This window comes from Lactuca sativa, chromosome 6 (assembly GCF_002870075.4).
Source record: "Lactuca sativa cultivar Salinas chromosome 6, Lsat_Salinas_v11, whole genome shotgun sequence".
NCBI classification, from domain to species: Eukaryota; Viridiplantae; Streptophyta; class Magnoliopsida; order Asterales; family Asteraceae; genus Lactuca; species Lactuca sativa.
Genome location: NC_056628.2, coordinates 171,305,446 through 171,377,534, shown reverse-complemented (window position 1 = coordinate 171,377,534; position 72,089 = coordinate 171,305,446). Strand labels below are relative to the sequence as shown.

Genomic DNA, 72,089 nt, shown 5'->3' with positions numbered 1-72,089 from the left:
GCTTCTTTACCTGCCACACCTGAAATATCAACAACCATTACACCCCACTTGTTATACACAACAATTTGTACTGTGTTTAACATACATTGAACCGAGACAGGTGTCAAATGGGACAAAATTTACAATTTTTTGTCCCATCTAAAAAAGTAGAACAAGGTAGGAAAGCGACTCACTTTCTATCTCTCATTTGTTAAAAAGACATAAATGCCCTCCACATTCTAATCATAAAAAGTAACCCTACAAAGCTTTGACCAGTTTCAATAGTGTCGTGTCCATTATAACAAATGCAGCCTTCGGCTGCATTTGTTACACTGGAGTCGACAAGAAAGGACTCAACAAGCTTTTTAGGGCTATTTTTTATGATTAGGATGAGGAGGGCATTTACGTCTTTTTAACAAATGAGAGATAGAAAGTGAGTCTCTGTCCCACCTTGTTCTACCCTTTTGGATGGGACAAAAAATTGTAAATTTTGTCCCATTTGATGCCTGTCTCGGTATGTCAAACAATGTACAAACTGTTCTGTTTATGTATTATTACAATAGCTAAAAAAAATTAAATCTAAAATGTTTTTATTAACAGAAACTAAAAATGATTACCTTAGATGCATAATCAAGGGCGTTCATAGGGACCAGAACGATCACGATCGCGATCACGTCTATCGCTTCCCGAACCACCACGACTGCCGGAATCCCTATTCCGTCCACTCGAACGATCTCGATCTCCGCCGCGGTCAGGACCATGGCGGCTTCCGCCACCACCACCACCATATCTGTCATCTCTTCCTCCATACCTACTACCACCTCTTGACCCTTCTCCAGATGGACATTCACGAGCAAAATGTCCAGGCTTTCCACATTTGAAGCAGTCACCGCCAGATCCCCGTCCACCACCACCGCCGCCATAATCACGATCTCGCCCGCGGTCCCTCCCCCTGTCGCGGTCACGGTCACGACCGCCATCACGGTCTCTACCACCACCGCCGCCACCTTGATTTGGTTGAGCTTTGTCTACTGAAATCGGACGCCCATCTAAATCTATTCCATTCATTGCTTCAATTGCATCTTCCATTGATTTTTCATCATCAAAAGTAACAAATCCAAACCCACGTGATCTCCCTGATGATCTGTCCATAACCACCTAGAAAACAAACAGATGTGAATTAGTGTACAAATGAAAAAAGATTGCAACTTTATGTCCCGAATTTGTGTACAAATGAAAAGAGTTTACCTTTGCATCTAGAAGATGGTCAAACTTTTTAAAGGCTTCTTTCAAATCCCTGTCAGATGTTGACCATGAAAGGTTCCCAATGAAACATCGATATTCATCCTGATCAATCATGTTCACCTGAAAGAAGAAGAAGAAATTGAAGGTGTCACATTCAACTAAGAGATGAATAAATCCATCACTCTGTTTCAGCAAAAAGCAAATACATTTTGGAATTTTGAATGTCTCAACTAAGATCTAACATTGTATTTGAGTAAGTGACCTAAACACCCCTTAAATTGCAAATCTTTGATACTCCAAAGTGAAGAAAAGCCAAACTGCATTCACGTCTTATCAGACAATACAGTAAACTGGAAAACAAATATTGTTACAGGTTTCTCCATTTTTGGCGAGAGAAATTACCACATGAACTCTGAAAATGTTTAACCAGCTAAATCATACTAACACCAAAAGCGGCCAATGAAATAGTTACAGTGAAAGAATCTCCAAGGTTTCAATTTACACTTATCGGATTAGGCAAAACGTGTTAGATTCCTAGATCGTTTAGGATCATCAACATTTTTACAACAGCCGTGTCACCGGAGATATTTGAAGCCAAAACTGTATTAAAACTTATGGGCTAGTATGCCGTAAAAAAATCAATATGTTCGAGTTCAAAACGACTTGGCTTAGATTGTTGAGTCCCTATCGAATATATGAAACAAAATGCAGAGAAAACAAATTTAATGCATCATGAACGAAAAAGAAGAGCTATAAAGCTACGACGGAGTGAAAAATCATCCCACAGAAACTGGATAGCTGCAGATACTAGATCAAGAACAGCGTTTAGCAAATACGACAAGTAAAGTATAAGAGAACGATGAATCTAAGATGCTGTTCTGTTGTAGAGTAAAGAGCCGAAGTACTTACAGTTTTTTTCGCAAACGATTGCGTCTAGAAGCGAGAGAGTTCCTTCTCTTCACTTTCCAAAACCCTAACCCTAATCTGATTGAGGTGGAGACCTCAAATTCGGTTCGAGAAGGATTTTTGTCGATTATTAAGTTAACTAGGCAAAATATTATAATTTGTACCCTTATGGTTTAAAAATACTGCAATCAAAGTCCCTCTCCGATTGTTTTAATAGCATTTCAACATTTTTGTTAGGTATAAGATTAATTTGTAAAGATTGAATTTTTAAGAATTATGGATCTTTAGGAGGATTTGAATTTTTAAGAAGCCTGGATTTCTAAAAATATTGAATTTCTAACTTGTTTGGTTAGAACTTTTGAATTGTTGTGTTGAATTATAAAAATAACGGTTTTTAGCACCGTAGCACAATAAAGTTTGACGAACTTATACATTTAGTCACTCAAGTATTTTTGTGTTCAATTGGTCCTTAACATTAGAAAATACCGGCTAATTAAGGTTTGGAGGAAATTGTATATGGTTTACGGGTGACATGCTGACGTGGTTGAATGACAGGTAACCGATTGTTCCGGTATTTAGTCATATAATGGTGTAATTGATAGGTAAAATTTGACTTTAATGATCTATTAGACAAAAAAAATGTGACTAGATGTGTAAATGGCCAAACTTTGTTGTGCACAATGCCAAAAACCTTAAAAATAATCATTTACCCTTATGTATTATTTTTTATTAGATTCAATGTTTCTGCGTATGAAATAACTAAACAACTACCTAAATAATTACAAAAAAAATAAAAATAAAAACACCATAAAATATCAAACTTAAACATAAATAAAAAATTAAACACAAACCCAAATTAAACATAAATATTTTCAGATCCACGAAATCATACTAAAATCCAAATAAAATTCAACAAATTTAATTTGAATCGCCTGAAAATAATTGATTCGTAATTTGGTCATGCAAATTAGCCATGTATTCGTTTCCTTGTGAACCACATTTTATGTTGTGTACGCTCATTTTTTTCTTATCAAGGCATTGTACTTTAAAAATCCTACCCAGCTTTTTCCTTATTATGGCATTATACTTTGATAAATAACTTTAATTATAGCAATGAAAATTGCTTTGTTTTGGATTACATTGCTATAACTAAATAGACTTTCAAAATATAATATTCTAATAGGAAGAGGTGAAAGTATGATACTATAATAAATAAATTAATCAAAGTATGTTATTATTTCTTGCATTTAACCTTTACAAAACAAGCTTATAGTAACTATGAAAACAATTTGTATGCTTATATGGATCACACTACATGTACACCGCCTCATTCATTTACACATCATTATCTGATTCATTTACACATCATTATCTAATAGAACAAACAAATAAACTTTAATGAATCATAAATTGAAACCATTCCATTAGTCTATGTATTCCAAATTAATGTTGTTAACCAACTAAAACTTCAAGCTTTAAGCTCATTAACTGATTCACTTCAACCCAAATCCATCTGGAAGCATTCAAAACATCCTTACAAAATCCAAAATCATTGTAGCTATGGCATGTTCATATTCGATCCTCTTTGCTGAAAATACAAGATTTGGTAGGATTTATGAAAAGGCATAAAGGTTACAACTTTATGACTTTAGATGTGTAATAGGTTTAGATCTGAAGTTTGGACGTTAAGTCTTAAAGCTTTAAGACCTTAATAGAGGGTCTAGATTTCCGAAGGGTAAAATGGGTGTAACCTTGAGTACGTTGAGCGTACTGGGTTGTTGCCCCGTAATCCTTCCAAGTTAAAAGTTGTACGTTGGGCGTAATAAGTTGTACATAGGGCGTACTCCTAGAAAACCCTTTTGGACCATTTTTTGGCTTCGGCTCGTTAGGGGTATTGGGCCTTGAACATTGGGTCATGTATGGGAAGGGCAAAATGGTCTTTTGCCCTAAATAAGATACAAGATGTTTTGGACCATTGATTATGGGTTAAAACCCTGATTATTAATTAGGGTTGTCTTTGGGTTCTGAATAATGAGAGGAGTCGTGATAGCAACAGCTCGAATGTGAGATTCAGTTATCTTCAGTTAGAGGTGAGTCTTCTCACTACACTAGTGAGTCGAAGGCACCAATGTCAACCTATTGATTTGTATGTGTAGGAAGTATATGGCTATGTGATTATTGTTGGGTTTTGAGCACTCTAACACTCCTATGGTGTACATGCAACCCTATAAACCTTGGATCTATGTTTTCTCTATTATACATGCAAATAAGAACTTTCCAAGGCTTTAATCCTAACTAGCATATTATGAAGTTCTTATACTAGAAAGTACTAGTTAGGTGACATACATTTTGATGTAGCTTGATGTGTTCAAGCTTTAAGAGCTTAGCCCCAATAGTGTGGAAGCCTCAAGTGGAATCACAAATCACCAAAACACCTTGGAAGACTTTAGAGAATATGGATACTTGGCTCTCTCTAGTGAAATCGGCTAGCCCTTCTTAGTGTAACCACACTAGTGCCAATTTCACCAACCAATGACATCTTTATATAGTATGGAGACTAGGGTTAAACCCATGACCTTTCATTTCACATGATCCATGGGTTAAACACTCCATGGACTATCCATGAAAGCTTAGCCCAACCTAAATGAACTTGGCACATTCCATATATATATATATATATATATATATATATATATATATATATATATATATATATGTATATATATAAGAGTCCATATTTAATTAGTTCATTTTGATCACTTAATTAATTATAAATTAATTCTTGATCAATACTAATTAAATAATATGATTATATATTAATATATTAGAACTTATAATATATTAATATAAATCATAAATATACTATTCTCAAAAGAATATCCATATAAATTGTGTCGGTGAAGTGCAACCCAAATAGACCATGCCGGGTCGGGTCAAGTACATATCAAATATAGTTATGGACTTAGACATTAATCCAACAGTCTCCCACTTGGATAAGTCTAAAACTATTAGTGAGTATGACTTCAAAACCTAACTGGAAATCGTAGCTCTTAAAGCCGCTGTCGAACTCTGATCTTGTCAACGAACTTGTCCATTAGATAAAGGATCATATATTCCTCCATTCTAGATATCATATGGACTGAGACATGGATTATAATCATTCTCTCTGTCCATTTGTTGTTTCCCGATTTCCGATTCATGACGACTGACTGATTGAACAAATCAAATCAATCCTGGCTTGGCCAAGCACTCACATGTGTCATCATTAAATCATCGAGGGGACCATAGATATCGCTTTTATCCCGAAGTTAAAAGGAATGGATAAACTTCGACTCATATGGCTTGTTCTACTACTTGTTGAATCATACACAAAGGCACGTTTTATAACATTGAGTTACCAATGCGTTTTCGTGCAATCAATGTACTATCAACTCATAGTAACAACTCATATCTCTAGGTTTGAAGAATATAAGATATTATCGTCTCATGATCACTCGTGATAAAATCCATGAAGTGATTCAAATGAGTGCAGGTTGAATCCAATTCTCAGAACTTATGAGCACTCATGAGTGTTGTAGTACAACTTTGTCCACCAACTTGGACCTCTACAAGCCAACCCATGACAGTCTTGATTCATATCTACTTCCAACATATGACCGACTGTGGATGTTTTGAATAACTTAGTCATTCCGGAAGAATAACCTAGTTTATTCTGGAAGTCAAAACATGCAAAGTGAAACACAAGAATAAATGAATCAAATATGGTATCAAACCCTATGAATATAAATAAACACTTTTATTTATCACCATACTGATTACTCATTATTCATTGTTTCGGTTTTATCAACTTTATACTTGAATTAAAAACACTAGTTGTCCCATGCTCCAAGCATGTACACTATATTTTTCTTAAACAATAGCTTTTCCATACACCAAGTATGCACTCTATGTTTGTCTATGATCCTTACTTTGTGAACTCGATCGATTGAACATAACTCCAAAGATTCTCATTTCACAGTCCCAATTCTTTACTGCAAATGCAAGAATTCCAAATTCATGCCATTTACTGAAATCTGTAAGATTCTAAACTTATATGCATTGATCCTCTTGTAATGATTATGCACAAATTCACAAAGACTTGACAACAATCATTACAGAGTATTCCAAAGGAGATCAACTCCTTGGAAACATCCTTCTTGCATTAAGTTTCCTAATCTTACAGATTGAATACTTTCTAACTTCGAAATATTTCCATATTCCATTTTGACTATCACTTATGAACAAGAGTTGCCTCCTTACAAATTATTTCAATATGGTCCTTCCATAATTAATACTATACTTCCAACTGTCCTTGAGCAACCAATCTTTGGTAAACCTTAGATTGTCCTCAACAATTGCTTAATCATTTTAGTCATATCCAATTCTAGACCTTTTTCCCTTCTTAATGCCCCAGGCATTTGGAAAAACTTAGAAAGAATGAATATAGCACATGTAATCGATCCTATATCCGAAGCATATGGGACACGATTCATGATGTCTCACATAAAGACTAAACCAGTCTTTTGGTATAATATTTCCATTTCTATTTGCCAAGTTCTCATAATTCAGATTATGAAAAGTCATGCCGTAATCATAATCGAATTTTAGAACGCAAATAATGAACTCATATATAGAATTTCCTTATGTTGAGCCATTCCAACATGAAATTCATATATATTATTGACTAAATACGATTAAGACCTCAATCTAAGCTTTTAGATTTGAGATGAAGTATAATTTCCTCTCCCTTAATTATAGCAAAACAACTTTTTCCCAATTGAGACCTTTTGTTTTCTATAATTAACATTGCTAACTTGCAACCTTTATCATAATTATCATGCTCCCACTAACATGATGATTAATAGCATAACACTTATGCTCCCACTAGCTTTGACATGTACCCAGAAATCAATTGGACTTCTAGAAATCAATACTTTATTGACTTTTTTTTACCAAAGTTCAGATTTCTGATACTATATTCCATGATAAGACTTTATCAAAATCATACACCTCTCTTAGATAGATCACAAGTGTGTCTAAACAATTTCAGAACTATGAAAAGGGATGACGTAATCATAGTCTCAATTGTTTAGACTTTTTTTTGCCATTTCCACAATTGCTATCTACTCAAAATCTACTTAGTGAAAGAGTTTCCTTACCATCATTTTCATGAATCGAAGAGAAACCTTATGACACTTAGATTTTATGGTGTAAGTGTTCCTATCCATGTGAATTTGTCAAATCCATAATCACAAGACTAGGTTAGTGACAAATCCTAACTCATATGGATTGAACTTGTGCAATCTTAACTTCTTGCCACGTGGCAGCTCAAGGGCCTGCCATTGCTTCCAAGTAGTTATGCAAACAACTGAGAACAGGTAGAACTCAAATGTATAGCCAACTTAACTGGAATGGGCACAGAAATGTCAGCACGATAGGTTATAAAACTCTAGTTGTGTGCTAGCGATGAAATACAGGTTTTATTCTTAATTACTTCTTGAAACCCTTTCAGGATCTTTTAGACTCCCACTGTCTCCTTGACCTATAAGACTTTCTTGCCAAATATTCAAGAGATAGTGTGGATTCTAATCAAGACAGATACTTAACACAATTAGCCTTAGTTGGTCTTTGTTTTTATCCAAAACATCACAACTTACCAATTTCAAATGTACAAGAGTAGAAAAATTTTACTCTTACATTTGACAAGTATTTTAAACCTTCTTTAAGACATGTCACTCAAGTTACAATCTTAGAGTATAACTCTATGAATTGTTTTGGAATGAAGTATGAATCATCTTCTTGATTTAACCACTTCAACAATTCATAACTCCTCTTCTTAACTATCAGAATGTACTTAGAGGATGAATTGTGATAAGGTCTCAAAATCATTAAGATGATCTTAAAACATGATACTAAAGTACTCTCCCATCTTTTCAGATTTGAGAAACTTTTATCCTTCTGCCTAATTTGATTCTTCTTATTCGTTCTGTCATACATTGAAAAATTTCCAATGCTTCAGAATTATACTTAAGCTTGTAAGTATAATCATATTTACTAAACCTTAGTAAATCATGACGAATAGTCTTATCCATATTTTGTGGTGGACTTTGACAAGTGCACAAGAAAGTGTACTTGATCCCTTAGTCCTTCTCTTGACTCACACATCCATGTGTACAAGCAGTTAGTCTTAATTTTCCAATGCTCAAAAGTTCTCATTCATCATACTATACAACTTGCATGATTCCAAGTTTCTATCCAACTGAAACTTGGGTGATGAGAATTTTTCCTTATTTGGTAAATTTAGACACTATCACAAATGAAAGAATCAAATTTATATTTCCAATATTGCTATCAATGGAATCATATAAGCAACATCTTTTTTTCCCAAATGCCATTGTAAGGATATTTTAAAATAAATAAAACTAAAAACTTTTCTTTTATTTTAAAACTTTGCGGAAAAACTAATCCTTACAATGCAAATGTATATGAAAACTTGTTGTCATCTATTCCGAAGCAATCTATCATAACTCTTAAGCACATGCTCAAAATTCTGATCACCGAACCATGCAATTGAAATCCATCTTCGCGATCATAATCAGCATATACTTCCTTTAAGTTTCTTTACTTTTCTTTGATTCTTAAAACATCAACATGTGACCCAGCCACATCATGTAATAAGAATCTCCAAGTAGGAACTTAATAGAGTTAGACAATGGACTTTACCTGAAATAAAGTCAAACTTATTGACTTTACCATCCTTAGGTAATTTTGGCAGCTTCGTAACCAAAGCCCCTTCCTTTGGCAATAGAAACATATGGACCCTTAGGTAATAGTACATGGGACTATCTCAGACTTAGCCTTTCTCTTTACCATTTGGTCAACCAAGTTAACTATGGCCAATCCCTTTCCTTTGGGAAGAGAATGCATTTCTGGATTTCCTGTGTCACTATTGTCCTTGTCCATAAAGTTTTGGGAAGTTGATCTCCTAATCAAATTTGTTTTACTAGTACACTAAATCATTTATGATTTAGCAGCACCAAGCAAATAGATGGGATCATTAAGGGTCTTGTCATAGTCTATTTCATAGGAGTCTCAAAGGAACTCACTATGTGACTTAGAAAGTGATTGAACCACTAAATTTCTCAAGACTTTGACACCCAACTTTCCCGGCTTGACAGTATGTGACTTCATCTCCAAGATGTGATCACACATAGACCTTGCCTTGCCAATAGGGCTTGAGTGACCTTGAACTTGTGGGTTAGGGAGAATAATTGGAGGAAGTGAAGTTCTAAGATATTTGGGAAGATCATAGATGTATGAACTAGACATCTTTCGGGAGATATTCAAGATAGTTGATTTAAAGTCCTTAATATAACACCCAATATGAAATATTAAGGCTAGGACCCAACAAACTATTTTATAACTTGGAAGAGGGATGCCGTAATCCAAGCTATAGAATATTCGAAGGTAGGTGAATGATGATTCACCAATTTCCACCATGAAAAACGAAATAATTTATTAGGTTTTAATTGGATTTGAAACTCCTATATCTTTGAGATTCATTGAACTTTCAATGGCATGTTTCAATCTCGAGTGTGCCCTTCAGGTTTTGTGACTGGGATGCCGAGGATCACAAAACAAGGTGTGAAGTAACCATGCAAATTACTTGGTACCCTTAAGTGTTTGCCCCTCAATCGATGTGTCGGTTAACCACACACGCTCCATCGATACTATGATAAACATTAAGTTACCCTTTGTCTACCTTGTTAAATACGAGTTAGTGTGTCGGTTAACCACACACGCTCCACTAACCGACTTAAACAAAGTGCAAAGTGTAATTTCATGGATTAGCACCTTATTCACATTTTCCTAAGTTACTAAGATTCGGTATTTATAAAAGGTTTAGTTACTTAGTATTTATCATTAATACTTTTAATGAAGGGAGAATTTATAGTCTTTGTCCTACCCGTTCGGCTAACAACCCTCCACCGGTCAAGGAAGCAGTGGGTGAGAGTGGACACCCATTAAACTGACATTTTATACGCAGTAACCTTATACCCCCCCTTATAGACCGGCTTCGTGAATGAGGTCTACTAACGGTAAGACTGACTTTACTCTTATACATATATATAAATATTATTAACTTATAATATTATAAAGTATAAGGGTTGAATTTTAACTTTTAAAATTCTAAGGGCTAACATGGAATTAAAGTATTCAAAAGAGAAAAAATTTCAAATTCCAAAACTTGAGGGCAAGTTTTGAAACTATTCAAAACTAATTAATTCCATAACTTATGTGTTTAAAGTAGTTTTAATTAAAGAAACTCTTCAAGTTCCATAACTTGAGGACAAGTTATGGAAGACTTTAAACTAATAAAAGAATTAACTTTTCTTTATTTTATAAATTATGGAATTAATTAAGGTTACGCATTTTATTACTTAATAAAGTGACTCTTGAGCTTCCATAACTTGAGGACAAGTTATGGAGTCATAAAACCATTCAATGAGACAAAACTCTTCATTTTTGTAATCATTGCCAACTTTTATGAGTTTTATGAAACTTAAATGTGACCTTTCATGTAACTTGAGGACAAGTTACACAAACACATTTTAGAATCATCTCTTAGATTAAAATGGATTGAAAAACACATGATCAATTAACTTTTCTATTAATCTAAGCAACTCATAAGAACAAGATAATTCAATTCAATCTTTTTCATGTAATTAGCCTAATCACTAAACTAATACAAAACATGAATCTATTGACAATTATCTTTGAAATTGGATTAGCATGAACATTACCACATCAAAAACAAGTTTATAAGTCCAAAAACATCTTAGGGTAATGTTCCTAGTCCAATTCCAGCCAAAAAAACTCGAAAATATGCTGTCTGGGGCTCGTACTCGTCGAGTGCACGAATAAACTCGGCGAGTTGGATGCATTTTGCCTTGGACTCGGCGAGTTCATCAGTGGACTCGGCGAAATTTGACGTTTTCAGCATTTTTCAGCAATTTGCATCAAGTATAATTGAAAACAAGCCTAGGCTCTGATACCACTGTTGGGTTTTGAGCATTCTAACACTCCTATGGTGTACATGCAACCCTATAAACCTTGGATCTATGTTTTCTCTATTATACATGCAAATAAGAACTTTCCAAGGCTTTAATCCTAACTAGCATATTATGAAGTTCTTATACTACAAAGTACTAGTTAGATGACATACCTTTTGATGTAGCTTGATGTGTTCAAGCTTTAAGAGCTTAGCCCCAATAGTGTGGAAGCCTCAAGTGGAATCACAAATCACCAAAACACCTTGGAAGACTTTAGAGAATATGGATACTTGGCTCTCTCTAGTGAAATCGGCTAGCCCTTCTTAGTGTAACCACACTAGTGCCAATTTCACCAACCAATGACATCTTTATATAGTATGGAGACTAGGGTTAAACCCATGACCTTTCATTTCACATGATCCATGGGTTAAACACTCCATGGACTATCCATGAAAGCTTAGCCCAACCTAAATGAACTTGGCACATTCCATATATATATATAAGAGTCCATATTTAATTAGTTCACTTTGATCACTTAATTAATTATAAATTAATTCTTGATCAATACTAATTAAATAATATGATTATATATTAATATATTAGAACTTATAATATATTAATATAAATCATAAATATACTATTCTCAAAAGAATATCCATATAAATTGTGTCGGTGAAGTGCAACCCAAATAGACCATGCCGGGTCGGGTCAAGTACATATCAAATATAGTTATGGACTTAGACATTAATCCAACAATTATTACTGGTAAGATTGTATGATATATGCATGGAGTCGATCTGGGCTCGGAGTCATTATGGACTCTGGGTTGATATGGGTTTGGTGGTTGATACGAACCCGGCACAACTACTAGTTGTTACATGGGTTGATACGGAACTAACACAACCATGTGTTGTTATATTTATGTGTGTATGTTATGTGTGGTATTTTGGGAAACTCACTAACCTTTGTGCTTATGGTTTAAGTTCATGTTTCAGGTACTTCCGGTTCAAAAGGGAAGGGTTCGACCTGATCGCAGTGCATCCACCCATGTTCAACATATTTTTATGATTTTAGGATTGTACTCGGATAACTATTTTCACATTGACATACTTTCGTTGGTTTGATATGCATATTTCATGTTTTTGACTGACTTAAAAACGAATTTTTTACTTATGAGTTTTGGGACGTTACAAGTTGGTATCAGAGTCTTGGTTTACGGGATTCGGGCACACTTTCAGGTGTGTCAGAACTCAAACTGAGGACATGATAATATTTTCAAAAGAAAATAGAATTTCTAAAAAGATTTTTACTAAGTAAAAAAGGGGTGCGATGTGTGCAATTGGTTGAGCTCAAGTAAGTGGTTTCCAAAATACCCATACATATGTATTATGATTAGTATGTCTGATATTTGAATTGCATGCTATAATAGGTCTAAGGATACCTTCAGGAATCGTATGATAGAATTGTCTGACTTGTGTGATGCCTTATAGTCTAGGAGAATTGGATTCTATGTATTACTTGGAATTGATATTGGCTCACTTAATTGCTAAGTGTATGCTTTAAAAGTTGTATAGGATTAGGACCATATAGCCCTATAATGATTAATTTAGCCTCGTTTCTTGTTCCTTATTTGGTTGTAGACTTAGGGTATAATCATCATTTGACAGTCTACGTGGTCCCATTTTGTGTATAACTTGCATGCATAAGGCAACCAACAGTGTTGGTTAAGGTTCTTAGTATTGTAGAGGCGGTCGAATTGAGAATTCCTAGGAAAGCCTAAGTGATCCCTTAGTAGAGTTTGTATGCAGTATAACATAAGATTGGTATATAGATTTAGTGTGGTGACTTAGAGGATTCCGGATGGTTCTCGAGGAAAGTACAAATAGGTGTGGAACGTATTATTGGGCTCGTACTACTGAAGCACAGGATTTGTACTCGAGACAAGGACGAAACTAGAGATTCTAAGGATACCTTTATAGTGGGAGTTCCTTCAACTTTTATACCGGTCATTCATATGTTTGTATTTTAATTTGAGTATGGTGGTGATCGCTTGATGTTCTGGTTCTGGCTCGGGCACAAAACCGATTGATGAGAGGCTATGAGAGTTCAATGTGGCCAATATCACTCGTGGTATCTTGGATGATACTCTTGTGATGTTTGTTACCATCAAGGAGGGGATCATGGAGCATCTGGATGAGCGGCTCGGGGAATTTTGATCCGAGATTGTTGCGAGTTAGTTAGGAGCACGAACACCCTCATTTTGGGAGTTTAAGGCTTGTGGAGCTCCAGAGTTCTTTGGGGAAGATGACAAAATCACACTTCTGGATCTTGTGAAAGAGGTGAGGGTTTTTTAGATCTCATACACACAGAGTGTGTGTGGGCCTTTCATATCCACCACAAGGGATGCTAACCGATTTTATGTGACATTTATAGATGATTATAGCAGATATGGTTATATGTACTTAATCAAGCATAAATCAGAAACCTTTGAAAAGTTTAAAGAGTTTAAACATGAAGTCGAGAATAAATTGGGCATGAAGATAAAGACGATTCGATCTGACATAGGCGGAGAGTATCTTAGTATCGAGTTCCACGACTATCTCAATGAATGTGGAATTGTTTCACAATTGACTCCTCTTAGGACACCACAACTTAATGGTGTGGCTGAGAGACGTAATCAGACCTTGTTAGACATGGTTTGTTCCATGATGGGTTGAGATTCTATTCCCATTTCTTTTATGGGGGATGCCTTAGATACATCCACCCATATCCTTAATCTTGTCCCTACAAAGAAGGTTTCTAAAACACCTCACGAGACGTGGACAAAAAAAGTTCTCTCGTTAGCACATATCAAGGTCTGGGGTTGTGAAGCTTTTGTTAGATGAGAGACTCATGACAAGCTAGAACCTAGAAGTGACAGAGGTATTTCATTGGATACCCACAAAAGTCTTTTTGGATATTTGTTCTACAAACCTAGTGAGAACGTGGTATTTGTAGCACGAAGGAGTCTTTTACGAGAGAGAGCTCATATGTAAAAAGGGTAGTGGGAGTACCATTGACCTAGAAGAGATTCAAGAGTCAACCAATGAAGGAACCTTAGAAGATACTAGCACTCAACCAGAGGATGAGATTCCTATTGAACCCATTGACAATTCAATACCTCTTCGCCGATCTAGTAGAGTTAGCATGCCACATACGCTCTATTGTTTCCATATAACGACGGATGGTGACATATTTATCAGTAATGGTACACTGGAAAATTTGGATGAGCCAACTAATTATAGGGAAGCAATGGCATGCCCTAAACCTACCAAGTGAAAAGAGGCAATGGATAGCGAGATCAAGTCTATGTATGATAACCAAGTATTGAATTTGGTTGATCAAGAACCTGGACGAAAGACAGTTGGTTGAAAATGGATCTTTAAGAAGAAGACCGATATGGATGAAAAGGTACACACTTTCAATGTACGACTGGTTATGAAAGGCTTTAATAAAACCCCAAGGATTGACTACGATGAGACCTTCTCACCGGTGGCCAAGATAAAATCTATTAGGATAATGCTCGTCATACCTGCCTTTCATGATTATGAAAGATGACATATGGACATCAAATTCATTTTCCTTAATGGTAAGTTGGCTGAGGATGTTTACATGAGTCAGCCAGAAGGTTTTGTAGATGCAAAGTTTCCTAATAGAGTGTGTAAGCTTATAAAATCCATTTATAGATAGAAACAAACGTCTCGTAGCTGGAATCTTTTCTTCCATGAGAAAGTCAAAGAATTTGGTTTCTCTAGGAGTGAGGATGAGTCTTGTGTGTATGTCAAGGCTAATGGGAGTATAGTAACCTTTTTAGTATTGTATGTTGATGACATACTCCTTATAGGAAATGACATTCCAACTTTGTAATAGGTAAAGTCTTGGCTTGGAAAGTGTTTTGCTATGTAGGATCTGGGAGAGGCAACCTATATTCTTGGGATAAGAATATTAAGGGATATAAAGAAAAGACTAATTGGTCTTAGCCAAAGTACATACTTAGATAAGGTACTAAAACTTTTTAGTATAGAAAATTCCAAGAAAGGAGAGCTACCTATTTGAAGTAATGCCAAGTTGAGTAAGACTCAAAGCCCTAGTACAGATGAAGAGATAGCAGAAATAAGTCAAGTCCCATATGCTTCGACCGTAGGATCGATCATGTATGCTATGACATGTACTCGCCCTAATGTGTCTTTTGCTTTAAGCATGGTCATTTGCTTTTTTGGAAATCCTGTCAAAGCTCATTGGATAGCAGTGTAGAACATTCTCAAGTATCTGTGAAGGACAAAGGATCTGATTCTAGTCCTTAGTGGTAGTGATACACTAAGAGTAACTGGGTATAGTGACGCCAACTTTCAAATAGATAGAGACAATCTTCATTGTCAGTCTGGTTGGGTGTTTCTATTAAATGGAGGAGCAGTCACTTGGAAAAGTTTCAAGTAGGACACGGTGGCTGATTCTACTTGTGAATTAAAGTACGTAGCAGCGAGTGAAGCATCAAAGGAAGCGGCTTGGCTGAAGAATTTCATCAGTGATCTTGGAGTAGTTTCGACCATTCAGGAGCCAATGGAACTTTTCTACGATAATGAAGGAGCAGTTGCTTTGACCAAAGAACCGAGAGATCATGGTAAATCCAGACATATATATATATATATATATATATATATATATATATATATATATATATATATATATATATATATATATATATATATATATATAGAAAGGACCATTATATCAGACATAGAGTTAAAGTAGTTTATCTCATAGTAAACAAATTTTCGTTAGAAGACAACCTTGCAGATCCTCTCATAAAGGATCTAAGTAGGGTTAAACATAGTCAACATGCTAGGAGCATTGGTTTGAGAGATGAAATTAGCTTTAGTAGTTAGATGATTAGTTTGAAACTTGTAACAGGATATATGTAATTGATTTTGGGGATTGAATATATAGATTATTTATGAGTTTGTTTACTATATTTGTCAGTTATTTATTCTTATGTTTCGTTTTGCATGTTTTACTTCCTGAATAATTTGATTATTCGAAGCTCCACAGTCGCTCATACTTTAGGAAGTAAGTAGTGAATGAAGACTGTCGTGAAAGGGATTGTAGATTGTCTAAGGAGTTTAGACATAGCAATTGCGTTGCTATAACGTTCATGAGTATTTAGAAAATGGAGACTCGAGTACTGGATAAACCCACGCTCAGAGGATTACTTCGTGGATTATATCATGGGTAATTTTAATACGATAATATCTTATATTCTTTATATAAATATTTGTATCTCTATGTATGTAAAATTTCATAATAGAAGAGACGAATGGGAAAAATATGTCTTATATTCCTAAACAATAAGTAGTTCAAAATTTGTATATTGGGTTGTTCAATCGTGTTTGTTGTCTTTGAATTTGTAATTTGATTGACAATTAGGTGTTCTTTATAAAGTTAATACAATTGTTTGTTGTTTACATGTGACAAAGTAAATTTTGCTTCAATTTTCTTAAACACATCTTAATAACATTAATCAAAATTACTTTTTTTCACTCATATTTAAAAAATACATAAAACTAAATACAAAATAAAACATATTAGTTGTTATTAGACCCGTTAGAGCCTAGGGTGTTATTCTTTGTTAAGAACAATTATAATTGTGTAAGGATGAACATTACTTACCAAAAAAACGTATGGACCACACCTTAATTGGTTTGACGGGTTCGAGTTATAAGGTTATAATTCAGTTTTCAAGTTGGATGGCCATCTAGTTCGGTTTCGTGGTAAACCTTTTTTATTCTAGGATCACCGAAAACCTACTGATAGTTTAATTTTTAAAATACATTAGTGAAGTTAATTTTTTGTTCATAAACAATTAATTTTTAAAATACAGTAGGTTTAATTTTTAAACCTACTGATAGTTTAATATAATTTACCATACATAAGCGAAGTTAATTTTTTGTTCATAAACAATTAATGATTTTGATCCTTAATTAATTTTATCTAATATAAATATAATTTATGATGTCGGCGGTTCAAGTTCTGTCGTGGATTTAGGTGGTAGATTAGAAGTAGATTATATTTGCCAGTTCAAAAAAAATTATCTAATATAAATATAATTTATGACTATTTCACAATAAGAAAAAAAAAAGCAAATTCGGTGTTGCCCTCCCTCTTAGAGGTCGATGGCTCCAGTCCCATCGTGGACATAGGTGGTAGGTTAGGAGTAGATTATATTTCGCGGTTCAATTTTTTTTTGTCTAATATAAATATAATTTATGATTGTTTCCAAAATAAAAAATAAAAATCTAATTTGGGGTGAACAATTCGAAATTGAGAAATTGAAAAGTCGAAGATCATACGGTTCACCTTTTCACATAGTTTGGGTGTTAGACACAAAACTGATTAACTGGAAAAATCGATTGGTGCTCACCCTAAGTGTAGATGTATTTTTTTGGGAGGAGATGAGGGGGGGGGGGGGATGGGGCTGAAAGATTAATTTATGTGATTGTAATAATCTATCATATAGTGGGATCTTAACCTTGGAGGCCCACGAGTTTTCTCAAGTTTTGTAGTTTTCATATATACTATTGTGTTTAATTATTTTCTCTATTATTGGATTTGTAATAATTTTAGAGATATTTGAGGCAATTCCTCAACAGCAATGTGATTAAGGAAGCTGATATAATTTATTATTTTAAAAGTAAAAAAAATACAAAATGAATAAATTTGAGATAACCAAACCGAACCCGAGTAACAAAAAACCAAAGATAATATGGTTCGGTTTACTACTAGTTTAGAAGACAAACACAAAATCGATTAACTTGAAAATCCGAAGAACTGCCTGATGCTCACCCTAAATATGGGGTGTAATTAGGGGGGGGGGGGGGGGGGGGGCTTGTGAAAGATAATAGATTACTTTATTGATCAGTCAAAAGACAATTACATAATATATAGAGAATACTCAAACCTTAATTACTTAACCCTAAAGGGCTTGGGCCTAAACCCTAATCACAAACACACCTCTTCAGTTTTATTTGTAACAACCCAAAAATCATAAAAATTTAAAATTTTCAAAAGACCACCCATTTTAACCATAAAGTGTTTACAAAACCATTGTTTTCAAAAGTGTAATCATAATCAGAGTATCACAAAATCCAATATCATATAAACAGGAAGATGTGCATGATCACACCTTCACTTTCCCACGATAATCTGAACTACCTTAAACAATAAACTGAAACTGTAATCCAAAGTTTAGTGAGTCCCCCCAAAGTACCAATACACAAACATATAACAACATACATAATGGGTCCACAACTAACATACTGGATTACCCTTGAGCCCACAACATGAGTCTGGCTTGCCTTCCGGCCCACAACTCATATCTGGCTTGCTCCCGAGCCCACAACATAAGTATGGATTGCTCTCCAGGACCACAACTTAAGTCTGGCTTACTCCCAAGTTTGTTGGCTTCCGCACAAAGTAGTATTGACTCAACCTAACCATACTATGTCAACATATACATAACAGACAATATATATCCAACAAGCTGATAATCATATAACCAATCAGGCAAACATGTAGATCTACATATCACTATGGCATAACAACATCCTATATACAAGAACACAGATCTAACAGATCAATACAACATAGCAACATCCTCTATACCATGATACATAACCTAGTGGGCCGACATTGGTGCCTTCAACTCACAATTACAGTGAGGAAAACTCACATCTCAGTCTGAACAAATAGTTAAATAGGTCTCTTCTTTGAATCTGAACTTCACCCGTCACCTATTAATTAAATAGTGACAAATCTCAAATATAACCTAAATACCCAAAATACCCTTAGGTCAAACTTGGTCAAAGTCAAAAAGTCAAACTTGGTTAACACAACTAAGTACGTTGGGCGTACTCAGCCTGTACGCGGAGTGTACTCATCCCTTGACCAAAAAATGCAAAGTTGACCTAGTATGCTCAGTGTAGCAATCCGTACACCCAACGTACGTAGCCTTCCCTTAATCCTTCTATTAAGAGCTTATCCTCTTAATCTCCTTTGTCTAATTCTCATATATGACCCTAAACTAATGTCCTTAACCATAAGGTTTCTAACTTTATGTTCTTTCATGGCCATTAAGTGCCTAAACACAAAAACCCTAACTACTTAACCCATTAAGACCTTGAAACTCATGCATGGAAGGAATTTAACAATCATGATTAGATTTTATGCTTCTAGATGCTTCAAAATGTTTGAAAGGACAAATTATATGGATTAGAGAAAACCATACTCATAATACCAAACTTATGGGACCAAAAGAACACCATTCCATAACTAAACAAGATATAAACAACTCTTAACTAAGTTCACAACTTTTTACCTCCAAATGATGCCAATGATGTTGCTATTCTGGATCCAAAGAGTCTCACTCGTCCAAGATGATATTATCTTCTTCCTCTATCCTTCAAGATTACCAAACCACACACAAAATGCTCAAGAATACTCTAAAATGGGTTAGGGTTTGCTTGGGGACGAAAGTGAGTTGGGGGCTGATGAAAGAAGACATGTTAGGGACTTAAGGATGCTTAAATAGGGTCCAATCCCTAAATATTAGGGTTTGAGGTTCTGGCATGTACGCCCAACATACGCTATGTACACCCAGCGCACGTGAGATCCACCCATAATTTACAAAAAAATGCCACTATGGACATTTTCGCAACACTTCTCATGCACAAGGGCTAAAATGCAAATAATCTTCATACTTAGGGTTTACAATGAAAATACCTCAATATAAAGATGTTACATTATCGGAAGGAGACAATTAAACTGAAAAAAAAAACAAAAACATAGATGAAGATAAAAAAAGGTAGAAAATGGAGGCCAACAGAGATCAAGAACTTGACACATCATTAGTAGCGACGACGACCACTGGATCTGCACGCAGCGACAACGACAATATCGGTGACAACCAGATCTTGATGCAATGATGGTGGTGACGAATTTAGCATTTAGAACTCTATGCAAAGGTGGTAGAGAAGAACTAATGGTCCAACAAAGATGACATTGAAAGACATCATAGAAGGCAACAAAGGTTATGATGGTTGTTTATATGAGAGAGGTTTTCTTTACGAGGATAAAAAGGAAAGGAGATTGGAGAATGGCGGAGGGGGGGGGATTTAAGCATAATTACGGTACCTCCGATAACTATTTGAGAAGGTCATCGTAGGTAGTGGGTGGCAGTTGGGGGTGCGATCAGTAGGGTTTTAACCTGGAGCTTTGATACGATGAAAAATAATAGATTGATTTATTGATTATTCAAAAACAATTACATAATATATAGAGAATACTCAAACCCTAATTACTAAACCCTAAAGGGCTTGGTCCTAAGCCTTAATCACTAACAACTTGAAATTAGTTTATGTGATTGTTATAATTTATCATTTAACATATCTTTATCTTTGTAGGTCGGTGGTTTTCTCCAATTTTGGAGTTTTCCACATACATTATTGTCTTCAACGTTTTTATATATTATTAGAATTGGGATGATTTTTAGGTATCTTTATGGCCATTTCCCAACAACTATTGATTAAAAAAAGATAAGTCTGCCCCTAAGGGACAACCACGTAGTGGCGAACTTATTATGAAAGGCACACGGGTGTAAAAAGACAGTGGAATCTGTTGAAGCATAAAGAAACAACGCAAGGTTATGCAAGAATACTCTTTAGATTTCGAACACCATCATCCGAAATGAATTAGATGAATGATAATAAACACATAAGAATTAAATGTTGCATAGAACAATGTGATGAAGATCCGAGGAGAAGAACAAGGTGACGGACAAACAATTGTGAGGAGCACGAAGAAGCATATGTGAGTTATGGTTTTTTTTTCTAGCCAATGATATACAAATAATTAAAAAATCTTGTACCCCAAAATATATTTACTAACATGTGTATACCCCACAACAAAATGGTATTACTAAAAGTAAACATAAACAACTGTTAATGTTGCACGATTATTATTATTTCAAATTGAGACTCCTCTTAACTATTGGGACGATGTTGTACTTTGAGTAACTGATCTTATTAACTGTACTCTATCTTTTGTTTTAAAAGAGAAAACCCCATTTGATATGATTTATGGTAAAATACCTTATTTGAGTCATTTATGTGTTTTTGGTTTTACTTTGCTATAAAGTTAAATGTACATGATAAATTTGAATCAAATGTATGTTTCTAGTTTTAAAAGGGATATAAATTGTTAACTTTGGGAACTAATACACTTTGTTTCTCCATGCATGTGAAGTTTTACGAACATAGTTTTCCATTCAACATGTTGCCCGATTCACCTAATAGAGAGACTATTTATGATCAAAGTCATTCAATAAGGTTTTTTTTTTATAACAATGTCACTTTAATTCCTGATGATGAAATCTCTAATTTTAGTCATGGAATTGATCATTGTGTAGGTGATCCAAATGCTTCTGCTAAAAATGACAATTTAGAACTTTGTAGTCATGGTATAACAACAACATTACATTTTGAAAAGTCCGATGTCGATGGCTCAAGTGTAGACTCAATTTTTGACTTGGAATTCTCAGCTGAGAATTTAAAACACTTGCACTCTGAGGGACAAAAGTGTTGATAAGTTTAATTATGATTTTGAAAATAATAGAGCGGATCAATTAATTGAATATGAATATGTAAGTGTTACACCAAGTAGTTGTTTAGGAGTTTTTAGGAAATCTGGTAGAGTGTTTATAATCCTTGATAAGTTAGATGATTTTATTCTATAAGGAAAGTATAAATATAAGATTAAAACAATTGTTAATTACTCCTTTCTTGATTTTAACACTTAATATTTTGTATATAACCTTAATAAAACTATTGAACCCAAACACTTCCATGAATCTTGTAACGATCATAATTGGGTTGATGCCATGAATAAAAGGATGGACACTCTTTATCGCAATCAAACCTGGATAATTATTGATCTTCCTCCAAACATAAAACCAATTGGTTGTAAATGTGTTTTCAAAATTAAATATAAATCTAGTGGGGAAGTAAAACGTTATAAAACTCATTTAGTTGCTAAAGGTTATTCACAAAAAGAAGAGATTGATTATCATGAGATTTTTTCGCATTTTGCTAAGTCTGTTACACTTAGATGTTTACTTTCTCTTGTTTGTTTGTAATGGATGGAATTTATATCACTTGACATAAATAATGCATTTTTATATGTTGAAATTTGCGTTATGATTATTTTTCAAAGGCTGATTCTAAAGTTTGAAAGTTACAAAAATCCTTATATGATCTAAAACAACACCCTAGAAAGTGGAAGGAAAGGTTAGTTTCTTTCTTCCGTGAATATAGGTTTTGTCAAAGTAAGATGGACTACTCACTAATTACATTAACAAAAGATCAAACTGTTTTATTGCTCTTTTAGTATGTGTTGATGATATAATATCATAGGAAATTCAGATGGTGAAATTGAAAATGTTAAATCATCTTTGAAAACAAAATTCAAAATCAAAGATCTGAGCTCTCTAAAGTTTTTTGTAGGAATTTAGATGTTAAGTTTTCCAAGGGAATTTGTATAAGTAAAAGAATATATACTTTAGAGTTGTTATATGAGTATGGTCTCTTCAGGTGTAAACCAAACACACCTCCAGATCTATCTACTGTAATTAGTAGTAAATGAGTTGATGAAAATGATGATTTATTAATAAACTTTACTAGGTATCAAAAGTTCATTTTTTTTTAGAAAAAACAAATATCATTAAAAGGGGCACTCTTATAGCAAGAAGTTACAAGGAGACCAAGTACAAACATGAAAAGGAAACAGGAACAAAAGAGCAAACATGAAAATTAAGATGAAAAATGCGTGAAAGGCGAAACGCTCCATTCAACCCAATTACCACAACTATTGCCACCTCGATGCTTGCACCATATGTACGAGAGCGAAATTATATTATCAACGATTTTTGTAGGATTTACACCAATATGTTTGAAAATCTTGTCATTCCTGGATAGCCAAATGTTCCAAACAAGGCAATAGAACACCGTGGTTAAGATCTACTTTTTCCTAGGACACTTTCCCCAAGTAGCTGCGAAGTCAATGAATTCTCTAACACCTGAGAACATAATGTCTTCCAATCCACACCATTTGAATATCCAATGTTGCACCACTCTAGAAAAGCCACAAGTAATGAGCAAATGATCAGTCGTTTCAGTTTCTATGCTACAGAGAGAGCACAGGGTACTGGAGGTATTTATCCCCCTTACAACCAAGGTTTCAGCCACCGGTATTCTACCTAACACCGACCTCCATATGAAACATCGCACCTTCAGAGGAATTATCTTTGACCACTAAATTGTTGCCCCTTTAAAAGGATTTAATTTAGACTCCAATAATTTTCTCATTGAATTCACAGTATATTCACCACTAGGATTAAGGGAAAATCTGAACCCAAATTTGGATTTTTGCTTGGTATTCAAGTTACCAATATTTGTATATAGCTGTAGTAGTTCGTTTAATTCTTCTGAACTAGTTGGTTCAAATCTCCACATCCATGAAAAGCCATTGCTAGAAATTCTATCTCCCAATAAACAGTTTTTATCTGTTTCGATTGAATATAAGTGAGGGAATTTGAGGTGAAATGGAATGTTACTGCACCAAGAATCTTTCTAGAATAAAATGTTGACATCCGAACCTGGGATAAGGGCAAAAATATCCTTGCAATCAATATGCAGACTATCAAGAGCTCTAACAACCTTGGAAATATTGCACCACACTCCATTTGATGTTTTTCTCGCGATGTACGATGCCAGTTTGTTGTACAAATTATGAATGCTCATAATAACACCTTTCCATAAACTTCCTTTGTCATTCATAATTCTCCACCACCATTTGATTAACAAGGTAATGTTTTGAGCGAATAACGAACCAACACCTAAACCCCCTTCTGATTTTGGCGCAATAACTATAGACCACTCAACCAAGTGAATTTTCTTTTTAAGCTCACTGCCTCCCCATAAGAACCTCCTTCTGATCTTATCAAGTTGCTCAATAATCCCCACTGGAGCTTTAAAGAGAGACATGTAATATGTAGGGAGGCTGTCCAAGACAGATTTAATGAGGTTGAGGAGGCCACCAAACGACAACGAAGTGGCCTTCCAACTTGATAATTTAGAAGAGATTTTATCTAGAACATGCTTCCGGTTCTTCTTCAGAGCCATTTGGCACCAACCGGGACCCCCAGATAAGAAAATGGAAATTCTCCATGTAAACAACAAAGAACCTGAGTAGTATCAGACAATGTTGTCTTTGATACCCCCACACCAAATAAACATGATTTGAAGAAGTTAACTTTTAATCCTGAAGAAATATGAAAACATTTCAGGATACGAGATAAGTTTTTCATGCAATTAATGTGCTATTCCCCAACGAATATCACATCATCAACATAGAAAAGGTGTGAAACTGAGGGGCCGCCTCTAGGTAATTTGACTCCACGTAGTAGTGATTTTTCACATGCACTCTTTATAGCGATATTCAGTCCCTCCATGCCCAAGATAAAGAGGAACGGTGACAGAGGATTACCTTGACAAATCCCTCTAGATATTTGAAATTCATCGGTTGGTGAGCCATTTACCAAGACAAAAGCTTTTGCAGAAGACAACTTGATATCCATTTTCTCCATTTACACCCGAAATTCATTTGATCCATTACACAGTCCAAGTATCCCCAGTTAATTGAATCAAAAACTTTTTCAAAGTCAACCTTGAATAGAAACAATTTTTTCTTTTGCTGCTTTGCCCGAAATTCATTTGATCCATTACTAATACTTGATCTTATATCTGTCTTGCCATCCAAACTTTAAGTTAATTTATTTACACTCCTAGGAAGTCTCATTCAAGACTTGCTAATAGAGTTTTTAGATATTTGAAACTTAATATGAAAAAAAAAAATTACACTAAAATTTTTGATAATTTGAATTTAATTGCTCATGTTGATGCTTAGGGGAAGGTGTTTAAGCACATGAATGTCCATTTCCGCATTTTGTGTGTTTCTATGAGAATCTTTGGCATCGTAGAAAAGCAAAAAACATATAAGAATCTATAGATCTTCGAGTATAGGGCATTGGCTACGGTAACATTTGAATTACTTTGGATTATAAAACTATTAAGGATTTGAGTATTAAAGCTCAATGTCTAGTTGAAATTTGGGGTGATAACAGTTCAACAATTCAATTGAGCTCAAATCTTATATATTTTGTATTTCAAGATAGGACCAAACTAATTGAAAATAATGTTCATTAGGTTAGAGAAAAGGTTTTAGATGAATTTGTCAAAATAAAGAAACTACATCAAAGGAACAACCGAACAAGTTGCATATTTTTACAAAATCACTAAATTAGGGTTCAACACTCTAATTTATCTAAAAATTAAAAATGTTTGATCCATTTCAAAGATGAGTTTGAAGGAAATATTAAAGATTGATATACACACCAAAGCAATCTTATCTTTTCTATATTTTTTACTGTCTTAAATACATGTTTATTTCATTTAATATTTTTCCTATAACATATTGCAGTTAATTGGTAAGATATTATGGGTTAAAGATTACGTTGGGCTAAGAAGGTGGTGTTTAATGGGCTAAAAGCAAGCATTGAAATATGGAGCTTGATTTGCTTTTTGAGGAGTATTTACTATTTAGATACAAAATAGCATTTATGTGGTATCAGGTTATGTGTACTACTGCTCACTTAAAATGAAATAATAACATGCGGACCTTCAATGACTCGAACTCACAAATAACATAGAGATAAATGTTCAATATTTATTTATAAAAAACAATAGTATTTTTTTTTGTTTATGGAGATGAAATGAATTAATCAAGTTAAAATTGTAAGGATATCAATAGAAAACAAATTGTAGCATTTACAAAACAAACTGACTACAAAATCCAGTAAAAAAATCCACAAGAATTATCTAATGTTTACTAAAATGACTCTTTGGTGTTCCCCATGACGTCATACCTTCGTCAACACCACACCTCACCACCGCTTCCGGCGACCTGTCAAAATTAACCGACCGAATCATCACCGTCGGCTTCGTCGCCGGCAAGTCTGGAAGTAACCCACCTTGCAGCATCCGCATCGCCTCCTTCATGGTGGGTCTCATCTCGTAATTTGGATGAACACATATCAACCCAGCCATTAACATCATCTCCATATCCATCCGATGAAATCTCCCCATCAAATTAGGATCTGCAGCAGCAACCAATTCCTTATCCTCCCACAAATCCCACACCCAATCAGTCATCATTGTCCCGTTCTCATCCACTGGCCGCCGCCCTGAAGCCACCTCCAGCACCAACACCCCAAAACTGTACACGTCGGTTTTCACAGTCGGGACGCCGGAGTACACGTATTCAGGAGCAAGGTAGCCCATTGTGCCCGCCGGAACCGTCGCTTCCCTCGCCCTCGAGCTATGCTCGTAAAGCTCCGCCGTTCCGAAATCGCCTAATTTTGGAGTGAAATCAACATCCAACATTATGTTACAGCTTTTTACATTCCGGTGGATGATCGGACGTTCACACTCTTCGTGTAGATAGATCAACGCCGATGAAACTCCGAGCAGAACGTTCAATCTCGTTCCGAAATTCAATCTACTGGGAGTTATTCGAGTGTGAAGAATCTTGTCGAGTGATCCATTGGGCATGTATTCGTAAACCAGGACTAATTCGTTTCGCTCACAACACCATCCTTGAAGCTGCATTAGGTTTTTATGGCTTAATGAACCCACCATTGTTGCGAATTCTGCAGCGAATTGACTCCCAAATGATCCTGTTTTGGTGGGTTGGCGAAATCTTTTCACGGCGACGTTACCATACGGCGGAAGATTGGCTTCATACACAGTTGCAGAAGGCCGTTGACTGATAATTTGATTCCGGCTAAACCCTTTTGTGGCTGATCTGATCACAGAGAGTTCCAATCTTCTGGGCATTTTTTTCTCCTGAAACGTACGGATTTGGCCCTGTTCCATGAGATCTTGCATCTGGTTTCTTCTCTTTAATACACACATGTAAAACACTACAAAACCCACACTTAAAAGAATCAAAATCAGATTGAGAGCTAATAATCCGACAGCTAATTGAAACACCCTTTTGTCTTTATGATGATTATTTGGTAAACCCGTTTCGTGTTCTTCTGTGAGAGGAACCACCGGAAAACATATAAAACAGTTTCCCGGCCCAATGGCGTCAATGTCGATGATCGGAGACATAGATTCCGACGTCTTGAAATACCAACTATCAATCAAATGTGTTGCAGATCCTCTTCCATTAGCAGCAGAGAAACCCACATACATATAACCACTGAATCGTTTTGAAAGATCGATAGGTGATACGAGAATGGGGTTTTCAGGTTTGGTCTGGGTGTACCCGACCCAAATCTGGATGATCTTTTCTGGGTTTCTGTACTCAATCCAAGCTGTTATCTGTTTCCCACTCTTCAAATTGATCCCATTTGTCATTAAATCCACAGAAGCTACAGAAACAATGGAATCCAGATCAACCCCAACATGATTGTCGTTGATATCGTCAAGACCCTGGTCAAAATTGGTGTCGAATTCCACAGCCAAGAACGAAGAATCAAGTGTTTTCAGATCGATTGGTTTAGGTAAACCAAGAGACCCAACTGAGCGTGACAAGGAGTTTGAATCCGACGTGATCAAGAACGCAATTCCTTCGCCGGAGAGACAGGGAGGCGGCGGAGGGATGACGGTGAACGTGAAACGGGTGAAGAAAGAATCGGTGGAATTGAATGAAGAATCAAGAAATCGAATTGGGTGTTTGTAGAATACTCTTCCGATGTTTGAATCTGGTGGATTTGAGATACAGTTATTGTGATGATGAGTGAGCGTGATGGAGGTCTGATTGAGAATGGTAGTGCCGAACATGGTGAAGTTTAATGGCGGAGTAGGAGGTGATGATGAAGTGAAGGTGAAGAAGAAGATGAAGAGAAATAGGAGCTTAATAATCATATTATAATGGAATGAAGAAGATAGAGTGCTTATGGAGGGAGAAATAATCGATGATGCAAAAAGTATGAACTGTAGGAATATGAACAGGAATAAAGAGGTGTCGAACAAGATGATATTCGAGTCGCAACAGAGAGACTTCTGGATTCATTTTCCAAAATCAATTTTGGATAAGACCAACAAGGGGAAAGCTGAAGCGGAAACCTGCAACAAAAGTTTGGACTTTGGAGGGAAATGGAAAAGAGAAATATAAATAGATATATATCATCAATATTTTCTCTAATTACAATAATAACGCAAATTGCGGGAAAATCGAGTAATCTAGCTTTTATAAAAGGATATTTTAATAATAATAACCGATTAAATTTGTTCCGTAAAATGATCATTTTCTCTTAAATATAGTTTGTAGGGAAAAATGAGTAATCTAATTTTTATAAGCGTGTATTTAATTAATAATAATCAATTTAAATTTGTTTATGTAAAATGATCATTTTCTTTGGAATATAGTTTTTAGAGTTAGGGTAATTATTTTGTAGCTTTGGTCCGTAATAAGAATATTCGTACATTTCAGACTTACTTTCCAGGGTACCACTGTCTGAAACAAGAATCTATTTACGATTCCATGGCAAGTATATATATATATATATATATATATATATATATATATATATATATATATATATATATATATATATATATATATATATATATATATATATATATATATATATATATATATGGAGGTTGGGTGGCTAGAAAAGGGTTCAAGAAGTCGATATTCAGAAGGATAGAAGGCTAGGAATTTTGTTTTAATAGCAAGGATGAGGAAGAAGTTCATAATTGACTTTCTAGTTTGGTACTTTAACATGCTTACGATTATGACTCGTTTTAGTTTATTTGTTAATATGAGTAGTTAAATTTAGTTGCTTCTGTTAGCTAGATGAAGCTGGAACTTATGGTTTTATTCTATTGATTTAGACTTTTCTTGTTGGTTAATGTCTTGTGTTTGATTGATTACACCTAGCATGCTGTAACGCCCGTAGATCCGGGCTAGTCAATTTAGAGATAATAGGGGTCGAAAACGAATTTTCGACAAAAGATTATTTAGAATAAATAATCTTAACCAAGTTGTAGAATATGTCTCAAGGGTTTCGTACATATAAAGAACGTCGGAATCCGAATTATAACGAAGAAGTTACGGCCCGTCGAAGTTTTTCGGCAAAACCAGCACGGCACCGGAAGAAGTAAGTAGTGAATTTACGATAGATGACTTTTTAGCTTTAGTGATCTAAACAAAAGTTGTAGTATATGTTAAACCGAGAACATACAAAAAAGAACGCCCAAATCTGACTTCGTATGAGGAAGTTATGATTTTTCTAAGATTTGACATAGCAGTGCACGACCCGAAACTCAAATTTTAGTTCGAGCGGTTTTTGGCTTATGCAACCTTAATGAGAGTTGAAGATATCATTAATAGGAACTCAACCATAAAAATACAGACGAAAACGGAGTCTGTATGAAGGAGTTACGAATTCTTCGTGGTCATTTAACAGTCTAATCTCCTCCTACTGTTAAATTTAAGATCGGTCGAGAATTAGCCGATAGAGTCTAAATGAAAGTTGTAGATCTTGTTTTTACCTACGCATGAAAAAAATGAACGTCGAAAACAGAGCTCGTATGCGAAAGTTACGAGGTTTAGAATTTGGCAGGGTGCTGCTGCAAAAGGGGTGACGTGACTGAATATGGGCCAAGACTTTTTCCCCAAGAAAAGCCATCAGGTGATGACACGTGGCACCGACTCGGCGAGTCCGTCAGGATTTCACCCTATAAATAGAGGTGTTGGGTTCTCTCATTTCCCACACCTCTCCCCTTCAACTTTCTCTCTCTAGGCTCTCTCTCTAACCCCCACCCCCTAAGACTAGGTAAACCCCCTAGCACTCGAAGGAAGCCCCGAGGCTCCCGGAGTATCGAGAAATGAGTCTTTTGGCTCGGGAATGCTGCTCCAGCGAAGCCCGGTTTTCGAGAAAACCCGCTATAAGTAAGCTACGCCTAACCTATCTTTAGTATAGCTTATGTTTTAATATAGTAATGATATTAGGACCTTAAAATAATTATTTGGGCTATTATTATGGGTTATATAATGTCGTTATAATATCGTTTTAACCACTCGCAGTACGGGGGTTCCGGTTTGGAGGGTCGCTTGGGTTGCTGGATTTCAGAAGTGCTTTAATGCCAAAATGATCCTGCCCTCCGGTGTTCCATGTCTGGCATCGTCTGTATATAGTGGGTGAAAAGTATTGTGTTGCGCTTATATAATAATAATAGCTAGACTATTAATTAGTCGCGGTTAACGTTAGACTAAACCCTAGTGGTTTTGATACTAGGTTTTGTCGAAGGAAATTGTTTTAAGAGTAACGAAGTGTTGTCCGGGTACCAAGTCACCACCTTACCAGGTGAGTGCATGGTCCCTTTCGTCTTACACATAGATATGAAGTATTTAATATAAATTACATGTTGTGAGTGCATAGTTACTTTCATCTTACACATAGATATGAAGTATTTTATATAAATTACGCAGAGCCGGTCCTAGACAATTTGGGGCCCGGGGCCAAAATAAAATTGGGGCCCTCATAATGTTTTTTTTATAAAAAAAAGAGGGATGCAACTCCAAAAATTTTATTAATTAAAAAAAAAGAATACAATTGAAGGCTGGGGACTCCCCACCTATGGAAAAAAAAGACTTCGGGACAGGCCCCGTAAGCCAAACAACCTAGCAACTATTAATACAAAACAATAAATAAAAAAGCCAAAACATGCTCTAAACCAAAATACATAAACATATCAAAGAAAAACTAAAGAAATTTACATTTACGAGCTTTTTTAGATGCAAAGTCATCAATTATAGAATCAAGTTCAATATTATCCAACAAATCTTTTTCAATGCATAACATAGCCAAACCATTTAATCTTTCTTGTGACATTGATGATCTCAAATAATTTTTTAATAATTTAGTTTTGAAAAATTTCTTTCTGCTGATGCTACAGTAATTGGTATGGTTAATAAGATTCTATATGCAATACAAACATTTGGATAACAATCTTTACCTTTGACAAACTCTAAAATTTCAACCGATGACATAACAACATTTGGCAAAGTTTTTTGTAATACTTTAAGTTCCATCAAAAATTCATTTAAATCCACATCACATAAGTTATTATGAGTAAACTTATTTACAAAAACAACACAACTTTTTTTTAAGTTCAATATCATCCAATGACTTTAACCTTTTTGAATCATATAAAAATCCAAAAATGTTTTCAAAGTTTGTTAATTGCTCAAATCTACTCTCTAATGATGCAATTGCCACATCAACAATATATATAAAATACTCGATTCTAAATGATTCTTCGGGTGATAGTAATTCATCTTCACAATTAATTTCATCAAATTGTTTTTTTCTAGTAATTTGGCGTTTTTTTGGGAATATAGGTTCAACTTCCATATCCGATGCAATGGCCTTAGCATTATCAATACTAATGGCATAACCTTCATTTCTATAATTTTTAAAAAATGTTATCATATTTTTTAATAGATCAATTGTGGCATCAATACATATAGTTTTGGTTTGCATTTTTTTACTAACTTTATTTATAGCAAATAAAATATCATACCAAATTACCATACCAAGTAAAAAGTCATAACTTTCAATAGCATTAACTAAACTTTCAGCATTCACTTTTAGACTTTGCATCATCACATGATGAACTTAATTCTATCAAGGCATCCCTTATATGAGGAGCTTGAAACCTAATGGCTTTGACACTTTTTATTCTACTCTCCCAACGTGTATTAGATAAAGATTTTACCGTTAAGTTAGGGACTTTATCAAGTAATATTGACCATCTTTTGGTTGAACTTGAAAATAATAACAAAATGCGTTGCAAAACTCCAAAAAAAGAAATCGCTTTGGCACAAGAATGAGCCATATCACTAACAGTGAGGTTAAGACTATGACAAGCACATGACATAAACAATGCTTTTGGATTAATTTCAAGTAATCGTTTTTGAACACCTTTGTGTTTTCCTTTCATGTTAGAACCATTATCATAACCTTATCCTCTTACATCATCAATATTAAGACCATAAGATTTAATTGCATTTAATAACTCATTAAAAAGTCCTAAACCCAATGTATTTTCTACCTTTAAAAATTCTAAAAAAAAATCTTCAACTTTTATTTTATTATTAGACATGTTCACACATTGAATAACAAGAGTCATTTGTTCTTGATGGCTAACATTGTGGGTGCAATCAAGAATAACAAAAAAATATTTTGATTCTTTTATAATAGTAATTATAGAATTTCTAACATTATTAGCTAAAATAGAAATGATTTCATTTTGAATTTTGTGTCCTAAATAATGAAGATGAGTTTGATGATTTTCTATGTGTCTAACATGTTCTTGCATTATAACATCAAATTCTGCCATCATTTGAATTGCTCCCAAAAAATTACCATTAGATTCTTGAAAAAGTTTTTCGTTACAACCTCGAAAAGCCAAATTATATTTTGCCAAATATTTAATGACAACAATTATTCTTTTTAAAACTTGACTCCAACGTTCTTTTTCAGTTAAAACTTTATTTTGCAAATCTTTATCAATTGTTTTATTCTTATCAAATCTTGCTATTAGTTTATCCCAAGAATCCATACAAAAAAGATGTTGGGAACTATTTTCATGTTCTTTAAGTCTATCAAAAAGATGTTTCCAATCATTAAATCCATCATTTGCTAAAGAAATTTTATTAACATAATTATTAGGTTTAAACAATTTACAACAAAAACAAAACACTTTATCAACTATTTTTTGAGTAAATTAACCATTTTCGATCTATCGTGTCACCATTACTTAACTTTCTAGTATAAGAAGCATAAGAAAAATGTCTAGATAGATTATCTTTAGGATACACAAAATTTGATTCTCTTATTGGCCCTTTTTCAATCAAAATATCTCTTAAGTTATTATCAAGATTGTAACACCAAGATTTCCAAAAACAAAATTTTCATTTAAATACTCAATTTAATATTAAGAACACTTGTTTAAATCCTATTCACATTCGAATTACAAAACATGGTTTCATTTTCATTATAGTAGAAGACCAGGATCCTCCAAAATACAACTCTTTCTTCGGTGTGTACAATCGAACCGTTGCCATCCCGCGTTACTGTAAGAACCTGAAACCACATAACATAAACAACGTAAGCACGAAGCTTAGTGAGTTCCCCAATATACCTTACGCACATACGCCTTCCGGCCCGGACCTTTCGGTCCACATAACATCGCCTTCCGGCCCGGATCTTTCGATCCACATAACATTGTCTTCCGGCCCGACCTTCCGGTCCATGTGTCTCAGGGGACTTCCGTCCCTGCTGGGTAAACCTTCCGGCCTTACCCACGCCGACCTTCCGGTCCATCACACATCATATCGCCTTCCGGCCCATAACATATATAACACATAATACAAATACTCTAACACATAAAGCACATATATCATATATCATACCTGACCTTTCTGTCACATAATACCTTGCCTTCCGGCCCATATATAAGCATGTATATCACGCGTAGCAGCTAACTTTCCATTTATAGCATATAACATAACACATAGCATACTTGACCTTCCGGTCACACAATCAAACCCTTCCGGGTGAGGTATAGTGAGAAGACTCACCTTGCGGACACTAGAAGATAGCAACTCCTAAAATCCCTTGCACTTGATCCTCCGAGCTACAAGCTCCCTGTAACATCATATATCCCTTATTTAATACTTCTATCTTCCACGTTAACTGACCCTAAGAATCACACCAGTCAACTCTGGTCAACAGTCCAATGTCAGCTCGACTGGACTCGGCGAGTTCCCTGGCGACTCGGCGAGTCTGGTCGTCCTTCAATCCTCTGAGATTCCCCTTCTACTCGTCGAGTATCCTCTTTGACTCGACGAGTCACTCCTGGAAGAATCGCGGGGCCACCCCGACTCCACTCGCCGAGTCTGAAGAACAACTCGGCGAGTCCCAGTGAATCTTCAAGCTACTCGCCGAGTCTGATCATCCGACTCGGCGAGTCCACGCCATGCAGTCGATCCAACTGCTTCCTGAGATACGTTTTTCCCGAGATACACACTCATGGGACTTCTGGACCTCTAATCATCCTATTACTAGGGTAGAAACCTTTGTATAACAACATAATACTCCATCAAATCTCCAAATGGGTTTCATAAACCCTAAATTCGTGTACACATCAAAATAACAGGAATGATCCGAAACCTTACCTGAAAACATACTCTCTGTGTCCCCAAACCTCAGAACTCGACCCCCTTGCTCTTCCTTTGGCCAAAATCCTTCCTCTTCTTGTACCACAATTCCTTCAAAGTCAATAATGGCCTTCAAGTTTTGCTCCAAATGCCACAGTCGTCTAGGGTTCTCCACAATCGGCCAAAAGACGTGAAATGACGACATACAACCCTTAAATACGACCCAATACGAAACGGCTAGGGTTTCTGCTGAACAGCGTCGACTCGCCGAGTCCATACCTGGACTCGTCGAGTCCAGTCGCGAACCCGCGACCAAATCTGCGACCCTACTCGGCGAGTCTGGCTCCAACTCGCCGAGTCTCCCCTTTAAAGCACCCCAAAATGCAATTTAACAATACTTGAGATTTTGGGCTGTTACAATTCTCCCCCACTAGAATTAGACTTCGCCCTCGAAGTCTCACTCTGAAAATAGTTCTGGATGCTGCTCCCGCATCACACGTTTCGGCTTCCCTAAACGCTTCCGATATCTTCCGAGGTCGCTACTGAACCAATACCAGAGGTACCTCCTTGTTCCTCAGAACCTTGATCTTCCAATCTCCGACGGCCACTGGCCTCCCGACGTAACACAGGCTCGCATTCACCTAATCGTTCTCTAGAAGAACCGCTGCTGACTCATCCGCTATACACCTATTCAACTGCGACACATACCAGTGTCATGGATCCGACCCAGTTCCGTTGACAGCTCCAAACGATAGGCCACCCTTCCTACCTTCGCACCTTCACGAAAAGACCCAACACACCGAGGCCCCCCATTTACCCCTCTTCCTAAATCGAAGCACCCGACAGAAATACGAAGTCGCTGACCTGAATCACTTTCCTGTTAACTCTAAACGATCACTAACTCTCCTTAACCTGCTGAGTCTGCTCTGTCGACTGAAGCCCAAACTCTGTACTGTCCATCTCTCTCTGTAACCGAGAACCACCCAAGATGCAACTCTGCTCTTAAACCCCAACAATCACTCGTCCAATAAGGGTTAGGAAGCCCTGAACCACCGGATCCCCGATCCAAAGCCCACTTTGTCCATCCCAGACCAACTGAGAGATCCATTCTCACTCCCAGAGTAACTCTCACAAATTCTCCTCTTGCCATCATATACACATGCTGAACTAGCCCCAACACTCGTAGGTTGGAAGACCCGATACACTGATGATATCCTCGAACATCTCCCAAGATGAACCACTACATCCACCCTACACTCTGATCAGATTCACACTGAAAATTTAAAATTTTCTCTCTCCATGCATCCCTTCTGAGCCTCAACAGACATCCCAACCGGATGGGTTCCTACTCCACTGCCGCGAACACGATGCTCAAAACCATACTCGAAATATTCTAACCATAACTTTGCTCTGCAGCTTTCACTTTCGTGAACTTGCACCCCCTTCGGAGTTACATACCCTCCTCTTTTCCTTTTCCACGGAACTCTCTTGAACATAATGCCACTCCAACCGGTGCCACGGTGCTCGCCCCAAGCGACACCACCCTTTTTGCGTAACTGCTATTCACATACTCTGGTTCTCATTGTAGGGGCTCTCAATCCCATGCACTCTCTCCACTCATCAAAATCACTGCCTCCGCTAAACAAGATCAACAACCCAGGGCCAGACCTTCCAATGCAAGCACACTGCAACATACGTGATCCGCAAATCTCCAACTAATCCAGCAATACCAACAGAGTCTCCAGTATGACTGGACCGACTCTCATAACACATACTAGCCACTCGAGGCTATATCTCTGTGGGTCCGTACACCCAACTCTGCGAACCCTCAGGTTCTAACTCTGGGAACCTTCCGGTTCCAGCTCTAGAAACATGCACAACATAATCCCGTGGGATTAATGCAGTACAACCATCACGTACCCCAAACGTACCAATACTCTGATCGCAAACTTCCGTTTACTTACTCAAGCTCGATCCCGACCTCCTCTCAGGCCTCCACAATCAAATGCCCTAGATCTGTATCTCGCCCCGCATACTCAACACTCGCTCTCGTCGGCCTATACTTTGCGCTGACAAACACTGCTGAATCCCAACAGCTAAACACTCTTACATACTCATCGATCTCCCGGAGAATTTTACAATTCTCCCCCACTAAAGCACTGACTAACTGCCACCGATCGTCATTAACGACCTTCCAGAACCATCCTGCACAAAGAGAACATTTACCCACTGACTGTTTCCCACAAGCGTAAGCAACCCTCAGCAAAACACATCTCCTCCCTGATCAATCCGCTCAAAAGAGTCCGATCTTTCAATTTTCCACTCCACAACTGCAGATGCTACCCGTCATTCAACCCAGTGCCGTATCTCCACTATCAACCCTCACGAACGATGATCAACGGAATTCCCAAGCAGTAACCCATAACCAAACCCACAACCTGCCAAAGGTCGAATATCGCATCGACAACCGCACAAGGCTACCGGTACCAAAACACCAACTATAATCATGCCACACCTGCGAAACAACGAATACCGCATTGAAATCCACACCAGACACCAGCACAAACAATACGCCACATTCAACACAAGCTACCCAAGACATCAAGAGCATCATACCCGCAGCTGCCTCCGGCACTGCTCCGTCTCCCTCTGCCGCAAGCCGATAAGCACGACCCTGAGCCCTTGGGCTCTGCTCCATCCTGTCCTCCTCCTGAACTCCTCACGTTGGCCGATGCTAGAGCCTGCACCGGTCCTGCAGGAAACTGTGGACGGTTGACCCTCAAATGTCCAACCTGCCGACACTGCTAACAAATCCTGAAATCCCGAGTTGGCACTGACTGCCGACAATCCCGTGCACCATGCCCCTCCTTTCCGCACTCGCGGCATGCACCATTGGGCCAACAAGCTCCGGTGCCATCTCTCTCACACTTCCCACAAGTGTGACCGCTCCGATTCCCCATTTCAACGTCTACGGTCCTGAACCGTTTCGGTGCCGACTGCGACTGCATCGGGGCCTGTCCCAGCTCACGCAACTGCAACTTAACCTCTAACTCACGCCACATGGCGGCCTTCTGCAACTCCAACAGGGTCTCGCACCTCCGCGCAGACACGAACTGTCTGATACCCCCTTGAGCCTACTCGAATATCGGGCATCTGAGCCTGCTCCGGAGCGAACTCAGGGCGAAACATCGCCCTCCCAATAAACATCCTGGTGATCTCAGTCACCGACTCCAAATCCTGCTTCAGCTCAAGGAATTCCCGAGCCAATCTCTCCTTTTCATCTCGCGGGACATAGCGAGTACTGAACATTCCTCTGAATTGATCCCATGAAACCGCAGCCCTCTGCGCATCGGAAAATGACCTCGTGGTCAACCTCCACCAATCCTTCGCCCCGAGCCCCAATAGGTTCAGAGCACACCCCATCCTCTGATCAGCAAAGCATAAACTCGTGGAGAAACACCCCTCCATGTCTGATAACCATCTCATAGCAACAATCGAGTCCTGAACTCCATCGAATGTGGGAGGCTTCGCATAATAGAAGTCCCGATACTGGAAACCCCGACTAGTCCCTTTCTTTGCCGTTGCTACAGCCGCTGTAACCGCCGCGGCAGCCGTCTCTGCGAAAGCCGCATATCGCTCATCAAACTACTTCAATCATAGTGGTCCTGATCGACCTAAACAATTCTGGCGACTCAACCCGCAACAATGCAGCAACCTCATCACGCCGGATCTCGCGAATCCTCGCATCCCGCTCGCTCGTGCTCGTCCGGTCGATAATCGGATAACAAGATAGCCACAAGCATCATCCACTACGAACCATGGTACTCATCCCATGACATCCTTCCTCAACATGCTTCGGTGTATGGTACCTGAACCATAGCACCATTCCTCAACCTGCTCCAATGTATAGCACTCGAACCACAACATCTATCTCAATCTGTTCCGATGTATGGTGCCCTGACCATAACATCACTCTGTATCCGCTCCGATGTATGGTATCCGAACCATAACATCACTCCTCAATCTGTTCCTTAGGACCTTCAGAATGCCCCCTGTATCAAGTATGGGTCCTCTGCTTTCAGTAGTACGGGCCCATACTACCTGCCACATCTACCCATACTTTCCACACGGACCATTCCAGAGTTCCTAAGTAGCTGATAAACCTGCTCTTTCACCAATCTCATCGCGCGTGCTCGCTTTCCAGCGAAATCCTCTACTCTACCAGCGCACTCATCTGGCTAGGTTTACTCCCTAGTCCCTTCCGCTGTCCTCCCACTTCTTTGCTATCAGCTGCTGAAGAGTTCCCAATGATGCCAGCCCTCTACCTCCTGAGTATCGTCATACTCACTTGGTAGCTGACTCCCATCATCGATAACTCCACAAAGCACAAAGCAAGCAGCATTCGAGCATTGAGGCATACATAGGACTCCCCATCTGTGGTAGCTCCACCTCCTCGACTCACCCTCGGAAGTACCTCTGTACTCCGTAGCTTTACCCCTTGTGCGTTCTAACTAGATACTCTCACTCATCACATACACATAAAAGCATAACGCACATATAACAGCAAACCCTAGACTAAGGCATCACAAATCAGGCCACTCTAGTCCTAAGATGTGAAGTACCTAGCCTGTCTCTAGCATGCAATAATGTCTCATAAAGTGCATAATAGATATTTCATAATACAAAAGTAAGGGTATTTTGGGAAATCACCGTTTGGCTCTGGCTGATTGTACACACTGCTCTTTCTTGCTTTCTCTTTGAACTCTTATTCACTTTTAGAAAACCATTTATTTGGAAAACTTTTTCTTACTTCCTCAGTTTGAGTCCAGATTTACCCGTAGGCGCGTCCGAATCCCTCAAACCAAGGCTCTGATACCAATTTGTAACACCAAGATTTCCAAAAACAAAATTTTCATTTAAATACTCAATTTAATATTAAGAACACTTGTTTAAATCCTATTCACATTCGAATTACAAAACATGGTTTCATTTTCATTATAGTAGAAGACCAGGATCCTCCAAAATACAACTCTTTCTTCGGTGTGTACAATCGAACCGTTGCCATCCCGCGTTACTGTAAGAACCTGAAACCACATAACATAAACAACGTAAGCACGAAGCTTAGTGAGTTCCCCAATATACCTTACGCACATACGCCTTCCGGCCCGGACCTTTCGGTCCACATAACATCGCCTTCCGGCCCGGATCTTTCGATCCACATAACATTGCCTTCCGGCCCGACCTTCCGGTCCATGTGTCTCAGGGGACTTCCGTCCCTGCTGGGTAAACCTTCCGGCCTTACCCACGCCGACCTTCCGGTCCATCACACATCATATCGCCTTCCGGCCCATAACATATATAACACATAATACAAATACTCTAACACATAAAGCACATATATCATATATCATACCTGACCTTTCTGTCACATAATACCTTGCCTTCCGGCCCATATATAAGCATGTATATCACGCGTAGCAGCTAACTTTCCATTTATAGCATATAACATAACACATAGCATACTTGACCTTCCGGTCACACAATCAAACCCTTCCGGGTGAGGTATAGTGAGAAGACTCACCTTGCGGACACTAGAAGATAGCAACTCCTAAAATCCCTTGCACTTGATCCTCCGAGATACAAGCTCCCTGTAACATCATATATCCCTTATTTAATACTTCTATCTTCCACGTTAACTGACCCTAAGAATCACACCAGTCAACTCTGGTCAACAGTCCAATGTCAGCTCGACTGGACTCGGCGAGTTCCCTGGCGACTCGGCGAGTCTGGTCGTCCTTCAATCCTCTGAGATTCCCCTTCTACTCGTCGAGTATCCTCTTTGACTCGACGAGTCACTCCTGGAAGAATCGCGGGGCCACCCCGACTCCACTCGCCGAGTCTGAAGAACAACTCGGCGAGTCCCAGTGAATCTTCAAGCTACTCGCCGAGTCTGATCATCCGACTCGGCGAGTCCACGCCATGCAGTCGATCCAACTGCTTCCTGAGATACGTTTTTCCCGAGATACACACTCATGGGACTTCTGGACCTCTAATCATCCTATTACTAGGGTAGAAACCTTTGTATAACAACATAATACTCCATCAAATCTCCAAATGGGTTTCATAAACCCTAAATTCGTGTACACATCAAAATAACAGGAATGATCCGAAACCTTACCTGAAAACATACTCTCTGTGTCCCCAAACCTCAGAACTCGACCCCCTTGCTCTTCCTTTGGCCAAAATCCTTCCTCTTCTTGTACCACAATTCCTTCAAAGTCAATAATGGCCTTCAAGTTTTGCTCCAAATGCCACAGTCGTCTAGGGTTCTCCACAATCGGCCAAAAGACGTGAAATGACGACATACAACCCTTAAATACGACCCAATATGAAACGGCTAGGGTTTCTGCTGAACAGCGTCGACTCGCCGAGTCCATACCTGGACTCGTCGAGTCCAGTCGCGAACCCGCGACCAAATCTGCGACCCTACTCGGCGAGTCTGGCTCCAACTCGCCGAGTCTCCCCTTTAAAGCACCCCAAAATGCAATTTAACAATACTTGAGATTTTGGGCTGTTACAAAGATTATTCCAATTACTAGGATCATATATATCTAAAGGTGGAATAAATTGTTCATTGTTATCATTCATGACATTTTCATTCTCATTCTCATTTGAAATGTTAACATTTTCATTATTGACATTAACATCTTCATTATTAATCTTTTCATCATCAAAATCAACATTTTCATTTGAAACTTTTTCTTGAGAAACATTTTCATTCATGACATTATCTTGCTCATTAAAAATAGTTTCATGTGTGAGATTATCTTGTTCATTTACTTGTACATTAGCAGAACTATTTTTTTAAAAAAACCTGCGCATAGACCCTTTTTGAGTTTCATTATCTTGTTCAATTTTTTGTTTTTTCTTTCGTTTTTCACTTCCAGACATATACTTTCTAGGATGCATATTCAATAGAGTGATAAGAGGCAATCATGCAAACAAACAACAAGCACACAGTGACACATATAACAAATAATAAAAGATTAGAGTTCTTGTTCTTTGTACCTACTGTTGACTGCCAATGATGCTTTGATGGTAATTGGTAAACTGTTGATGCTGTGAGCTTTTAAATAACCTCTAAGCAACTGGAAGTGGTAAGCTGCTGATTCTCAGTCCTCAGATTCTACATAGCATGAAATTATGAATATTAGATTCATAAAAAATCAGAAAATCACAGATAAATAAGAAATTTGAATGCTAGAAATTAGAACTTACAGATAAAATTATGTGATAAATAAGAAACTTGAATGCTAGAAATTAGAAGTGTGATAACATTAGGGCTTGATTTTTGGCATGACCGCATGAATGTTTGGAGATTGCTGTTGAAAACTTTGAACTGTGACGACTCACGACTCATTGACTCAGTCTTCTACAGTTCTACTCTTCTATCTCTTCGTCTGTGAGGACTCACGACTCAGTGGTCACAGGTCTGTGAATCTGTCACAGTCTTACAGATTGAACTTCAAAATCGAAAATAGATGGCCAATGATCGGTAGAAATCATGATTACCAAGAAAGAAGCGAAGGAGAGGATGCACTGAATCACCAAATCGGAAATTAGAAAAGGGAGAATTGGGGAAGAAATAATAGATCGATTCAAATCATTCAATTGAAATCGAAGAAGAAATATAAGAACCTGATTATTGAGATCGTTGCAGCGTTGCTTAACTTAGAATCTGGAGAAAATGTTTCGATTCCATAGCCGATCGTTGAAGATTAATTGCGCCTTGGAAGTCGGCATCTTTCGCAGTCTCGCTCTTAGCACGCCAGTCGTTCCCCATTCCGCAATTCCTCCCGCTTTCTTTTTGGACTTTTGGTTGGCGTTGATAAGAAACAATTGTTGTATTGGGCTTCAGCAATCAGAATACAATAAGCTTAAACCTAATGGGCTAATACTATACAATTAATATAAGACATATAAAATGAGGGCCCTATGGCATTTGGGGGCCCGGGGCGGTCGCCCAGCTTGCCCAGACCCATGGGCCGGCCCTGAAATTACGTACTATGTGTGCATATTATCTGAGTACTTATTGTCGATGCTGGATGAATGATTTTATACATGTTTTAAATGGTTTAAACTGTATATGTAGTTTATATCTACGATAATGTTGGGGTAAAATATGGGTATATGTAATAGATGGAATATGAGTTAGATGATGAGTTGAGAGGTGTTATAGACCATGAGGTGAGGGTGAGAGGTGGACGATGTGAGAAGCCTTTCCCAAATGATGGCCCCGTCATCTAGCAGAGTATGGATGACAACCACGAACTATTCTAGACAGTTCCGTGGAACACTAGCAGGCTCACAACCTATAGGTGTTGTGAACGATGTGCTCACCCAGTGTACTCTAAACCCCAACGATCATGCAGACTTGATGCCTAACCCTTGGCGATCATGCAGACTTGATGCTTAGACCTTGACGATCATGCAGACTTGATGCCTAAACCCTGGTGATCATGCAGACTTGATGCCTAAACCCTGGTGACTATGCAGATTTAGTGCCCGTTGTGTAAACCGTGGAAACGATGGACTTCGTGTCGATTCCTTAGGATGATCGTTAGGAATAAATGAATGAGGAATAGCTGATTCTTAGGGTAGATCTTTAAGAGTAAAGAAGATAATGGGGATGGGTAATTGGGTTGATTGCTTGATTGTTTAAACATAATAATTATATTATTGTGGGTTGAAAACCCTATGTACTCACCAGGTTTCCTAACCTGACCCACTCAGTTTATTTATATCACATGTGTTTGTAATGCCCCGATTCTCAGGTATGGATTTAGGTAAGCATCTCTTTGGTTTTGAGTCCTACTCGACGAGTTAAGTGTGCCCTACTCGTCGAGTAGCAGCGAGGTGGGATCTCACATTTAGTGACCTAATCGCCGAGTCCATAAAGGGACTCGACGAGTAGGAGCTGGCAGATGAAACCCTAAATCCCGGGGTTCTGCACTCTATTTAAGGAGGCATAAGCCTCATTTGGCCTCATTGCAGTCAGTAAGAGCTCATAGAAAACCATAACCGTGTATTGTGTCTTTCTTGTGCATTGTAAGCTTGGAAGGAGGGCTTGTGGGAGGAAGAACTTGGAGAACAATGGGATAGGAGCAAGGAAGGAGTGGGAAATCCAAAATCTGCCTCAGTTAGCACTCATTGAAGGTGATGGAGTCTTTGACAAGTGATCGGAGAGCTGTGATTTATTTACCGAGCTGACATCTACGAGGTGAGTTATCCTCACTATACTAAGGGGTCTAAGGCACCAAGGCGGCCCATTGGATTTGATATTCTAGTAGTTATTGATATGTTGGGTTGAGTTAGTGATGAATGCCAGTTGATATGCTAGCCGGGTAGATCTGTAGGACTGCCTGTGATACTGTATGATTATTTGTATGTGCATTAGTCATGATACATGTCGACATGTTATGTGGGATGGGTTGAGGTTGTAGTGCTCCGTGCGGTAGCCAACAAACCCTAGAGTATTTTAGATATGAGCTGAGGGCCCGGTAGGCATTCCAGATTCATACTGAGGACTCGGGAGCATTCCAGATACGAGCTGAGGGCCTGGTAGGCATTCCAGACTCGTACTGAGGGCTCGATGGCTTTCCAGATACGAGCTGAGGCCCAGTAGGCATTCCAGACTCGTACAGAGGGCCCAGGGGGTAGTCTAGCTTGAAAAGTTGTGGACCCAGTGCATGCTGTTCTTTTTTGATTGATATGATATGTTAATGTTGATATTGCTATGTGGACTGTATGTGTATCGGTATTTTGGGGGCAACTCACTAAGCTTTCGGGCTTACAGTTTCAGTTTATTATTTCAGGTACATCAGGGGATCGAGGCAAGGCCAATGCGTGATCGTACAGCTCCTCCTATTGTGTTTATGTTTATGGGAAAAACTCTAATAATCAATATTTTGAAAAAAAAAGTTGTAATGTTTTGATGAACTTGACATGTTTTAAAAAGTTTAAATTGGTTTGAAATCTTGGATGTTACAAGTTGGTATTAGAGCCTTGGTTTGAGTGAATTGGAGAAACATTCGTGTGAATCCAGTCTCAAATCAAGGAAAGGTTTTCAAAAATGTTTTAAGAAAATTGTTTTTCAAAATAAATAACGGAGGATGCAGGGTGTACGATCAACCGGACCCAGTAAGTAAACCCTAAAATACCATACAATTATTTGATTATGTGATATGTTAGAACAACATGCTAGTACTAGGCTAGGAATCTTTAGGAATTTCATGATAAAATTGCGTGATACATGATTCCTGCTAGCCTAGGGTTTTCCTTATATGAATTTGACATCATTACTGTAGTTATCTAGTGTAGGCATCATGGTTGTACATAATTAAGATCTTATAGCATGAGAATGTTTGATTTAGCCTTATGTTCTGTTCTTGTTTGATTGGCAGCTTAGGGTAGGATTGAATATCCAAAAGTCTATAGGTTCCAGTGTTATGTATGGCTAGCATACAGTAATGCTGCAGGGTGTGGAAGTTTCGTGGGTGGGTTGGTTGTTTGGGAGGAGTCCGCCGACTTCGAGGCATTTAGCCTTCCTTTAGGAGTGAGGCTTGAGTGCTCGATATGATTATGTGTATTGTTAGGGCCTTGTGAAGATAATTGGGATGAATATGGGTAGGTGTGGAAGGTAGTATGGGCCTGTACTACTGAAAGCACAGGACCCATACACGTAACAAGGAAGTCACAACCCCTAGGGTTTTGTCAGGGGTTGGTCCCCAGTTATTTGTATGAGTTATCTGATACCTTGTGTTATGTTTCAGAATGGTGATGACTAGGTGCTTTGTGACTGGATCCGGTTTGGGATCAGGAGAGGGCGGACAGGGGAGCTGACAGCACCTGAGACTATCGTCCAGATGAGGCCAGATGAGATGGATGACAGGATTCGAGCGATCATGCACGATGAGGTTGCTGCGTCGTTCCGAGTCGAGTTTCCGATAATGTTCGGGTCGATTAAGACCGCCATGGTGGAGTATTTTGATGAGCGCTAAGCAGCCCTTGTAGAGACAGCCGCCGTAGCAGCTACATCAGCTGTATCTATGGCAGGGGGAAGAGTTGGTAGGGGTTTTCAGTACAGGGACTTCGATAACACAAAGCCCCTTACTTTTGATGGGATGCAGGATCCCATCAAGGCTATAAGATGGGTTTCAGATGTGGAGGGGTGTTTCTTCACCTGCTCGTGTCCTGCTGACCAGAAGGTCAAGTGTGCTCTGAACATGCTTAGGTCCGGGGCCAAGGACTGGAGGAGACTTACGAATGGGGCTTACACTGATGATCAGAGAGCTGCTGTTACCTGGGAGCAATTCAGAGATATGTTCCGCGCCCGTTACATTCTGAGGGTCGAGCGGGAACGTTTGGCATAGGAGTTTCTGAGCTTGAGACAGGATGGAGAGTCGGTGACGGAGATCAACCGTATGTTCACCGAGCGGGCGATGTTCTGCCCAGAGTTTGCATCCAAGCAGTCTCAGATGACCCGTTATCTGAGTATGCTCAAGACTGATATCTGACAGTTTGTATCTACCCAGCGATGTAATACTCTTCTAGAGTTATAGGAGGCCGGCAGACGGCATGAGTTGGAGATTGAGTTGCAGCTGAGGGAGTAGCGGTCGGCCCTGGCACAGCTACAGGCGACGCCGAAGTGGTCTAAGACCGCTGATGCTAGGATCGGGGGTCAGCAGGACCGCACTTGTGGCAAGTGTGGCAAGGGTCATTTTGGTGTATGTCGGGTTGGTAGTGGGTGCCACAAGTGTGGCAAGGAGGGGCATTACGTGAAGGATTGTCGCCAGGCCGCCCCAACTCAGGGTATGAGGTTATGTTATCACTGCGATCAAGTTGGTCACATGAGGGCCAACTGTCCACTACTTGCCGCCAAGCCGATGCAGGTGGTAGCGCCGACTACTTTGAGGATGATGGATGGGAGACCAATTAGGGCAGAGCCTCCGAAGGCTCAGGGTCGTGCTTTCCAACTCACGGCGGAGGAGGCCAGAGCAGTACCAGATGTGGTTGTTGGTATGTTTCTATCCTCATCTCGTTTTATTTATCTGTTGTATGCTTATCTGTTGAACCTATGATTAGGTATGTTTTTGGTGAACTCTTTTCCTGCTTTGGTCTTATTTGACTCGGGGGCGAGTCGGTCCTTCGTGTCTCAATCTTTTAGTAGGGAGTTTCGTGCGCTAGTGGGTAAGTTAGAGTGTCCGTTGCGATTGTCTATTGCCAACGAACACGGGGTTTCTACTTCTTCAGTTTATCGAGGAGGTGACTTGGAGATTTTCGGGGTGTATTTTTTCGATAGTTTTTATTCCAATCCCCATGGGGGAGGTGTGCGTGATTGTGGGCATGGATTGGCTCAGTCAGTTCGGTGCTATGATTGATTGCGAGGGCCAGCGAATGGTGATTCGAACCCTAAGTGGGGAGAGCTGGCTATATATGGTGAGGGCACCAGATTAGGATCAAGGTTTTGTTTAGCTGCCAGGGCTTGGTAGTACATTCAGCATGTGTGTATGGGTTATCTAGTGTATGTGGTAGATACGTGAATCAGGGACCAGACCTCGGTTTCCGATGTACCAGTGGTCAGGGAGTTTGTAGATGTGTTTCCGAAAGAGTTACCAGGGATACTTCCTGAGAGGCAGGTCGAGTTGAGGATCGACCTGGTGCCAGTGCGACCCCTATCGCTAAGGCGTCGTACCAATTGGCGCCACGAGAGATGCAGGAGCTGTCGTTGCAGCTGCAGGAACTGTTAGGCAAGCAGTTCATTCGACCTAGCAGTTCTCCATGGGGAGCGATGATTCTTTTTGTTCAGAAGAAGGACGGTTCGCACCGGATGTGCAATGATTACCGGGAGTTGAACAAGCTAACAGTGAAGAACCGTAACCCACTCCTGAGGATAGATGATCTATTCGATTAGTTGCAGGGTGTATCTTGGTTTTCCAAGATAGATTTGAGATCTGGGTATCATCAGGTCAGAGTCAGAGAGGAAGACGTGGAGAAGACTGCATTCCGAACTCGTTATGGACATTACGAGTTTGCGGTGATTCCGTTTGGGCTCACCAACACACCAGCAGTGTTTATGGACCTGATGAATCGGGTCTGCAGACCGATGCTTGAGCGCTTGGTCATAGTGTTTATAGATGATATCTTGGTGTATTCCAAGACCCGAAAGCAGCATGAGGAGCATCTGCGAGAGTTATTGGGAGTCTTGAGACGAGAACGGCTGATCGCCAAGTTCTCGAAGTGCAATTTTTGGTTGCAAGAGGTCCAGTTCCTCAGACATCTCGTCAACCAGGAGGGGATTTTGGTCGATCCGGCCAAAATCGAGGCAGTTATGCAGTGGGAGGTCCCAAAATCTCCCTCGGATATTAGGAGTTTTCTGGGGTTGGCAGGATACTACCGGAGATTCATACGGGATTTCTCCAAGATTGTACTACCCCTCACCCGTCTGACGAGGAAATGGGTGGATTTCCGGTGGGGCCCCGAGCAGCAAAGGGCGTTTGAGACCCTCCGTCAGCGTTTGTGTGAGGCACCAGTCTTGATACTCCCGGAGGGAGTTGAGGATTTTGTGGTGTTCTGTGATGCATCCATCACAGGTTTAGGGGCAGTCCTCATGCAGAGAGGACGAGTTATAGCCTACACATCACGGCAGCTGAAGCCGCATGAGATAAGATACCCTACGCATGACTTGGAGCTGGGGGCGGTGGTGTTCGCCCTCAAGATATGGAGACATTACATTTATGGGGTCCACTGTACCATTTACACGGATCATAAGAGCTTGAGACATATCATGGATCAGTCGAACCTGAACATGAGGCAACACAGGTGGCTGGATGTAGTCAAGGACTACGATTGTGAGATCCTTTACCACCCTGGTAAAGCGAATGTGGTTGCGGATGCTTTGAGCCGCAAGTCGGCTGGATCCTCTACCCCCACGGTATGTATGAGGATAGTGGTGGATTCTCCGCTTGTGAGTTTGATCAGAGATGCCCAGGTAGAGGGCATACGACCGGAGAATTAGAAGTTGGAGAGGATCAAGGGTGAGAATACCAGGTTCGTGCAGGATAGTCGGGGGTTACTGACCCGATGCGGTCGGGTTTGGGTTCCAGTGTCTGGTGGGGTTAGGCAGATGGTTATGGAGGAGGCTCATAAGTCTCACTTCTCTATTCACCCGGGGGCCACCAAGATGTACCGGGATTTGAGTTTGAGCTATTGGTGGCCGTGTATGAAGCTTAGTGAAAATCGTAAGCATGAAGCTTAATGAGTTCCCCAACCTACCACATACCACATACGCATAGCCACATATACATAACCGCATACCGGGCCTTCGCCCGTTGCATCGGGCCCCGCCTGGCATCAGGCCCCGCTCGGTATACATATCTGTCTCTTTTGGGCCCCTCCTGTCTCTGGGCCTCGCCCGCTATACACATTCATACAATCAAATAACATACTACTACATAAATAAACATACTCTAACTGTACCTTGATCTAAGGCCTCACCTAACTTGGGCCTCGCCCCTGGTCTGCTACTGAGAAGTTGTGGAACCCCGTCTGTACTCCTACTAGTAGTGAGATACGCCCCCGCCCACATTCACTCCCTTCCTATCACAGACCTTGACCATACTCTGCTAATATTGAGATATGGAAACCTATCCATACTCAGCTAGTGATGAGATACAAGACTTCGCCCACACTCACCTCCCTACCAGGGACATACAAGTATCACAGAGACAACAAGTATAATATAACATACAACATATGAGCCTTCCTCGGGATTGCCCCGACATCAGACTCCCGGTCCGGAATCATACTATTATCTAACATACTTCGGGCTTGCCCCGAGATCAGACCCCGACCCGGAACCTATCATACCTACATATGCAAGAATCACAAAGACCTCTAGCATTCTAACACTCCTCAGGCCTCGCCCGACATCAGGTCATAACCCGGAACATATAACGATAAGTGCCTAAGGCTAACCTTCGGGTCTTCCTACTATACATAAACATAATGGTCCGACATTGTGGCCGTAGACCCATGCACACAGTAAGGAGACTCACCTCGCACTACTGAAGTCCTGCAACCAATCCTCTGATTGCTAGCTGACAAATCCCCGAACCACGGATCCTTTGGCTCCCCGAGCAATCAATACCAAAATATCACTTAGTACAATTTAATAATCCTCCTTAGGATAAAATTACCATTTTACCCCTAGTCCAACTTGGTCCATATCTAGGCTCAAAATCATAATATAAAAGGCCAAACACTAGATGGGCTTCCCAACCCACTAGTGGCCCACTAATCGCCCAATTTGCTAAATTAGGCCCAATCCCTTTATTGGGCCTTTCCCTAAGCCCATACATCTCCTTGGCCCACATTATTTCACTTCTGATGGCCCACTAAGGCCCAAAGAACCAAAATCCAAAGCATGGCCCAAACCAAGGCCCAAAATACACAAGGCTCATAACTGATGAGTACTGTAGGCGTACTCCTATGTACGCTAAGCATACTTGCCAAGTCACTTTCCCATGGCCACAAATTCTAAACCGCAAACCCTTGACCGTAAACACGGGACCGTAAACCTTTTCCGGTGAGTACGTTGGGCGTACTCCCATGTACGCTAAGCATACTCCTTTATTAAGTCACTTTCCTATTTAGTGCTTAATACTCTAGTCCAGAAGCTAGAATCACATACCCAAGTCCTTTTCAATGTCTTAATCCATAAAGTCGACTACTTGGTGGCTTGCAACCCACCAAATGAGACCAAACTTGAAATAAGACTACAATCTTCCATAAAAAGGGCTAGATCTCATGCATGAATACAAATGAGTCCTAAATATTGAAACTTTACTGCTTATAGGACTCATATGACACTAAGGGTGGCAACCCTGGAACTAGAAAACGAGTTGAGTCATAAAGGTCCATTCTTGGGACCAAAAGAGTCTATAAACCCACCCTAAAGAGATCTAAAATATTAATCATCAAGCTCATGACTTTATACCTTGAAAAGGTATGAAGTGAAGCAATAATCCTAGATCTGAACCTTCTCCTTTGCACCAATACCTTGCCTTGACTTTTTCTTCTTTGAATAGTGGATCCAAAACACCAAAATACCCTCACAAAGCCTTCCAAGCCCCAAGAATGTTCCAAGAGGATTAGGGTTTCCGTGGTAACTGTATGAAGATGAGAGGGAGGCTGATAACCAAAGTGTTATGTTCTTTATATAGTGCCTCACCCTAAAAGTTAGGCTTTTGAGCCTCTGAGCGTACGTTGGGCGTACTTCTCGTACGTTAGGCGTACGTCTCTCCGCACCCACGATCATTTTTCTCTATTACACTAGGTGTAACCCAGCTTACGTTGGGCGTACACACACGTTTACCACCTTGCATGCGCGGTCCTTGTCATTTTTCTCCATTAGGGACCAATGTTGCATGTAACTTCAAAGTTTCATATCTTTCTCATCCGAGGTCCGTTTTCGACAAACTTTATATCCACAAAAGGTAGCGAGAAGCCCTAAGCTCCAAGCTACACCCCCAAATCTTAAAACCTCCCGATAAAACCCAAGACCCATAAAAGACCGAATCGCTTATACCTTTGGCCTCTGGGACCACAACCGAGTACTTCCAAAACTGGGTGTTACAACTCTCCCCCACTTAAACTAGACTTCGTCCTCAAAGTCTGCTACGACCAACTACCCCGCAACCTCTCATGACATTCCTATACGTTGCATACTATGTCTACTCGGTTCAATCCTTGAAAATATCATCTTGAGCCCAATCCAATCACTACAACCCTCAAGTACAACACTCTTACTTAATCGGTAATCGTTCTAGTACTTCCCAAGTACTTACACTTGACATCCAAGGGGTTCACCCCTTTACCCCGTGTAATGCCCGCAGATCCGGGCTAGTCAATTTAGAGGCAATAGGGGTCGAAAACGACTTTTCGACAAAAAGATTATTTAGAATAAATAATCTTAACCAAGTTGTAGAATATGTCACAAGGTTTCCGTACATATAAAGAACGCCGAAATCCGAGTTATAACGAAGAAGTTATGACCCGTCGAAGTTTCGCGACGGAACCGACACAGCATTGGGAAGCTTAAATAGTAAATTTATGATAAGGCGAGATTTATCCTTAGTGATCTAAATGAAAGTCGTAGAATATGTTAAACTAAGAACATCGATAAAAAGAACGCCCAAATCTGACTTCGTATGAAGAAGTTATGATTTTTCGAAGTTTCGGACTAGCAGTCTACAACCTGAAATTCGAATATTAGATCGAGCAGATTTTAGCCGACACGACCTAAACGAGAATCGAAGATCTCGTTAAGTGTAGCGTAACCAGAAAAAGATGGGCGAAAACGGACGTCGGATGAAGAAGTTATGAGGATTTAACGGACCAATCCTGTCCCGGCCTGTTAATAATATAAAATTTAAAAATCAAGTCAAAATTAGCCGACGGAGTCTAAACGAAAGTTGTAGAGTACGTTTCCATGTTCGCGTGGATATAAAGAACGTGGAAAACGGAGCTTGTATGCCAAAGTTATGATTTTTAGAAGTCGGAAGGTGAATTTGCGAGACCTGTTGCGAGATTGCTGACGTGGCACGATCCCAACCGTTGCTTGCTGCCCAAGGCCTCGCTTTGGATGATGACACCTGGTGCGAGGGTTACGCCCAACGTAACCGAGGAACGCCTCGCATACGAGGTACGCCCTACGTGCGAAGAAGGAACGCCCCACGTAGTCGATCTGCTTGGTCCGAAGAGTAGCCACGTCGCCTTATCCGAAGCTCGCCATCTGGCATCCTTATCCGAGGAGTACGCACCGCGTAGCCAAGGACTACACCCAGCGTAGTCCGAGGCCACGCAACTATAAAAGGGGGGCGAGGGTCTCCGAATTTTTCACACATTTTCACACCAATACTCTTTCTCTCTCTAGTTTCTTTCTCTCTCTGAGTGCTATAAACCCCCTAAGCCCTAGTTAAACCTCTTAGCTCCCGAGGGAAGCCCCGAGGCTCCCGGAGTCCCGAGAAAAAAGAGCCTTTCGATTTCGAAACGCTGCTCCAATTAAGTTCCGGTTTTCGATAAAATTCGCTATAAATGTGCTACGCTTACGCAATTTTTAATATAGCTTTCAAATAATTATAGGAATGTTATTAGGTCCTTAAAATAATTATTTGGGCTATTATTATGAGTTATATTGAGTGTTATTAACGCTTAATAATAGTCAGACTAATTAATTTTTCGTGGTTATCGTTAGACTAAACCCTAGTGGTATTGGTACTAGGTTTTATCGAAGGAAATCGTTTTGAGAGTATCGAAGCGCTGTCCGAGTGCTGAGTCATCACCTTTCAGGTGATTGCATGGTCCCCTTCAACTTACACATAGATATGAAGTATTTACTACATGCTATGTGTGCATATTGTCTGTTTACTTGCTGTCTATGCTCGGTGAACGATTTTATACATGTTTTAAATGATTTCTGTATATATATATATATATATATATATATATATATATATATATATATATATATATATATATATATATATTATATCTACGAAAATGTTGGGGTAAGACAAGGGTAGATGTAATAGATGAAATATGAGTTGGATGACGAGTTGAGAAGTAAAATAGACCGTGAGGTGAGGGTGAGAGGTGGATGATGTGAGAAGCTTTTTTCCCAAATGATGGCCCCGTCATTCAGCAGAGTATGGATGACAACCACGAACTCTTTTAGACAGTCCAGTGGAACACTAGCAGGCTCGCAACCTGTAGGTGTTGTGAACGACGTGTTCACTGGTGTACTCTAAAAACCCATTGATATGTATTGCGAGTGGACTCTCAAAAACGTTACTGTTAATAAAACTCGGCAGAAGCACCTAAAGGACTCTACCAGCAGAAGCGCCTAATAGAGAACTCGTAACCCCGGCAGATGCGCCTAAAGGACTATTTCGGCAGATGCGCCCCATAGAGAATGTCACAATTTTGGTAGTTGCGCCCTAGTGACAGAACTAGCAGATTGTGCTTGACATATGTGTCATTTACAACGATGGAATTCATACCTATTCCTTAGGATACTCCTTAGGAATGAATGAACAAGAAATAGCTGATTCTTAGGGTAGATCCTTAAGAATAAAGAAGATAATCAGGATGAGTAATTGGGTTAACTGTTTGATGATTAAACATAATAATTATATTATTGTGGGTTGAAAACCCTATGTACTCACCAGGTTTCCCAACCTGACCCACTCAGTTTATTTATATCACAGGTGACGATATGAAGTGACATTACACTGAGAGATTTAAAGAGATGTAGATCACTAGTGTAAATAATTGTAAGTTCTGTTTATGCTTATGTTTCTATATTAACGATGACATCGCAAACGTTTTAAAATGAAATAAATACGTTTCTTCGAAAATGTTTTAATAACGTATTTATCATGTTTTTATGGGAACAAATTCCGCAACATTTTTATTAAAAGAAGTACTTTGATTTTTATAAAGCATAAACAAAAAAATAGGTCTTTTCTGGCCGTGAAAATTGGGATGTCACAGTTGGTATCAGAGCATTAGTTTAAGCGAACTAGGAATATGGATTTATTTCTAGACTTAAACTTAGAATGCTAAGCGATGATTGTGAGGTGTGAGCACTAGATTATTTTAGGAATAGTGCCTAAAATGCTTTTATGTGCTAAATGCTTGTGCCTAATATGCTGTTATTTGTTCGGATCTATGGGTTGTTGCCGACCGGATCTGGAAACCTTATGTGTTTAGGATCCTAAGCGTTTAACTACGATATTAGAACTAGCATATAAACGTTTCGGAGTGATAAGGATGATTTAAACGTCAATCCTAAGTAAAGGTCTAGATTCACCTTATTCGGTGTATAGATCAAGATGGCAAGAACCCGTAGCGGAAACGTGAATGCAAATGGGAACCGAGATCAACCCCCAGCGATTGAGCAAATACCGGTTGTGGTAGCCGCTGCTGAGCCAATAACGATGGCCGGAGTGCAAGCGATGATCCAAGCAATGTTGGATCGTCAAATGGAGGAAACCAGACGTTTGCTCCAGCAAAATCGAGAGGAAGCGACCATTCAGATCGAACAGCCCGAGTTGAACGAAGGGCAGACTGAGGAAGGAAACTACAGTGGGACTGTTGGTCAAGTCAACCCACCAATAGTTCGACAAAACAACCAAGATGACGAAGTTGAGAGGAATGGATGCAAGTACAAGGATTTTCTAACTTGCAAGCCATCTACTTTCACTGGAAAGGAGGATCCGATCAGGGTCATGGATTGGATCTCGGAGATGGAATTAGCTTTCATGACGTGCGGTTGCAAGGGAAAACAACAAACCACATTTGCAGTGCGTCAGTTTCGAGGAGGCGCTGTATGTTGGTGGAATACCTTGGGGAAGACTCTGAGCCCCAATGAGCCCCTGCAACTGACATGGGCAGAATTTCTGGTGCAATTCAAACGTAGGTACTGCTCAGCCCAAAATCTGCCCGAGCTAGAAAACCAATTCCTTACCTTGAAGAAAGGAAGCATGTATGTTGATGAATACACCAACAACTTCACAGAGAAGATGGAGTTCGCCTTACATCTTGCTCCGGATGAGCAAACGAAAGTTGACAAGTATGCAAAAGGACTTCCATGGGAGTACGCGGTGCCAGTACGTCAGACACCTACTTTGGAGGCAGCTATCTGGGCTGCCAAGTCGATTGAGGAAATGATCAAGGGAAGAGCTGCCAACAAGACCGAGGTTGGCGAAAAGAGGAAGTTTGAGGGGTCTGCGAAGCCCGATGAGAGAAGAAATTCCAGTACAAGGAAGTTTAGAGGAGGAGGGAGTGAAGAAAGATGGTGAGAGAAGTGCAAAAAGAAACACTCTGGAAGATGCGGTGAGAAGGTGACTTGTTTCAAGTGTGGGAAGCATGGGCATTATGCCAACGAGTGTAAATTCAACAAAAGGGTGTGTTACGAATGTAACAAGGAAGGGCACTTCAAGCAAGATTGCCCAAAGAGAGAAAGGGCTACAAAGCCAAATGTGCCGCTAAAGCCAAAGGCGAGAGCATTTCAAATGATCCTCGACGAAGCAGATGACAATGCAAGGATTCAGGAATGAAGGCTTGACGTCCGAAGGTCGAGTTATGAAGTAGCCATAGGATCATATGATGTAGCCTGTTAGAGGCATAGTCTAGGATGAACTTGAACACCTATGTAATAGTTTCAAGGAATAATAAAAACCCTCGTTTTGATATTTGATGTGTTAAGCTGTTATGTGATTTTCTTGTATGGTGACTTGGACAAACTACGGGACAATACTTGGGACGAGTATGAGTAGGTGTGAAAGGTAGTAGAGGCCTATACTACCGGAAGCACAGGACTCACACTTGGATCGGGGAAAGTCACAAGGTTACCAAGAAGATAGTAATTGATTTCATTTTATTCAAGAATATCGTTACCATTGTTTCGGTAATGACTAAGAAGATTCTTGTTATCCCGACCCTAGTGGTCATATCACATTGAGTCCGACTACGATGAGTAGGTTACGTGGTTCAGAGAACCAAGTTTGATGTAATGTCCGACTTAAACCAAACGATTGAAATCGAAGCGATCAATAGAAGTATCGCGCTCGTTGTTAAAGAAGTTGGTGGCTAGAAATGCTACATGTTAAAATGTGATTATATCACATTAGACCATGAAGGAAGGCATATTCCTTTCTGGAATTTGACTCTAAGAGACCTAAGTCTAAGCGTTGCAACATATGATGATAGGTCATTAGAATAACACACATCGATCCATAGTAGTAATAAAAGAACTTATCTCAAGTTCGTATCCAGTGAGGATCGAGGTTGTGACTTGAAGGTCATAATTTGGAGTCTAGCCTGAGGTAGAGAGCAGGTGCACGATCGAGTATTGCTTACAGTCAATGAGTCTAAGAGATAGAATTGAAGGAATATAGAAGTTATAATTATTACCTAGGATGAAGAGATGATGTATGGAGTCATTATACGAGCCCTGTTTCGTTGATGATTCCGGGACGTAATCATCCTAAGGGGGAGATAATTGTAACGCCCGCAGATCCAGGCTAGTCAATTTAGAGGCAATAGGGGTCGAAAACGACTTTTTGACAAAAAGATTATTTAGAATAAATAATCTTAACCAAGTTGTAGAATATGTCACAAGGTTTCCGTACATATAAAGAACGCCGAAATCCGAGTTATAACGAAGAAGTTATGACCCGTCGAAGTTTCGCGACGGAACCGACACAGCACTGGGAAGCTTAAATATGATAAGGCGAGATTTAGCCTTAGTGATCTAAACGAAAGTCGTAGAATATGTTAAACTAAGAACATCGATAAAAAGAACGCCCAAATCTGACTTCGTATGAAGAAGTTATGATTTTTCGAAGTTTCGGACTAGCAGTCTACAACCTGAAATTCGAATATTAGATCGAGCAGATTTTAGCCGACACGACCTAAACGAGAATCGAAGATCTCGTTAAGTGTAGCGTAACCAGAAAAAGATGGGCGAAAACGGACGTCGGATGAAGAAGTTATGAGGATTTAACAGACCAATCCTGTCCCGGCCTGTTAATAATATAAAATTTAAAAATCAAGTCAAAATTAGCCGACGGAGTCTAAACGAAAGTTGTAGAGTACGTTCCCACCTTCGCGTGGATATAAAGAACGTCGAAAACGGAGCTCGTATGCCAAAGTTATGATTTTCAGAAGTCGGAAGGTGAATTTGCGAGACCTGTTGCGAGATTGCTGACGTGGCACGATCCCAACCGTTGCTTGCTGCCCAAGGCCTCACTTCGGATGATGACACCTGGTGCGAGGGTTACGCCCAGCGTAACCGAGGAACGCCTCGCATACAAGGTACGCCCTGCATGCGAAGAAGGAACGCCCCGCGTAGTCGATCTACTTGGTCCGAAGAGTAGCCACGTCGCCTTATCCGAAGCTCGCCATCTGGCATCCTTATCTGAGGAGTATGCGCCGCGTAGCCAAGGATTACACCCAGCGTAGTCTGAGGCGACGCAACTATAAAAGGGGGGCGAGGGTCTCTGAATTTTTCACACATTTTCACACCAATACTCTTTCTCTCTCTAGTTTCTTTCTCTCTCTAAGTGCTATAAACCCCCCTAAGCCCTAGTTAAACCCTTTAGCTCCCGAGGGAAGCCCCGAGGCTCCCGGAGTCCCATGAAAAAGAGCCTTTCGGTTTCGAAACACTACTCCAATTAAGTTCCGGTTTTCGATAAAATTCGCTATAAGTGTGCTACGCTTACACAATTTTTAATATAGCTTTCAAATAATTATAGGAATGTTATTAGGTCCTTAAAATAATTATTTGAGCTATTATTATGAGTTATATTGAGTGTTATTAATGCTTAATAATAGTCAGACTAATTAATTTTTCGCGGTTATCGTTAGACTAAACCCTAGTGGTATTGGTACTAGGTTTTATCGAAGGAAAATCGTTTTGAGAGTATCGAAGCGCTATCCGAGTGCTGAGTCATCACCTTTCAGGTGAGTGCATGGTCCCCTTCAACTTACACATAGATATGAAGTATTTACTACATGCTATGTGTGCATATTGTCTGTTTACTTGCTGTCTATGCTCGGTGAATGATTTTATACATGTTTTAAATGATTTAAACTATATATATATATATATATATATATATATATATATATATATATATATATATATATATTTATATTTATATCTACGAAAATGTTGGGGTAAGATATGGGTAGATGTAATAGATGAAATATGAGTTGGATTACGAGTTAAGAGGTAAAATAGACCGTGAGGTGAGGGTGAGAGGTGGACGATGTGAGAAGCTTTTTTCCCAAATGATGGCCCCGTCATTCAGCAGAGTATGGATGACAACCACGGACTCTTCTAGACAGTCCAGTGGAACACTAGCAGGCTCACAACCTGTAGGTGTTGTGAACGACGTGTTCACTGGTGTACTCTAAAAACCCATTGATATGTATTGCGAGTGGACTCTCGAAAACGATACTGTTAGTAAAACTTGGCAGAAGCACCTAAAGGACTCTACCGACATAAGCGCCTAATAAAGAACTCATAACCCCGACAGATGCGCCTAAAGGACTATTTCGGTAGATGCGCCCCATAGAGAATGTCACAATTTTGGTTGTTGCGCCCTAGTGACAGAACTAGCAGATTATGCTTGACAGATGTGTCATTTACAATGATGGAATTCATACCTATTCCTTAGGATACTCCTTAGGAATGAATGAACAAGAAATAGCTGATTCTTAGGGTAGATCCTTAAGAATAAAGAAGATAATGAGGATGGGTAATTGGGTTAACTGTTTGATGATTAAACATAATAATTATATTATTGTGGGTTGAAAACCCTATGTACTCACCAGGTTTCCCAACCTGACCCACTCAGTTTATTTATATCACAGGTGACGATATGAAGTGACATTACACTGAGAGATTTAAAGAGATGTAGATCACTAGTGTAAATAATTGTAAGTTCTGTTTATGCTTATGTTTCTATATTAACGATGACATCCCAAACGTTTTAAAATGAAATAAATACGTTTCTTCAAAAATGTTTTAATAATGTATTTATCATGTTTTTATGGGAACAAATTCCACAACATTTTTATTAAAAGAAGTACTCTGATTTTAATAAAGCATAAACAAAAAAATCGGTCTTTTCTGGCCGTGAAAATGGGGATGTCACACCCTGCGCTTTCACTGGCCTTCCCAAGGCAACTTTCCATAAACAACAAAGCTTTCTTACTTTAATCAAGAATAAACCCTCTGCTGAAACTGCAATCCCAGCTACTCCCAACGCCGACCATCGCACCATTACCCACTGGATGATCTCACTTACTAAACTCTATTGCTGAAAGCTCCACTTAGTGTGAATCAGATAATTCTGTTGTCTCTTATCCGCCTTACAGATGAACCGAGACTACCCTGGTCCCAACCGATTTGCTATCAACTAGAATACCGGTCACCCACCGGTTACAGAACATAAGAAAAAACTCTCAGTCTCTCTCAGCGACTCCCGAAGAAAACTTCGATTATCTGAACCACTCTATCTACCTAGCCATCCTGGCTCTAGAAGCCCTGGGATCCTCGATCCCCCTACTTCGACCCTACAGTCTCTACTAGGTCCCACCTACGCTGCTATAAGTACATGGGGCCCGCCCATGGGTCTCACCCGAACTGTACTTCAGAGAGGTCTCTACCACATGTCTCACCTATCTAGGGCTACGTAGACCCACGCCTCCTCGAATCTCAGTTCGCTATCCTTTCCTAATTCTTATCATGCTACCTAGGAGATACGGGACCTCACCCACACTCCTCTAATTAAGCTGCTAATGAATGTTTTGGCTTACCCGCAGTCTTACAACGCTTCCTCACTGACTCACTGTTGAGGAGTGTTGCGACTCTCCCGCAGTCTTATATCCTGCCAAAATTCATGCCTTGCCGTAAATATCCAACCTGGTTCCCAAACAGTCATCAACTAATTGTGGGGAAACGGACTCAATGTTAGAAAGTTTCCGAAACTCCCAACTCACATGCTCCTCAATCCAAGCAGCCACTTGAGCTGCATCTCCATTACCAAGAATGCGAACTCATCCTAGTCTCACACTTGCTTCTGCCTTTGGCCACTCAAGTGGCTCTCCTCCACTTCGAGTTGACTAGCTCATCACAACTCATAGTTTGGAAGAATTCCTGGTTCTTCCTATCATCTTCTGGCCATACAGATGTCAGCCCACTATTACCACTGTCGGTGATCTACTGACCAATACCCAAACAATGTCTCCCTTGAAAACTAGAGAGACACTCCAGAGTCTCACACCTACATGCTGCAGTTACTGCATGCTGAGTAACCTACTCTAAAAAGGGAATGACCTCTAACTACTATTCGAAAATCTAGGGTATGCAGATGGCATATAACTCAATCACAAGCAGACCAAAAAATTCTGAATTACCTTTACTAATACCGATACAGAACCATAACAATAAAATCATAAGAAAGGATGATAGGGAAAAAGAAAGATACGTACCTGACACATCGGGGGCTGCTCGCGCCTCCTCTGAAACCAACTGATACAACCTGCTCCTCGCCGCAGGCGCCTCTACCCGACCCTGACGGTCGTCGATGATCCTCAATGTCACACGGGCAGGTGCCATCACCTGTCCTGCTGAAAGCAAACTCGGATGGGCCTTCTTGTGGCCCCTCTGACTGTAATGGAAACATATTAGGTTTGATCCTGGGTGGTGGTAGTGGTACAATCTCTGCTAAAATGACCAATCCGACCGCACTTGCAGCAGCCTGAATCACCACCATTGCCGCTCCTTCACACACCCTCGTGCGTCCTTCCGCACTTGCCATAGTGGCCCCGGTCCTGATGACCCCTCGATCTAGATACTTGAACCTCTGCTAACTTCCTCTTCGTCTCTGTCTCTAAATCAATCTCTCTCTGGCTCGAGCGATCCTATCTTCTAGCGTCTTGCAGTTGGACCGACTCACAAAATTATTGATATCTCTCCTCAACATCTCGTGATATCGAGCCTTCTTCATCTCCTCGTCTGCCACATACTACGGAAATAGAAGGGCTCTTTCCCTGAACTTGGCGGTGATCTCCTGTAACGCCCGTAGATTAGGGCTAGTCAATTTAAGGCCAATGAGCGTAAAAAAATTACTTTTTGATGGAATATTATTTTAAAGGAATAATCTTAACTAAGTTGTTATATATTTTACAAGGATTGCGTACATATAAAGAACGTTGAAATCCGAGTTATAACGAAGAAGTTATGACCCGTCGAAGTTTCGCGACAGAACCGGAACGACACAACGCGACGTAAATAGTGAATTTACGTTAGAGAGATATTTGGCCTTAGCGATCTAAATGAAAGTCTTAGAATACGTTAAAATGAGAGCGTGCATAAAAAGAACGTCTAAATCTGACTTCGTATGAGTAAGTTATGATTTTTCGAAGTTTTAGCATTAGTAGTATGCAGCCCGAAACTCGAGATTGAGGTCGAGTAATATTTATCCAAAACTTTCTAAATGATAATTGAAAATCTCATCAATAGTAGTCCAACGATAAAAAGACAGACGAAAACGGAGTTTAGATGAAGGAGTTATGAATTTCGAACGAAGTTTTCTTGTCCCGGCCTACTAAAAATAATATATTAATAATATATTAAAATTAAAGTCAACATTAGCCAACAGAGTCTAAACGAGAGTTGTATATCATAATATCACCTTCTCGTCTATATAAAGAACGTCAAAAACGGAGTTCGTATACGAAAGTTATGAATTTCTGAAGTTCGGGCGTGAAACCCCAAAACTGTCAGGGTTCACGACGTGAAAACAGTGTTCACGACGTGAACTGACTTCTGACGCCTTCTGGAGCCTCCAGAGCAAGTGGACGAGTGACGAACGCAGTGACCTACTGTGCTCACGACGTGAGTGCAGAAATTTCCCCCTATAAATAGATATCAAGGGTCAACCAATTTTGGTTGCTCCGTCTCTTCTCTCTCACTCCGATACTCTCTCTAAGCCCTATTTTTACCCCCCGAAGCCTCGATATCATCCTGAGACCTGAAGCGAGTCCCGAAGCCCCGAAAATCCTGAGGAGAAAGGAGTTTTTGAGTCGAAGCTCTGCGTGCGAAAAGCCAGGCATTTGAAGATATTCTAGTTTCACTGAAGAGCTACTACTCGTAGAGCCGTAGTGTTGTCTGATCATCTTCTGATCAAGTGAGTGTATAGTCGCTTTCATAAACACGATCTTAGTACAAGTATTGGTTGAATGTATTATATATATGTTATTAGTGAGTGTATAGTTACTTTCTTCTAACATATAAGTATTAAATATTTGCTACGAAATACGTGTTATGTGTTTATATATTGTTGTTTATTTGAGATAAGCATGGAATTGATGTTTTATATAGGTTTTAAATGAGTTAAACTGTATATGTATGTTATATCTACAAATATGTTGGGTAGAACATGGGTAGACGAATTAGTTGGTGTGTGATGACGGATGAGTTTGAGGATGAGACGAAAGACGAACCTTGGTAGCTATGGATTTAGTACCGTATAGACAAAAGTTGGTAGCTATGGACTTAGTACCTACACTGGTAGCTATGGATTTAGTACTGTAAAGATAAACCTCGGTAGCTATGGATTTAGTACTGTATAGATAAACCTTGGTAGCTATGGATTTAGTACCGTATAGACGAACACTGGTAGCTATGGATTTAGTACTGATAGATAGACAATGATAGCTATGAATTTAGTACTATTAGATAGACGATGATAGCTATGGACTTAGTACCTGTTAGATAAACGTTGTTAGCTATGGACTTAGTACCTACACTGGTAGATATGGATTTAGTATCCGATGAATGAGTCATATCAGCCATGGAATTAATGCTTTACGAAAGAACCTTGGCAGCTATTGTCTTAGTGCCAAATAAAGAATCCTGACAGCTATTGTTTTAGTGCCTAATAAAGAATCCTGGCAGCTATTGTCTTAGTGCCTAATACGGAATGAACGAATAGGTGACTCTTAGGGTAGACCTTTAAGAGTAAGGAAGATAATGGGGATGGGTTATTGGAATGATTGTTTGATGATTGAATATATATATATATATATATATATATATATATATATATATATATATATATATATATATATATATATATATATATATAATATTGTGGGTTGAAAACCCTATATGCTCACCAGGCTCCTAAGCCTGACCCACTCAGTTTTCTTTGTATTAAAGGTTGTGGCACAAGAGCATAAGTTGGCTAATGTAACGAGAGATAAGGATTATAGGCCCGTAGTTATAATTAACCGTGTAAGGTCTATGTTGTTCTGTTTATGCTTTTGGTCTGTATTGAACATGACATCCCAAGATTTTGTTATATAATGAAAATACATTTCTTTAAAGAAATGATTTGATAAATTCTTATCATGTTTTGTTTTGGGAACAAATTCCGCAACTGTTTTCTGTAAAAGATTACTCTGATTTTAAAAACAAAGCATAAACAAATCGGTCTTTTTTGGCCGTGAAATTGGGGATGTCACAGTTGGTATCAGAGCATTAGTTTAAGCGAACTAGGAATTTGTAGGATTTCTAGACTTAACCTTAGAATGCTAAGTGAAGATTGTGAGATGTGTGTCTGTTATATTTTAGACACGAGCACTAGTTTATTTTAGGAAGGTTGCCTAAGATTCTTTTATGTGCTAAATGTTATATGTTGTCATATGTGATATTATTTGTTCGGATCTATGGTATGTTGCCGACCGGATCAAATCTCAAACATATACATACATATAAGACCCTCCGGTCTGCACATAGATACAACTCTAGGTAATTTATAGTGAGAAGACTCATCGCGGGTAACTAGGATAATCTCGAACTCGCAATACTGATCTAGCGTCCGCCTAGTCACATACACAATTTCCTCTAATTAATAACGGCTCTCAAAGGCTAGATTAATCCCTTCCTAATAATCCCTCAGAAGGGTAAAAGACCATTTTACCCCTACAAAGACCAAAAGTCCCAATGTTGACCAAAACCCTAAAAGTAAACGAAATTCAACAGAAGGCAGTACGCAGGGTGTACCAACACTTGTACGTGGGGCTTACTTCGGCTATCCAGAATCAAGGAACTCGAACCCCTACGCAACGCGTACTGGGATTACGACCAACATAAGTCTCAGTTTAATACTCTCATGCTTTTTGGTCTGAATAGGTTAATACATAGGCTCATATCTCAGATCTAGGCACTCAACTGTCTCTTAAGCCATAAAGTCAAAACCTTTAAGCCTTTGCATGGTTGTGAAGGTCACCAATCACTCCAAACTCTTATCTTATTCCCTCATTAAGACCTTAACTCATGCATGGCTCAATATTAACGATCAAGATTGGATTTTTATGGATCAACAACACATTTTATACTGAAATGGGGGCAGACCAAGGTTTATGGAGACCATTTACTCATAAAGTCTCCATCTTGGGACAAAACCCAAAAAAATGAGTCCCTAATGCACAAATCCAAATGATGAAGAAAGTTTTGAGCTTTTTACCTCCAAGTGATGCACCCACCTCTACAAAGCTCAGATCTAAACTTGCACTCTAACTTTAGCTTCCACAATGGCCCTCTCTTCTTCTTCACCAACACACAAAGAAAATTTCAAGCTCAAAAGTACACATACAGGCTTAGAACGAAGGTTAGCTCTTTCTTAGGGTTTCACTCTCTGAAAATGGTGGCTGAGGTGAAGGCCATAACATTCCTTTTATAATGCTCATGCCTCATTTAGGGTTTTGAGTCTAAACACATTACGCTCAGTGTAAACTAAGGTACGCCCAGCGTACCGGGTAGAGTCTGCGTCCAATGTATGCTCATGAGTACGTGCAACATACTCACTTGCAATACTTTTCTTTTTGGGGTGAAATTTGACGACTTGAAAAAGAAGAAGGGCTAAAGGGATGTACCTAAATCTTGGGGTGTTACAGTAGGGATTCTCGCCACCTTTTTGTGGATATAAAGTTTCTCAAAAAACGGACCTAAAATGAAGGAATTAGGGCACTTTGAAGATATTGACATAAATGGTCCCTTAATGGGAAAAACTGGCAAGTAGAGCCATGCATGCAAATGAGACGCATGGGTACGCCCAACGTAAGCTGGGTTACGCCCAGCGTAATGAGTCGCTTAGTCACGGTTGTGCAGGGGCGTACGCCCAGCATACGTCGAGTGTCCAGAGACCCTATTTTTAGGGTTTGCCACTATATAAGGAACATTATGCCCCAAGCCTCAGCCTCCATTTCACCCCTGGACAACTCCCACAGAAACCCTAATCATCTTGAGTGTTCTTGAAGCTTTTAAGGTCATTTTGAGTGCGTCTTAGTGTTCTTGGAGTGGATGGATCATCTTGAAGTCTCATAGATTGAGGAAGAGCTTTTGGATTCAAGTTGTCTAGCCCATTTGCAAGCCCCAGAAAGTATAATGCTTCTAACTTTCCTTATAGAAGCTTAGATCTAGATATAGGAAGTTTTGGATCTTTTCGAGGTCCAAAGATTGGACCTTTATGGTGTAACTGTTGGAATAGTGTCTAAGGCTGCAACTATATTAGGCAAGTATTTGACCCGATTGTGCATGGTCCTTTTGGGTTGCCTTCACCATAGCAACTTGATAGGATGATTTATTAAGAGAGAATAAATATTATTAATATATTATGAGAATAATATAAGGAATAATAATATTGTTATTTTATTAATATAAGTCATAAATTAATTAGTATTAATTTGGTGACTTAAAGAGATTAATTAAATAAGAGGGTATAAACTGTCAATTGTTTGATAGTTACACTTTAGACTGTAAATCCTTAAGAGATAGGGATTGGAGGGATTAGAGCTTTGGATAGCTCAAAATCGTCCATGACTTATCTATGGTAAGGATTTGGATTGCTTTAAGGAAAGGATTATCCAACTAGGGTTTAAGGTGAAACCCTTAAGGAGTCTACAAGTATAAATAGACCCCATGGCATAGGGAAATCGACACCTCCTAAGAAGAAAGAAACCCTGGCCGAATCTTCCATCTCCCCTCTCTCTCTCAAATCATCTTCTTTGCTTATTGGTGTTTGTAATCCATTAGAGGAGTGACAATTGTGACTCTAGAGCTCCAAGACAACAAGATCAAACAAGAGTTTCAAAGGTATACTTCTAGATCTGATTTTGTATTGTTTTATACCTAATTAGTTGTTAGAAGTCTTGGATTCAAAGCATGTTTAATTAGAAAGCCTAGATCCAAGCATTAGGGTTTTGCATGCGCACATAGGAAAGTTCTTATGGTTAAAACCCATCATTAACTTTGTCTCCAAGCTTGGGATTGCCACCCTTAGAGCTAAAAATGTCCCATGAGCAGTAAAGTCTCGATTTTAATGGTCCTTGTGAGCTATTACATGAGATATAGCCTTTGTTATGGAAGTTTGTTGCCACCTTTTGAGTTTAGGTTTGTTTGGTGGAATGCAAGCCACCAAGTTAGTGACTTTATGGATTAAGACGTGGAAATGGACCAGGATATGTGATTGTAGCTTCTGAAATGGAGTAATAAGCACTTAATGGAAAAATGTCTTAACAAAGGGAATTACACTGAGCGTACGTGAAGGTACGCCCAACATACTCGTCACTTGGCCTGTACACCTAGCGTACATGGGGAGTATGCCCAGCGTACTCATCAGAGTGGGCTTATGGTGATTTTGGGCCTCAGTGTGGGCTGTGCTTGGGACTTTGGGCCTTTGGGCCTTAGTGGGTCAGCAAAAGTTAGGTTATTTAGGGCCAAGAATATGTTTGGGCTTAGGATAAGGCCTAGTAAAGGGATTGGGCCCAATGTAGCAAATTGGGCCACTAATGGACTTGGGGAGTTTGTTTAGTGTTGGGCCTTAGTTATGGACCAGGTTGGCCCAGGGGTAGAATGGTCATTCTACCTTATGATGGATTATTGGATTTGACTAAGTGTATTGTGGTATGGATAGCTCGGAGAGTCGAAGGATCAGCAGGCCAGGGATTTGTCAGACAACAGCCGATGGATTTTAGCAGGACAACAAGAGTGCAAGGTGAGTTTCCCTTTATATGGATGGGTCTACGGCCACAATGTCGGCCCATGTAGTTATGAGTAGGAAGACCTAGGGGTTAGCCCTAGGAACTGTATGCTAGTATGATATTCCCCACCAAGGTCCGAGGTCGGGTGGGTGCCCAAGAAATGTTTGTATGACAGAGTATACTTGTTGTCCGTGTGATACTTGGATGTGCCTGGTAGGGAGGTGAGTGTGGGCGAGGTCCCGTATCTCACCACTAGCAGAGTACAAATGGAGTTTCGTATCTCAGTAGTAGTATGGCAGGGGCGAGGCCCGAGATAGAATAATAGTGAGTGTGGGTGGGGGCCCGTATCTCACTATCAGTAGGAGTATGGACGGGGTTCCAACACTCATCACTAGCAGGATAGGGGCGAGGCCCAAGACAGGCGAGGCCTTAGCACAGGAATGCAGTAGAGTAGTTATAGCTTATGTGTTATGCTATATGTTATATGTTTGTATATGTTAGTGGGCGGGGCCCAAAGGCGGGCGGGGCCCATAGGCAGGCGGGGCCTAAGAGGTACAAATCTATTTACCGAGCGGGGCTCATGGAGACGGGCAGGGCCCAAGTTAGCGAGCGTGGCCTAGTACTTGAAGTATGTGGTTATGTGTATGGTATATGGTAGGTTGGGGGAAACTCACTAAGCTTCGTGCTTACGGTTTTTAGTTTTGGTTTCAGGTACTTCCAGTAGTGGAGGGAAGAGCTCGGGGTGATTGCATGGCACACACCATTGTTTTATTCAACCTGGGATGATTTACTCTGATAATAAGAATATGTTTTGATTAATACTCTGATTTGATGATATGAAATATGTTATGATTTGATAGCTATGTTTTGATAAATGATTTTAAAACGAAAATTTTAGACCTGATTTTTGGGATGTTACAAGTTGGTATCAGAGCCTTGGTTTGAGGGATTTGGACAGACTTTCGGGTGTGTCTGAACTCAAACTAAGGAATTGGATAGAAAAGCTCAAAAGGATAATTAATTTTTGTAAAGATGGATTTTGGGAAAAGAAAGAGTTTTAGAAAAGCGGAAAAGAATTTTGAAAAGAGAAAATGGGTGTGGTGCATGCAACCAGCCGAGCTCAAGTAAGTACCCCAAAATACCCATACAAGTTTATGTTATGATTATTAGTTAGTATAATAGCATGCTAGATTAGGACTGAGGATCTAGGAAGGATGCCTTATGTACCTGTTATATGTGTATGAGCTTTATGAATTGCATGCTAGTACAGATTCTTATTATGTGGATAGAATTGCTTGAGTATGTTCTGGTAAGAATTTTTTCCTTTTGTCTGAATGCTACTTGCTTTGTGCTTTGTGGGAATCTGGGTGATGGGAGTTAGCCACTAGGTGAATACGTCAAGTCACATGTGATCAGGGTTGAATAATCTCAGAGTGCTGGATTTGGCCCTATTGCGCAGCTCTTGTCTGAGTCTAACCGTTGTAGGGATAAGTCATTTACTCGAAGGATTATCTGATCCTCATCACATGTGATGGTATTTAGGTAGTGGCTAAGTGGCATTATAAAGATACCTTCGGTAGCTGAGGACTTTGTGTGGGTTGGAGGTCACCCTAGGGCAAGCCTAGGATGAATTTAGTGGTGGGAGCAGTAGTAGTAGTAAAAGGGACCTGGTGGAGTCGAAGCAGTTCTTGAGGAAAGTACGGATAGATGTGGAAGCTTGTATGGGCCCGTACTACTGAAAGCAGAGGATTTGTACTCGATTCAAGAAGGGTCGAGATGAGACCAGGAAACTTTTAGTGTGTGTAGGAATGATCCCTCAGCAATGATGAGTATTTTGATAGTTATTGTGATGTGTTTTCAGTATGGTAACATTGCGTGAGAGACCAGTGGGCGGATCAGGCACCGGAGAGGGATCAGGCTAGGGTTCAGGGACCGAGCAGCTCGAGGAGTGGTTGAGAGAGTTTGTATCACTTGAGATCACGTGCAGTATATTAGACCAGACTCCTGTGATCTTTGGCACGGTCAAGGAGGGTATACTAGAGATTTTGGATGAGTGGCTTGGAGCCTTTCGCTCAAAGATGATGGCTTTGGAATGAGCGCGTACCTTGACATTCCGAGAGTTTAGAGCTTGTGGAGCCCCATATTATCATGGGGCTAGGGACCCCATTGCTAGCAGCAGGTGGTTGGCCGATGTTGCCAACGCTTTCCGCACGAGCCGGTGTCCCGAGGGGGACAAGGTCAGACTCGCCTCCTGTCTTCTGAATGACAGAGCGTGGGATTGGTGGGAGGAGATTGGTCATGCCTTGGGGGATAATTCCACGTTGGACGTGATGAAATGGAGTGATTTTTCGGCCAGGTTCAGGGAGGAGTTTGCACAAGTTATTGAGGTGCAGCAGATGACACGGGAGTTTCAGGACCTCCTACAGACTATTGAGACAGTGGTGAAAATCACCGCCAAGTTTAGGGAGAGGGCTCTTCTCGTTCCACAGTATATGGCGGACGAGGAGACGAAGAAATACCGATATCACGAGATGCTAAGGAGTAACATCAGGCAGTTTGTAAGCAGATCCAGCTGCAAAACGCTGGAGGATATGATTGCACGGGCTAGAGAGACGGAGATTGACCTGGATCAGATCAGGAAGAGGAAGCCATATGAGATTCAGGTAGCCATGAGTTCGGGCAAGAGACCCAAGGGGTTAGATTCAAGACCGAGGGATTATCAGAGCCGCAGCCGATGCGGGAAGTGTGGCAAGACGCACGAGGGTGCGTGTAGGAGTGGTGGTGGTGATGCCGACTGCTTCAAGTGCGGCCGGACTGGTCATTTCAGTAGGGATTATACTACTACCACCACTCAGGGACCAGACTTTATATGTTTTCATTGCAGTAAGAGGGGCTACAAGAAGGCCCGGTGCCCGAGGTTGCTTTCGGCAGGACAGGTGATGGCACCTGCCCCTGTGACTTTGAGGATCACGGACGACCGTCAGGGCTGAGCAGAGGCACCTGCGGTAGGGATTGGGGCTTTCTAGTTGTCTATAGTGGAGGCGCGAGCAGCACCGGGCGTTGTAGGTGAGTATCATTTGATTTTATGTTAGTTTTATTCTTGATCACATGGTTATGATGCTGAAATTATGTTAAGTGAATGTATGTTATGATTTATTCCTGTTGTGTTCGGATTATATGCCATCTGCATACCATGGGTTTTGGTCGGTAGTTCATAGTAGTACCCTCTTTTCTATCCGGTTCTTAAGATGCAGTTGTAGTAGCAGGTGTGAGTGGGGGGTTCAGGAAGTGTCTTATTAGTTTTCAAGAGCGATACAATATTGGTGTCGGTTGTTTCTAGTAGTGGCAAGTGTTGGATGTCAACAGATTGACCCCTATTGGTAGAGAGAAGGTTTGGGAATCCTTCTTAAGTTTGGGAATGTAGTGACTAGTCGAATCAAAGTGGGGGAGACCTATTCCAGAAGTCAGGAGCGGGAGTAAGTGCAATTTGGGATGCCTTTGGATTAGTAGCCAGTGGTTGAGACAGAATGGAGAGCGTAGTAGGACTGTGGGATAGCCGCAGCATCTCCCAGCAGCGACTTAGTAAGGAAAGTGATGTAAGACTGCGGGTAAGCCGTAGCATTCATTAGCAGTTTAGTTAGCGGAGTGTGGGCGGGGGCCCGTATCTCCTAGTCCGCAGAGTGTGCGTGGAGGCCCGTATCTCCTAGTTAGCAAGGTAAGGATCAGAAAAGGGTAGTTTGTTGAAATTAGTATGGAGTTGGTCTGCGTAGTCCTAGAGAGGTGAGACCTTGGGAGAGGCCGCTCCAGGATACAGTTGGGTGAGACCTGTGGGCGAGGCCTGTATGTTAGTAGCAGCATAGGTGAGACCTAGGAGCAAGATGGCTCAGTAGCATGGCCGGGTGAGACCCGTGAGGTTATAGCAGCGCAGGTGGGACCTGGTAAGGACCTTAGAGTCAAGATAGGGGATCGAGGATCCCAATAATTATAGCGCCAAAGTGGCAGAGTAGATAAAGTAGCTTGGATAGCCGAAGTTTCTTCGGAAGTCGTGAGGAGCGACTAAGAGATTTGTTTTGGGTGTAGTAACAGGTGGAAGTCCAGTAACCCAGATATGGACAAATTAGTTAGGACTAAGGTGGTCTTAGTTCATCCGGAAGGCGGATAAGGGACATCAGAGTTTTCAGTTAGTGGTGGTAATGAAAAGAGAAGTATGGTATGAGGCAGCTAGTTGACCGAGGAGTGCTACGCCTCTCACAGCAGGGTAAATAATCTCAGAGGGAAGGGTTTGACCCTGTTGCGCAGTTCTCGTATGAGTCTAACCATTGCAGGGAGGAATCTTTTACTCGAAGGATTATCTGATCCATTCGCTGGGTTGGGTGCTTAGCACTAAGTTATGGTAGTAAGAAGCATTCAGTTTGTATCGGCAGTAGTGGCCAACACTGGGAGTGGCTGGAGTAATGGATACCGTGAAGGGTATGTCCTTCACAGGGATATAGGAGGTAGTTAGTTATGGAATGTTGCCTTGGGAAGGCCAGTAAATGCGCAAGGAAAAAGGGGGTGAACCCATAGGATGTTCAACATAGGTACTCGAGGAGTACCGGAAGGATCATCGGATGAGTAAGAGCCATGTCCTCGGGATTAGTTTTTTCGGAATGACTGGACGGAAGGTCAAGGGAAGTGGTCCTTCAGGGATCGAACCCAGCAAGTGACGTATGCATCAATTAGGGATGTGGCGAGTATGGTATGGAATAGTGGGCCATAGCGGACTTCGAGGACGAAGTCTAGTTTAAGTGGGGG

The 72,089-nt window shown here is 39.8% G+C and overlaps 2 protein-coding genes and 1 pseudogene across 2 annotated transcripts in view; all 3 read right to left on the bottom strand.

Moving 5' to 3' along the window:
* Positions 1–2,285, bottom strand: part of LOC111901919 (glycine-rich RNA-binding protein RZ1A) — a 2,491-nt gene extending 206 nt beyond the window's left edge. Inside the window, exons 1-4 of the mRNA XM_023897776.3 lie at positions 2,134–2,285; positions 1,228–1,344; positions 597–1,137; positions 1–19 (exon numbers count right to left, since the gene is read on the bottom strand). The exon at positions 1–19 is cut by the window's left edge and continues 206 nt beyond it. Coding sequence (XP_023753544.1) covers positions 610–1,137; positions 1,228–1,338 — 639 coding nt within the window. The 5' untranslated portion in view covers positions 1,339–1,344; positions 2,134–2,285 and the 3' untranslated portion in view covers positions 1–19; positions 597–609. The remainder of the gene's footprint in view (positions 20–596; positions 1,138–1,227; positions 1,345–2,133) is intronic.
* Positions 2,286–26,140: 23,855 nt separating this feature from the next.
* LOC111901920 (L-type lectin-domain containing receptor kinase S.6) lies at positions 26,141–28,536 on the bottom strand. Its single transcript, XM_023897777.3, has one exon. The coding sequence runs from the start codon at positions 28,298–28,300 to the stop codon at positions 26,246–26,248; it is 2,055 nt and encodes a 684-aa protein (XP_023753545.1). The 5' UTR covers positions 28,301–28,536; the 3' UTR covers positions 26,141–26,245.
* A 2,613-nt stretch (positions 28,537–31,149) lies between these two features.
* LOC111901971 (uncharacterized) lies at positions 31,150–41,393 on the bottom strand (annotated as a pseudogene).
* Between the last annotated feature and the right edge of the window lie 30,696 nt (positions 41,394–72,089).

Coding starts and splice junctions, on each gene's coding strand:
- LOC111901920 (XM_023897777.3), bottom strand. CDS start 28,300: ATGATTATTAAGCTCCTATTTCTCTTCATCTTCTTCTTCACCTTCACT.